Genomic DNA, 72,089 nt, shown 5'->3' on the forward strand with positions numbered 1-72,089 from the left:
ACAGCCCACAACTTTTTCAATCAGTACAAATCCGAATAACGGCTTGGATTAGGTCCAGAGGTGGCCAAAAGCGTTATTAACTAGCTCAATTTGTGTTTTTTCTCCTGATTAAATCATGCAGTTTTTCAGAAATGGTAATAATTTGTCTGTATTTTTTTTTATTTACCGCCCGTAGAGTAATTCCTAGCATCCGAATATGGGACTGATACACGCACACTGACAAACGATCACAGAGCTGCTAGAGAGACGGCCCGTATTACGCTTGTCCGTCCTCTTTTGGAGTACTGCTGCGCAGTGTGGGATTCTTACCAGATAGCATTAACGGAATACATCGAGAAAGTTCAAAGTTTTGTATTATCGAGAAATTGGGGAGAGAGTATTACGGGCACGATATAGGATTTGGGATGGACCTCATTAAAACAAAGGCGTTTCTCGCTGCGGCGGGACCTTCTCACGAAATTTCAATCACCAACTCTCTCCACCGAATGCGAAAATATTTGGTCCACGCCGATCGACATAGGGAGAAAAGATAATCATAATAAATTAAAGGAAATTAGATGTCGCACGGTAAGATGTATGTGTCCGTTTACTCCGCGCGCTGTTCGAGAGTGAAATGATAGAGAATAATTGTGAAGGTGGTTCAACGAACCCTTTTTCAGGTACTTAAGTGTGATTTTCAAAGTATCCATGTAACTGTAGATGTAGAGGTAGAGAGGTTACTCAGTTAACAACCATATGACGCCCTTGTAATCAAGAAAGCGTTTGGCATCAGGACGATCATCCGAACTACCAGGTGTTAGATTCACGAATTCACAGTAAGGATCTACTCCGAATCGTATACTGAGTTTTTCCTTCGGTATAAGCCTGAGTACCTCTCGCTTAATAAAATATATTCGATAATCATATTTTTAATGATAATGTGATGTTTGCTTCTAGTGCCAATAAACTTAACCAATGGAAGTCAGATGCAAGAAGAAAGATGAAAATAGGACGGGGAAGCAGTTATAGCAACGTACACTGCCCGTAGAAAAACTATTCGAGCAAACCTAAGTAATGCGGAATTAACCACTAAATAACTAGAAGCGGCCCGGCCGCTGTGGCCGAGCGGTTCTAGGCGCTTCAGTCCGGAACCGCGCTGCTGCTACGGTCGCAGATTCGAATCCTGCCTCGGGCATGGATGTGTGTGATGTCCTTAGGTTAGTTAGGTTTAAGTAGTTCTAAATTCTAGGTGACTGATGACCTCAGATGTTCAGTCCCATAGTGCGTAGAGCCATTTGAACCATTTTTGAACTAGAGGCGGACACGCAACTGTAGAAGTGTTTGGGGAGTTGCTGTAACGACAACACACTGGATCTCTCAGGACAGCTCAGTGACTTCGAACGTGCTCATTGGATGTCACTTGAGTGACAAATCCATGAGGGATATTTCCACCCTTCTAAAGCTGCCCAGCTCGACCGTTGGTGACGTGATTGTGAATGAAGTGGTAGCGTGAAGGAAGAATCAAAGCTAAGCCAAGACCAGAAAGACCTCTTGTACTGACAGGGAGGAATCGTCGAGCACTGCGGAGAGTGGCTGTTAGAAATCGCCTGAAATCAGCGGAAGGAATCACTCGTGGGTTCCAAAGCGCTGCCAGAAGTCCACCTAGCACAGTGATTGCACGTAGGGAAGTAAACGGAATATCTGTAGTTGATGCTAAGCGACGCTTGAGGACGTGTAGAGAACTATACGCCTGGACAGACGATAAATGGAAACGAATGATTTGGAGCGATGAATCCTGCTGTATCCTGTACCAAACCGATGGCAGGGCTTGGGTTTGACGAATGCCTGGAGAACGTTACCTGATATCATGTGTGGAGCCATAGGAGGTGGTGGTACGGTATGGGGGTGTTGGTTCGTGGTTGCTGTGTGATTCCCCCATTTAATTCAATAAAATGCTAAATGGGAAAGGGTATGAACAAATTGTACAGCATTGTGTACTGTGTACAGTAGAAGAACAATTCGGTGCCAATTTTAATTGTTTTAATTCTGATGAAGGCACTCTTAGAAGTGTTGAAAGCTGTTCAATAAGATTAAAAATAATTGTGACCGAGGGCTCATTTGTTTCAATTTTAATTTAGAAACGGTCACTGAACCAACCAGCCATGTTTAAAACTTTGCAATTCGGAGACGATCATAGCTCGTATCAGCAGTGCAATGTACCGCGTCATAAACCAGCATCTGTGAGGCAGTGGCTTGAGGACAATAACATTTCTGGAATAGACTGGCCTAGTCAGAGTCCCGACATGAAGCCATCAGAACACTTTTGGTGTAAGTTTGAGCGTCGACTTCGCTCCAAACGCCACCGTCTCCAATATCACTACCTTCTTGAGTTTCGTCTCTTGAGGAAGAATTATGATGATGATGATTATGTTTGGTTTGTGGGGCGCTCAACTGGGCGTTTATCAGCGCTCTTACTAATTCCCAATCTTTACTCAGTCCAATCTCGCCAGTTTCATGAATGATGGTGAAATGATGAGGACAACACAAACACCCAGTCCCCGGGCGGAGAAAATCCACAACCCAGCCAGGAATCGAACCCGGGACCCCCGTGATCCAGAGGTAGCAACGCTAGCCACTAGACCACGAGCTGCGGACGTTTGAGAAAGAATAGGCTTCATCCCTCCACTGACATTGAGACACATTACTGCAAATGTCAGCAGCAGAGTTCACACAATCATAAAGATGAAGGATGGCCACACCACTAATAGGTGTCCGGATGCTTTTGAACAAATAATATAGTAATAGAACCAGTAGTGTGGTTTTTTTATATTTAGGGCAGTTGTAGACGACTACAGTACGGACAGGAAGAAAAATAAATAGTACAGTAAAATGGTTTGGAACGCTTTTGATAAACTAAATCAAACTTTCTAAAACTATGAAACGTTTACGTTCGTTGTCTGTTACAATTTTTGTGCTACGGCGGTCAGACATGGACTTTTACGAAACAGGAAAACAGCAAGTGGATCAGTAAAGAGTATTATTGGTAGACGTAATTACGACAGTAAATAAAATGAAGCCCAGGTCGGTGTTATATGTGGTCAAGCAAATGGACTGACGTAGAACTAAACAAAGTCTTTGCTGCATTCCTCCACTTTTCTGTTTGCCGTATAGCCATTTTCTCTTTGCATTTAGTATTACACAGCACAGTGGAGTTAGTTTTACTTCACTTTCCGTCAGATTTTAGTGGTTCCATGTACTATGAGCATCTTCGCATGCCTTCGCAGAACGGTGTGTGTAGGCCTACCCATAGCGCGACTCGAGCCTAGGAGCTTGTCTTTTACGGGTAAGGTTTTACGTACTGAGCTATCTAGGTACAACTGACGGCCTATGAATCGAAAGTCTTTCCCGAGCAGTTGAGTATGTCAGAGCGTTTCCCTACGAACGGCAAGGTCCGTGGTTCGAGTACTCGTCAGTCACGCGGTTTTAATCTGTCAGAAAAGTTTTTCAACCGACCACACTCTGAGCAGTTACTACTGGAGAATGTTCAAATACACAGCCCAACGTGTGTACGCATGTAGAGGCGAGGTTGATTCAATTTCGAATTGCTTGAAGGTCAGATTTTTGTATCCAGCGGCTCTTAGAACGAGTGCGATTTGTATCAATCCCGGAGGGGAAAGTGCGAAGAGTCTGCGACTGCTCTCTATTACATTTCAGCAGCTGTCCCGCGAATTTCACTTTGCACCTATCTGGCATTGCCACAAGCCGTTACGTAACAACGGAACGGCGTGCTGACTTTCTTTGTTTGCACGCTGCTAGCGGTACGCCGCTCCGAGCGAGGGAGGAATTCCACGGGGTTGGGCCTTACATAAACACGGTGGTCATCGGAAATCGTTTAAGCAGATCCCTTCAAGAGCGTCAATACAGAATCGCTCAAAGTCTCTGGTCAATACGCTCGTTCGAGAAGGTACCCATCTCGAGATACGCTTGTTACCCTTCCAATGTAAATTAGGCGTGACATCAATGATTTCAAACACAAAATCTGACAGATGGAGTTCTTTTCTGAGGTGCCTGCAACAAGAGTAATCTGGTGAATAATAACAACAGTGAGATTCTTTACCAAAGAAGTAGAGAGATGATATGGTGCATCGCGTCGTTTAATATTTCACGTTTAAAACTCTTTTACTAACAACACTTAACGTGTTTCCTGTTTTTCCATGGTTTCTGTAGCTTGTCCCACCTTCTAGAAAGCTATTTTATATTTTGTGCTCATGCGCTTTACTTATACTGTGAGAAAAGCCAATATGTAAATTAGATAATACGTAAATAGATTTGTTTCTCCTTCGCGGTGAGTTATGTTTCTGTTTTATGCGTTCTCGCCCTTAGACCGCCCTCTGGGAAAGAATTATCACAGCTTGTGGTACATCTCTCCGGAAAATATGTTCGGCGATTTCCTTTACTCCCAGCTAACACCATTTGATCAAAGCACTCGGGACTCTTTCCCAACGCCCGCCGATTATCCGCAAAGTTCGCGTTAAAGTTCTCTGACCCGCAAGTCCTCTCGTTTCCGTGTCTCGTTCCTTCGGGTGCAACGACAGACTGTCGGAGCCACCGGGCATTTGTCTTCCACCAAGCTCTTTCGAACACTCCGTATGGCTTCCCGTCGCTAGTAAGACCGATCCCTTCTCCAAGAGTGGCTTACTACGTAAAATCATATCTTACATTATAACCAAATTGTTTGCCAGCCATTAACTCTCGTAGTCATTTGTTCAGTCCCCACTTGAGCTAGTAATTCTTTTTGAAACACACTCCTGCCCGCCATTGTCGTTGATCCCATCGTAATGAAGTGATGTGACGGAAATTCCTGACCGTTAGCCAGACTTACGGTGAATGGGAGTAGACTTCGACTTCTGGTCACGTTCCACTTGGGCCAATCTTTTTTCTGCATACATTCTCATGTTTTGGTTAAATCTCTTATTAGTACTCTTAGGATTTGGAACGAAGAGATAGAAGAAGCCATATAAATGAAAAATAAAGCATATAGAGAGTTCTTACAGGAAAAGGCTGATGAAGTCCAAGAAAAATGTAATGAAATCAGAAGTTAAAAACAAAAGACAGGCGCATAGTTTTTCATTTTATACATTTATAAGCGGAATTCAGCATTACATATACGGTGAACAGAAAGCAGAATATAAACTGACCAGACAGCTAAACGGAACAGACAAGGAAAGTGTAAATATAAGTGCCATTTCCTAAAAAGACGGGATAAATCGCTATATGAAATTATGGTACAATCCGAATGCAGAAGAGCTGACGAAAGAGAAAGAACAGGGACGTACGCATCTAATATATTTGACAGGATTAAAACAGGCATTCAAAATAAAACAAACAAATAAAAAAGCATCTGGATTCGATGGAATTAACTCAGAGCTGATAAATTACAGTGGAACATTTCTGCAATTCAGAATGCTCCATGTACAGGTGACAATTATTGGACTAGGTGAAATAAAATCTAGAATGAAATTTTCACTCTACAGCGGAGTGTGCGCTGATATGAAACTTCCTGGCAGATGAAAACTGTGTGCCAGACCGAGACCCGAGTTCGAGTCTCGGTCCGGTACACAGTTTTAATCTGCCAGGAAGTTTCATATCAGCGCACACTCCGCTGTAGAGAGAAAATTTCATTCTAGAAGCATCCCCCAGGCTGTGGCTAAGCCATGTCTCCGCAATATCCTTTCTTTCAGGAGTGCTAGTTTTGCAAGGTTCGCAGGAGAGCTTCTGTAAAGTTTGGAAGGTAGGAGACGAGGTACTGGCAGAAGTAAAGCTGTGAGGACGGGGCGTGAGTCGTGCTTGGGTAGCTCAGTTGGTAGAGCACTTGCCCGCGAAAGGCAAAGGTCCCGAGTTTGAGTCTCGGTCCGGCACACAGTTTTAATCTGCTTGAAATAAAATCGTCATAACTTCTGAGGTGTTTGCGTTAGGACGTTCAAACTGCACGGTTGTCCGTGGGCCGTGATGGGAATTAGTGTGGTTTGGTTTAGCGACGAATCCCACTTTCATTTGGATGGATTCATCAGTAAGCAAAATCGACGCATTTCGGAGGCTGAGAATCCACATCTCGCGTTCGAGAAGTCTCTTCACCCTCAACGGGTGACTGTGTGGTGTGCAATCTCCGGTAAGGAATAATCAGTGTGATATTACTTGATGGTACGGTGACTTCCGAATGGTACGTGAAGGTCTTGGAAGATGGTTTCATCCCCATTATCCAAAGTGATGCTGAGTTCGACAAGATGTGATTCACGCAAGACGCAGATCGACCCCTTCGAAGCAGGAATGTGTTTGATGTCCTGGAGGAATACTTTAGGGACCGCATTCTGGCTCTGGGATACCAAGAGGCCACTGACATAGGCCTCGATTGGCCGACATATTCTTCAGGTCTGAACACATGCGACTCCTTTTTGTGGGGCTACATTAAAGACATTGTGCACAGCAATAACCCCAAAACCACTGCTGAGCTGAAAACAGCCATTCTGGAGGTCATCGACAGCATCTATGTTCCGACACTTCATTGGGTCATGCAGAATTTCGCTATTCGTCTGCGCCACATCATCGCCAATGATGGCAGGCATATCGAACGTGGCATAAACAAAATCCGAATGTCTGTAGTAACGTTTACGTATTGAATAAAGTGTGTGGACACCGTAGTTTGTAACTAATTCACGTTCTTTTTCATATGGTTCAACAATTGTCACCCTGTGTATAACATGTGTTGGTATACAGGTGAAATACCAGAAGAATGGAGGTGCGCTAACGTTATTTCACTGTTTAAAAAAAAGGGACGTAAGTAAAACATCTAATTACAGGTGAATCAGTCTTCTGAATGCTTCTTATAAAATCAACAGCAATTAATAAAATGCTTCGGAACATCTCGGACTCAATTTAATTAGAACAGCAAGCAGGCATCCGAAAGGGAAGTAGTGTGTCGAGTATGTATTTACTCTGAAACAAATTATATAAAAAAAAGACGAGAATTCGATTTGGAAACACAGTTAGCATTTATCGACCTTGAGAAGGCATTTAACAGCGTCCACAGAAAAAAACTCAGGTTCAGTAATGGAGAAAAGAGGTTTCTCCAGATAAGTAGCAAAAGTATGCCCAAGGTTATTAGAAAACACTAAAGTAAGAGTAGATACTGGCAAAGAGGTGCATCAGAAATGGTGCTAAACCAGGGAGTAAGGTACGGCTGTAGCATGTCACCAGCACTGTTCAACATTTATATCGACGAGCCGGCCGGGGAACGGATGATAGAATACCTCAAGATGTAGGAACCGGGCCAGAAAAATTTCTAAATACAGTGCCTTTTGCCGAGAACCAGGTAACCATACAGGACAGCAAGGATAAATTACAAGCAGCGGTACACAGATTAAACAATGTAAGCCTAATTTATATCTACAGATACCTACAATAAGAACGAAAACAATGGCGTTTTTAGGGAAGTACCTTATAATGATTAAGATAGTCATCAATAACATAATAATAGAACAGATGACTCATTTCCAGTATCTAGAATGTGACATAACCTTTGAAGAAGAGAAAGACAAAAATGTATCAACACATATGTGGCACGATAAAGAACAACACTGAAGGGTAAAACTAGAACAGAAACTCTAATTAAAATTTGTAAAATTATGGCCGGCCGGAGTGGCCGTGCTGTTCTAGGCGCTACAGTATGGAGCCGAGCGACCGCTACGGTCGCAGGTTCGAATCCTGTCTCGGACATGGATGTGTGTGATGTCCTTAGGTTAGTTAGGTTTAATTAGTTCTAAGTTCTAGGCGACTGATGACCTCCGAAGTTAAGTCGCATAGTGCTCAGAGCCATTTTTTTGTAAAATTATGGCACAATCCGTAGTACTATATCAACCAGAAAGTTGGACATTAGGATCAAAAGACCCAAGGCACCATGAAACATCAAAAACGAAGTTCCTTAGATCAGTGAAGACAGAATAAGAAATGAAGATATAAAGAAAGAACTGGGGATACAGCCATTAACTGAAAAAATAATCCAACGAAAGAACGATTAAAAGAACATGTGTTGTCTACGTCACCTCAGATAATCCCTCTACAGTTGTGTGATGTCCTTAGGTTAGTTAGGTTTAAGTAGTTCTAAGTTGTAGGGGACTGATGACCATAGATGTTAAGTCCCATAGTGCTTAGAGCTATTTGAACCATTTGAATCCCTCTACAAGCAGTGTAGGAAGGTCGAGGAAGAGATGGTGAGGCTGGAACAGTTCATAAGGAAAAATCCTGGACTGGCAGAAGAAGAAGCAGAAGGCAAGCGTCCCATTTCCTGTTCCTAGAACCACCTGCTAACCGCCCGGAAGAGAACACGGGATTCACTTAGTCGACGGCCTTCGGGAAGCTTCAGGTTCAGCGCGGTCCACAACTGGTAAAACTGGCACCGTTACTGGTTGCAGTGCGTGAAATTTACAGTAGTTGCAGTCATGAAACAAAATTGCAATCGAGCACCCCTCCTGGAGACAAGCAAACGATGTGTCGTAGAGCTGCGCGTTCAATAGTTTCTAGCTTTCGGTCTGTAGACAGAGACGACATTCACTCAGGATGCCAGTTGTAATATCTAACATGAATATGAGTCTGCAAATTTGAAATATCTCTTGACAAAAAACCGAATCCGTCTGTTATTCCGCAGTGTATTTTAACCGAGTGAGGTGGCACAGTGGCGTTCAAACCCCTATGCAAAGAACAGATTTAGATTTTCCGTTGTTTCTCCATGTCACGTGAGGTAAATGCCCGGATGATTCCTTTGCAAAGGTCGCAGCCAATTTCTTTCTCCATCTTTCGCCAGCTGTTTTCCGTCTTGGATGATACCATCGAAAAACGTTAAATCATATGCTTCCTTTTTTCCAGGTTGTTTTATTCTATGTATGCAAGACACACTCGACATGATTCAAAATCTTAGTAACGCATGAAAGAAAATAATTGTCTACAACTAAAAATAACGTCGAACAAAGCATGCTTCAAGATATTGCAACATAAGCTTGAAGATGAACAGACCTTCAGATATTAATGAATAATAACGTAGTGTTGTTGGTACGATGATATCGAGCGCTAATTCCCTCATCCACATGGACAGATGTTTGTGCTTATTGGCACACTTCCTTTGGGAAGTATAAATGGTGCCTGTATTTGGAAATTGTGAGTAAAGATGATCGTAGCAAATACCCATAGTAAACAGAGGTTTGGTTTAATGTTGCTCAAGTCAATAGCAAACGTTAAAACATGAGACCCGGTATCAGCACATACACCAATAAGACCACATTGCTTAAATTCCCCAGTGGGATCAATTAACCTACCGAGTCTTATGAATCCACAAGACACTGCAGAATGGTTTGAATTACAACCCAAGACATTCCATGATGTTTATAATGAAGTAAATTTATTGCACTACCGATACTCGAACCAGCTACATCCAGGCCGAACCCTACCACATCACTTTGCCTAATCGGCCTCGGCTTGGCAACTGGGTAAGCTGTAAACAACTTTAAAATCACTGTCAGTATTCTGACTACGAAATTGCTCATCTGCAGCTCGCTACTGCTGCCCGCGCAAGGTTAATTGATTCACATTTATGTCCCAACTCAATCGTCTTAAATCAGTTCTTCAAAATTTGTTAAGCGTGTCGCGCAGATTGATTGTTGACGTAAGTTACCGTGGTCTTCCGCACTGAGCAAGGTGGAGTAGTAGTATAAAGCACTGAACTATTCCTCGGAAGTCCAGACATCCAAGTTTAGGTTTTTCGTGATTTCTCTAAAGAACTTAAGGCAAGTGCCAACCCCCCCTCCCCAGTCCCCGCTTCACGAATTCTGCCAGGCCCCGGATCATCCGTCCGGTGGATTATCGACGAAGGCCGGTGTGCTAGTTAGCCTGGACGTGGGTTTAGGCGGTTTTCCACATCCAATTAGGTGCATACCGGCCTGGTACTCGCATCCCACTTCAGTTACACGATTCGTAAAAATTTCGCAGAAGTTTTCACGTTTTCACATGGACACAAACAGGTAGGGTACACAATTTGCGTCCCTCCGGATGGAGCAGGTGGGGGGGGGGGGGTATGGGGGGTTTTTTGGCCATCGTACACTACTAACTTTGCCAAATTCACATCAACATGCCGACCGCACGTAGATACGACATAAAGGCCAGAATAAAGAAGCCTTCAGACAAATGTCTGGATAGTTCCTTTGAAAGGACATGGCCAGTTTCCTTCCGGAATCTTCCTTGCTCCGAGGTTGAATTCGTCGTCGATGGTGCGTTAAACTCTTCCATGATTCTCCGCAGATTTTTGACTAACCGTGAGAACAATTTTTGTTTGAAAGGTGTAATCTGTAGTTCTGTTTTTTGTATTTATATGGGAAATTTTATGGGACTAACTTAACAGGGAGGAAGGTCTATCTTTTTAGCAAGAGTAATAGAAGGCATATTTCAGACTACCCAACAGATCAAAACGAAAATTTCTGTTTCGACACTGACAATGTTGAGTGTTTATGGAAAAAGTTCAAGGCAATCGTAAAATGCGTTTTAGACAGGTACGTGCCGAGTAGAACTGTGAGGGACGGGAAAAACCCACCGTGGTTCAAAAACAAAGATAGGAAACTACTGCGAAAGCAAAGAGAGCTTCACTGCAAGTTTAAACGCAGTCAAAACCTCTCAGACAAGCAGAAGCTCAACGATGTCAAAGTTAGCGTAAGGAGGGCTATGCGTGAAGCGTTCAGTGAATTCGAAAGTAAAATTGTATTTACCGACTTGACAGAAAATCCTAGGAAGTTCTGGTCTTACGTTAAATCAGTAAGTGGCTCGAAACAGCATATCCAGACACTCCGGGACGATGATGGCATTGAAACAGAGGATGACACGCGTAAAGCTGAAATACTAAACACCTTTTTCCAAAGCTCTTTCACAGAGGAAGACCGCACTGCAGTTCCTTCTCTAAATCCTCGCACAAACGAAAAAATGACTGACATCGAAATAAGTGTCCAAGGAATAGAAAAGCAACTGGAATCACTCAACAGAGGAAAGTCCACTCGACCTAACGGGATACCAAGTCGATTCTACACAGAGTACGCGAAAGAACTTGCCCTCCTTCTAACAGCCGTGTACCGCAAACCTCTAGAGGAACGGAAGGTTCCAAATGATTGGAAAAGATCACAGGTAGTCCCAGTCTACAATAAGGGTCGTCGAGCAGACCTATATCTCTGACGTCGATCTGTTGTAGAATTTTAGAACATGTTTTTTGCTCGCGTATCATGTCGTTTCTGGAAACACAGTCTACTCTGTAGGAATCAACGTGGATTCCGGAAACAGCGATCGTGTGGGATCCATCTCGCTTTATTTGTTCATGAGACCCAGAAAATATTAGATACAGGCTCCCAGGTATATGCTATTTTCGACTTCCGGAAGGCGTTCGATACAGTTCCGCACTGTCGCCTGATAAACAAAGTAAGAGCCTACGGAATATCAGACCAGCTGTGTGACTGGATTGAAGAGTTTTTAGCAAACAGAACACAGCATGTTGTTCTCAATGGAGAGACGTCTACAGACGTTAAAGTAACCTCTGGCGTGCCACAGGGGAGTGTCATGGGACCCATTGCTTTTCACAATATATATAAATGACCTAGTAGATAGTGCCGGAAGTTCCATGCGGCATTTCGCGGATGATGCTGTAGTATACAGAGAAGTTGCAGCATTAGAAAACTGCAGCGAAATGCAGGGAGATCTGCAGCGGATAAGCACTTGGTGCAGGGAGTGGCAACTGACACTTAACATAGACAAATGTAATGTATTGCGAATACATAAAAAGAAGGATCCTTTATTGTATGATTATATGATAGCGGAACAAACGCTGGTAGCAGTTACTTCTGTAAAATATCTGGGAGTAAGCGTGCGGAACGATTTGAAGTGGAGTGATCATATAAAATTAATTGTTGGTAAGGCGGGTACCAGGTTGAGATTCATTGGGTGAGTCCTTAGAAAATGTAGTCCATCAACAAAGGAGGTGGCTTACAAAACACTCGTTCGACCTACACTTGAGTAATGCTCATCAGTTTGGGATCCGTACCGGGTCGGGTTGACAGAGGAGATAGAGAAGATCCAAAGAAGAGTGGCGTGTTTTGTCACAGGGTTATTTGGTAAGCGTGATACGGTTACGGAGATGTTTAGCAAACTCAAATGGCAGACTCTGCAAGAGAGGCGCTCTGCATCGCGGTGTAGCTTGCTGTCCAGGTTTCGAGAGGGTGCGTTTCTGGATGTATCGAATATATTGCTTCCCCCTACTTATACCTCCCGAGGAGATCACGAATGTAAAATTAGAGAGATTCGAGCGCGCACGGAGGCTTTCCGGCAGTCGTTCTTCCCGCGAACCATACGCGACTGGAACAGGAAAGGCAGGTGGGTGGCTAGCGGAGTATAAATATAGATGTAGATGTAGAACAGCCAAAAACATTTCATCGGATCAAATAAATAAAAACCCGAAGGGGCAAGGCCAGGCGGTAAGGAGGATAAGGTAGCAGATCCCAACCCCACGTTGCCTATACTGTCCAGCGTCAGTTGTGCAACGTGAGATCGAGCGTTGTCTTATAAAAGGACACTTTTCCTGTGCCGTCCCGGACATTTCTCAACAGCGAGGGCTTGATTTCGTTTCAGCCATATTTAATTGGTATAGGGTGCTGATAGTGCGTTGCTCCACCAAAAAGTCACAGGAAATTGGACCATAAGCTTTGTAAAAGATTCTTAACAAGACCTTACCAGGCGATGGTTACGTTTTCAATTCCTTACGGACTGGCTATTCAGAGCGATTCCTCTGAATGTTTTGACACTTGGACTGTGGCTCAAAATCATGTATCCCACTTCCATCGCATCTTAAAATCCTGTCCAGAGACGCCTCACCTTCGCTACTGAAACGATTTTTGAGTTTGGTACAAACGCTAAATGTCTGCTGTTTATGATGGAGGTTGCCCTAAGCTCAACAGCGAGAACTTGATTTCGTTTCAGCCATATTTAATTGGTATAGGGTGTTGATAGTGCGTTGCTCCACATAAAAGTCACTGGAAATTGGACCATAAGCATTGTAAAAGATTCTTAACAACTCACCTCGCTCTACGCCTACGGTAGTTCATATTGTTGTGAATGATGGAGTGAGTAGTGCCAACATTTATTTGACGTTCTTGAGCAACTTGTTCGACTGAATTCATTGGTGTTCTTGTATAAGTTAAACACTACACGCTTGCAACGCCGATGTCGACACTGCTATCGGAAGGTCACAACGGCCCTTGTAGGTGATTCTTCTGCGGCCATTTTCAAACTTTGCACCCCATTGTATGAATTCATACTGTTCATGCAACTACTTCCATACTGTTCGTTCAACCAAAAATTATTTCTGACTCTCTTATACTTCCAAAAAGTAACGACTTTCTTCGAGCGGACGCGTCATCATGATTAAGACCTAAGCGGTATATTTACATAAATATTAATCAAACAAAGACTTAAGTCTTACTGAAATGTACGTGTATTCGCACTTGCGAATATTGCCAACCATCAGCTATATAACCTGAAATTTTAATTTCTAGTTAGCGTTTCATAATACAACTGTAAGGGCCAACGACAATAAGGGATGCTTAATTTAAAATATGTATTACAAGTTTCCAGAAACTTTCCAGGATGTTTCTGTACAGTATTTTGACGAACGATCTAATCGTCTGCGCCGGCCGTTGTGACCGAGCGGTTCTAGGCGCTTCAGTCCGGAACCGCGCTGTTGCTACGGTCGCAGGTTCGAATCCTGCCTCGGGCATGGATGTGTGTGATGTCCTTAGGTTAGTTACGTTTAAGTAGTTCTAAGTCTAGGGGACTGATGACCTCAGATGTTAAGTCCCATAGTGCTCAGATCCATTTGAACCATTTGAATCTAATCGTCTGCATTCTTTTACAATGCATCAATGTGGGTAACTTTACACTCGGTCAGACAACAGTCAATACAGAAACCATTAAACAGACTAATTATGAATTTCAAAAGAAGACACAACATGAAGTCAGAATATATTGTAACGAGTGAACTGCAATTGAACATACTTGACTCTAGAACACTTTGGGTTTATGAAACTAGACCAATGTGTAGAATTATTCTTATAGCGACATGAAATACGTGCGTGGGCTTTAACTGCTAACAGTACAAATCTAGTTTGCGACCTCGATGTACGGAATGCCTCGCAGATTTCCGTCTCAAAGCACGGATATACCTTTCACTGCCTTACCGCCTCCGCCACTCGTTCTGTATTTAGAAGGTAGTTTCTGACACAGTCCATGTAATTAAAACGTGAAATATTATTACCGGTATTCTGTGGAAGACTTTGCACAACAGGCTTTGTCGCGATCCAGTCATGAAGACAATAACGTGGCGATACAGCCACTGCATTGCGTATGACTTATGATGTGGTATTATCACCATCGCTCATCGATGCGATCTTTGAAAGTGAAAGAATTTTGTTTCGAGTACCGTCGGAATTCTGTTCATATGAAAATTCCTCATTGTAACTTGAAACACTTGTCAACTACCGTACTTCACTCTTTTACAGAAGTATGACTTTTGCAGATGATGTTGGAGACATGGCTTTCGGTGAGGAGCATTAGGGTAAATATGAGACCGAGTGAATGCACTCAGATAGCCGTTCTATCTGTCACATAAAACTGAAATTTTTTAGTCATTTATATATCCACCGATCGCGTGTACTCACAAGAAGTTACGGTGACATCCGACTATGTATTCTGAGTGCTTCGCTTTTTTATTTCTTTTATTGGTCAGTCAGTGCATATTTTCATTTATTACGACTTTTCTTTTCTTGCCATAATAGGATCAAAGCGCAGAATTTGTAAAACAATTTTCATTGTCAGTTGAAATATAACCTATGACTCACTTGCGTGTCAAATGAGACTGAACTTCACAAATGATATTTCTTGAACAGATATTGCAGTAGCTGACAAATCGCGTTAAATGAAATTATATTAAACGATCTAGACGGCGTCATTCGCAAAAATTCATAATTCTTGTAGATTCATTTAGTAAGAGCGTGGTCGGCATCACACACAGATAGTAAAGCATATCGAATTTGTTCTTTCACAGCCCACTAAAGGAAAAGTTTGTCATACATGGAATGTCCATAAATCATTAGTTTATTTTGAATTCTTGACTGAGATTTGTACGTGTTTATCGACAATTTGAATGCACAGAACGTGTTACAGATTTATCAGAGATGTGTGATGTCGAATAGGAAACGTTGATTCATCGACAAAAATGAAGATTGGGTACTGCAGGAGGGCAATGATCAGAAGCACCGCAGCAGGCTTTGCAGCGAATGAAAAAGGGAAAAAGCAGCACACGTAATGGAATGACACTCACAGTCATCTGACGCTGATCCTATTGAAAATGTGTGGTCTTATATAAAAAAGAAATTGTAAGCTAAAAAAGATCTTCAATTTGAAACAACTGTCAACTCAAATTCGACGCACTTGAATATGCGGAAACTTAGTTTCAACCATGCCTCGGAGATGCCAAACAATTACGGACACTACCGGTGACTGAATGTATTATTAATTGTATTTGAATTTTTCTTTGGCACAGTTATCATCTATAAATGGTTCAAGTGGCTCTAAGCAATATGGGACTTAACATCTGAGGTCATCAGTCCCCTAGACTTAAAACTACTTAAACCTAACTGACCTAAGGACATCACACACATCCACGACCGAGGCAGGATTCAAACCTGCGACCGTAGCAGGCCCGCGGTTCCGGGCTGAAGCGCCTAGAACCGCTCGGTCACAACGGCCGGCTATCATTTATATATGTTAGTTTGTTGTCAGATAAATTTTTCTTCGGATTAACCCGACCACGATCTTACTTAACAGACTGTTATTAATGTGCTCCCTTTGATGTTAACGGTGTGTAACGGGATCCAGGCAACTAAAACGTGCAACAGGTGCACCAACGAAGCACTGGCACCGCTCATAAGCGACGCGCGATTGCACCCTGTTGTTGTAGTGATGCATCAAATTGTGCCGTTATCCTTCTTGTGGATCTCAAAAGCTGTTTGTCTACCATCAGACGGCAAAGACAGTGATTTTCATATTCTACGTTGTTTCAGCTTTTGTGAATGCCGATAGCAATGTGTCCCGTCGACAGGTTTCGAGTACTCTTACTGATAATACCAATCTGACATGCTTACAAGAAGGAAGCGGTGACGTCGTTTGATGAACCGTATCCGTGCTTACTGCTTGTGACCGTCGTCGCTTGCGGGAAGTTCTCCGTCTTGTTGACTTATGTAACGACACCCCGTGCGGGAGGGATGTGCCACGGGCACTGCGCCGAAAGATCAGGAAATCTCCAGTTCAGTAGGTCCGCAGCGGGTTGGCGAGAGGCGCACCCAAGGCCGCGCCCGGGCTCGATCCCGCGGCCTCGGAGTGTGACGTCACCGGCGAGGCGAGCCGGACTGCCGCCCAGCCGTGCCACCCCCCGCTTTGCCGCTGCGGCGGCAAGCCTTTTCCTGCTTCACGCGAACGCGCCAAGGGCACCCTATGCAAAACAGCCGTTATCTGTGCAGCAGAATTCCAAAGGAGAGAACCCATAATGAACCCACAAGCTCGCGCTGTGATACCAGCCAGAAATATTCTCACTTCTACGCCGTGTCATATTGCTCTTCAAATTCAAGTATCGAAGAACGTGTATAATTTCAACAGGCTTCAATCTTCTTGGTTACTCGTCCCACGGAAACACACACAAAACCACGGCGACTGAGGAAGATCAACAACTAACCAAAGACCGCGTTTTATTGGCAGAACACCTAGAAAATGTGACAGATCTACTAAAGAGACCACTTAGACTACGCTTGTGCGCCCTCTTTTGCAATACTGCGGCGCGGTGTGGGATCCCTACCAGATAGGATTGACGCAGTACATCGAGAAAGTTCATTGAAGAGCAGCACGTTTTCTCTTATCGAGAAATAGGGTACAGCGTGTCACGGACATGATGCAGGTTTTGGGGTTGACATAATTAAAACAAAGGTGTTTTCGTTGCGGTGTGATCTTCTCACGAAATTTCAAACTTTATCCTCCGAATGCGACAATATTTTATTGACGCCGACCTACATAGGGCGAAAAGATCATTTAATAAAATAAGGGGAATCAGAGCCTGTACGGAAAGATATAGGTGTTCTTTTTTTCCGGTGCTTTACGAGCTTGGAATAATAGCGAATTATTGTGAAGGTGGTTCGATGAACCCTCTGCCAGGCTCTTAAATATGGTTTGCGGAATATCCATGTACATGTAGATGTAGATACTATAAACAACTGAGGCGCCCCAGCAATAATAGTATTTTGGATTCTCCCTCTCCTTTGTATTTGCTTTCGGTATTTATCCAATGACGACGGTCCATCAACGTTTTCATGAAGATTTTTACCCAGTAACTCCACATCTCCGGAAAAGCGCGGGAAAATACCATTCGATGGTGTTATGCCTTCCAGGGACAGAAACCTGAAGAATATCCTATCAGAGGTGTCGAAACGTCGAACATTGGAGAAGTTTGAAGAGCAACGTGGCGTGCGCAAGGAGGGCAAATAGTGGCACTTGTTCTCTCCTCCCCCTCCCCCCCCCCCCCCCAGTCACTGTCCCACTGGAATCTGGAGTGCAAAACTTTTATTCATATATTGACTAGATAACCATCAATTCTCTGGGACATCTTAAGTTTTCAATGTCACCTATAAAATTTAGTTCTTGCGTCATGACTTGTCTCCCTGACGACTTCATTTATATAAAACATGGCAATTTAACAATATTGCTGCCATCCGAAAAAATTTCTGCGGACGCCCATGGAATATGACGCGACGGAGCGACTCAGATTTTATTATCAGTGGCAACATTCACGTAATCCTGCAGGCTCTCATCCTGGTCGATTGTCTCAGCAGCTTGAATGAGTGGTCCCAAATTTTGGCACGAAAAATAACCCAAAAATATCGCAGAACCACCTGCAGACCCAACTGGAACCTCCACACACTGCGGATTTAACTCCTAAATGGATGTCGCCAGTGCAGCCCGACACTGTACAGACAAAATCAACCTGTTCATAAAAACATCGTGGCTATTAATTTCTTCTCAAGCGAACATTCATTTTCTTGGAAAATAGGAATTCATTTGTTGTAAAGATGATTGAATCTGCATTTAAAAGAATAATGTTTCATTTAGAAGTTTCTGGTTTTCATTTTTCGTGAAAAATCAATAATCCACGTACAAATAAGGTAAGATCGTCATGCAGAGATATGGCAGCAGCGAAACATTTTTGTGGATGAACACAAGTTACAATTGTTGTGAATAGTGAACCTACACGTAGCGACAACAGATAAACAATTTTATATACAGTAGAGATTCTAAAGAATGACGACCACTAAAGCCTCTGCTGAAAGTGAAGAAAGAACTTCTCTATTTGCTCCGTTATGCAAGATTAAATGCGTAAATTTCTCCAGATTGCGAATACTGATTGGCAGGGTCAGTACTGTCTCTCTTGGAGTCTGTAATCAACGCTCATGAAACGACTGATCACAGCACAGGCTTGTCACGCCGGAGAGCGTTCACTTTCTCCATTTCTTGCTCTGAACAATCGCTGCCGGCCACCGGTATTGAAACCGCAACCTTTAGCGACAGGCCCACAAGGCAACACAACTCCTCGTGGAAAACTCTAGAACTACCGAGAAAAGCTTATAATTTTGTTACACGAAAGAAGCAGTCGTCGCCCCCCGTACAATTTCTACTCTATCAGACTTACTTCCTATTCGATCAGAGGCTTTTGCGGCAAAACTGGACCATTAATTTCCGTTGACCGTATTTTTCTTCGTTTGGTTCACACACATTTGCAGACTGAATGGCTGTAACATGTTAATCTTGTAAATATTTAATAACAGACCTGAGTTACAACGCAAATATTCATGTGCACTATACAGGGGTCGGCCGCTGTGACCGAGCGGTTCTAGGCGCTTCAGTCTGAAACCGCGCAACCGCTACGGTCGCAGGTTCGAATCCTGCCTCGGGCATGGATGTGAGTGATGTCTTTAGGTTAGTTAGGTTTACGTAGTACTAAGTTCTAGGGGACTGATGACCTCAGATGTTAAGTCCCATAGTGCTCAGAGCCATTTGAGCCATTTGAACCATTTTGAGCACTAAACTGGCTTCTGCAGGCGTTGACGTCAACTATAAATATCAGTAGCAACGTAATTTTCCTCATTTTTTTTTTTTTTTTTTTTAAGTTGGAGTAATTTCATCACAGAGCTGCTTTTCCCTGTGAAGTCTGGTAATGCGACAACGGCGTCTAACATTTTAGCATGTACAGACATTTAAAAAATGTAATAAACGTAAATCGGGTGATTCAAAAAGAAAGAACAGATTTCAGTTGTTTATCACAGAGAAACTATAAAAGGTGGAAATCCATTGCGGATGCCACTGGATACAGGAACTTTTCAGTTGTGACAGATATGCGCTGTTTGTTCGTAACGACGTGGCGACTGCACCACGAGAGAAATCATTTTGTATGTTGAAATTTGCACGTCAGTTCGTTGCTTACTCGTAAGTGCAGCGTGCATTTCGCCGTCGATTCAGAAAGAAGCCGCCTCTGCGCTAGTAGACTGATAACCGACATAAAAATTCTTGGAAGTTGGTTGCATATGCAAAAGGAAGAGCACTGGTCGGCCTCGCACGTCTGATGAAAATGTCGAGCGTACTCGAGATGCGTTCACACGGAAACCTCGAAGGTCCACAAGACGGGCAGGCCGGAAACTTCAACTTCCTCAAACAACGCCGTGGCATATTCTGAAACGACGCCTACATGTGAAGCCTTGCACGCTGCAGTTACTGCAACAGCTGCGTCCCAGCGACTATAACAGAAGGTACGAATTATACATTTCGGTTCTGCAGCGAATCGACGTTTCATACATCGGGTAAAGTAAACCACCATTATGTAAAAATTTGGGAATCACAAAATCCTGGCATAGCGATCGAACACGAAAGAAACTAACCGAGACTGAATGTGTTTTTGCCGTTTCTTTTGACAAAGTTAAGGGCCCTTCTCTTTTGCGGAGGGAACTGTGGCTGAAATATCATACCTGGTCTTGCTGAACTGGTTGTTTCCTAAACTTCACGAAGATACCAGTGATTTCATTTTCATGCATGACGGCCCGCCGCCTCACTTGCACCTAGAGATGCGTCGTTATCTTAACAACACCATCCCGCAACCTTGGATCGGAAAAGGTGGACAACAAGATGATATTAATTGCGTTTTGGCATCCCAGATCAGCAGACCTCACATCCTGCGTTATTTTTCTGTGGGGCATTGTGGAAGACAGAGTATTTGCCCCACCTATTGCACTACTCTTCAAGAGCTGAGAATTCGAATTGTTAAAGTTGTCTATTCAGTAAACAGGGAGATGTTGATTCGTGCATGGAATGAATGTTTCTCGAGCAACGCACGATGCTCGTGTTGAGTGAATGGTATAGCGTCTGTGCGATCATAAAGCTCTGAACCTTCCTTTGTCCACTGGCATGAGTGATGTGTTTCTATCTTTCATAGTTCGTATGTAATAAACAACTGAAATATGTTTTTTTTCTGTTTGAATCACTCTACATTTAGCGAATAAACTGGCTGTCAGTTCTTCTCACGTAACAAAGTATCACATCTTCAAAACAAAGTTTTGTGACTTACTCTAACTTAAAAAAATACAAAAAGAACATAATTCACAAATTGTAACTCACGATATCCTGCGCCCTTTGTTTTTAAACGTTGTCATTTTTCTTTTGTTCTTATTACCCTCAAATTCGAATATCTTATGTTAGGCCTAACTGCGATTGCTAGGAATATCAGTTGAAATACACAAGTAACTCTAACCGGCCTCTTTCATTTACGTGTTTTACTGCTCACCTATACAATCAAATCTTCCACAGAACTATGGACCCATTTACTTATATAGCTTGCTTTTGCCCTTTGCGGGCAGAGTGTCACAGCTTACCCAGAAAAAGTCGTTTTTTAAGTCGCCTAGTGGTCTATACCTAGCACCTGGGACCATGTGTCATCACTGTGCCAAACAGTCTTCCTCTCGCACTGTACTATGCAGCCAACTCCGAACTCACAGATGATTGGAAGACAAACCTAGGATGTTTGCTATGACGAATCATCCGGGACGGGTAGTAGACAGATATGTGAAAGCGACTGCTTATTGTTAATAATGCGTTACTTGTTACACCACCTGACAAAAAAGTGAAGCGCAGAAAACGTGATCGAGTGTCGTCGGCGGGTATGTAAATGATTCAAGTTGCAGTTCTCCGTCACAGATAAAGCGGCTACCAGACTGCATCTGTGTTGCTCATGTTTAGTGTTATTACCAGGCCAGGTGGAGTATATAAGAGGCGTGAGCAGCGACAGGTGTTGAGTGATCACCGTGAAGGATACCTAAATGCTACGTATACGTGTGAGACAGCGTTATCAGCATCTGATAGAGTATGAATGGCATCATTTTAGGCCTCAATTTGGTCGGCCGGTCGAGTCGTGCAGTATCGAGATTTGTGGGGCATTCGTGTGAGACAGCATAATCAGATGTTGAACTGCATGGGAATGGAAGGGCAGGTACATCGTCGTCAAGGTTCCAGTCGACCATGTCTGACCATCACACCTGTAGTGCACAAAAGATATCGTAACCCAAAGAGGTATGCACTACAGCGCTCTAGGTGGCAGTAACAAATAACACTGGCCGCCGTATTTTGTAATGTCGATCACACCGAACATGTAAGTCAGATGGATGAAACAGATGCTAGAAAATTATATGTTTATGTGATCAAAATACTAGTTAATTTTTTGTTGTTGATCACAAACCATGTCCAATGTATCATCAGCGACAATACATTTGTTCGTTGAGAGTAATATTACGATAAGACATGAGAAACTGAAAAAGTAGGTAATGCATGCGAAATAGTGTATCTCAAGAAAGAAGAAACAAATTGTAACGTAATGCTACATTGGCTTCAGATCTATGTAGGAGACTTCAAGATTAAATATAGCGAAATTTTGAACAATTTGTTTCATTGCAAGGAAAATGCTCCACTTCTCAATATTCCGGAGAAGTAAAATCGTATATGCCATTGGAACTGCTTAGAACCATACAAAAACAACGCAACAGTGCAACATATAAATCTGGCTTCATATCTAGAATTCTCCTCAAAAGCAATGACAGTTAAGCCTTCGAATTACATCTTAAAATTTTAATTTACGTCTTCTATTATTTGCTTTCTCCATAAATCGAATGATCTATATAAGTATACCTCTTCGATACATACGTAAGACAGCACCAGCTAACGTCATACGTGGGAAACGTCATTCGAGTTAGACGTACGATAACCGTTAGTATACGTTATAAATAATTCGCCACTATTTCTAGGGAGAGTCATGTCTATCACTACAACACTAAGTGTGAACATTACAGTAATTCAGCATCTTGCACAATGCGAAACATCACGCTTACGACGCCATAGTGCACGAGGAACGCACTTTATAATTGGAAATATCTCCCATATGCTTCATGCGGGAAATACACTCCTGGAAATTGAAATAAGAACACCGTGAATTCATTGTCCCAGGAAGGGGAAACTTTATTGACACATTCCTGGGGTCAGATACATCACATGATCACACTGACAGAACCACAGGCACATAGACACAGGCAACAGAGCATGCACAATGTCGGCACTAGTACAGTGTATATCCACCTTTCGCAGCAATGCAGGCTGCTATTCTCCCATGGAGACGATCGTAGAGATGCTGGATGTAGTCCTGTGGAACGGCTTGCCATGCCATTTCCACCTGGCGCCTCAGTTGGACCAGCGTTCGTGCTGGACGTGCAGACCGCGTGAGACGACGCTTCATCCAGTCCCAAACATGCTCAATGGGGGACAGATCCGGAGATCTTGCTGGCCAGGGTAGTTGACTTACACCTTCTAGAGCACGTTGGGTGGCACGGGATACATGCGGACGTGCATTGTCCTGTTGGAACAGCAAGTTCCCTTGCCGGTCTAGGAATGGTAGAACGATGGGTTCGATGACGATTTGGATGTACCGTGCACTATTCAGTGTCCCCTCGACGATCACCAGTGGTGTACGGCCAGTGTAGGAGATCGCTCCCCACACCATGATGCCGGGTGTTGGCCCTGTGTGCCTCGGTCGTATGCAGTCCTGATTGTGGCGCTCACCTGCACGGCGCCAAACACGCATACGACCATCATTGGCTCCAAGGCAGAAGCGACTCACATCGCTGAAGACGACACGTCTCCATTCGTCCCTCCATTCACGCCTGTCGCGACACCACTGGAGGCGGGCTGCACGATGTTGGGGCGTGAGCGGAAGACAGCCTAACGGTGTGTGGAACCGTAGCCCAGCTTCATGGAGACGGTTGCGAATGGTCCTCGCCGATACCCCAGGAGCAACGGTGTCCCTAATTTGCTGGGAAGTGGCGGTGCGGTCCCCTACGGCACTGCGTAGGATCCTACGGTCTTGGCGTGCATCCGTGCGTCGCTGCGGTCCGGTCCCAGGTCGACGGGCACGTGCACCTTCCGCCGACCACTGGCGACAACATCGATGTACTGTGGAGACCTCACGCCCCACGTGTTGAGCAATTCGGCGGTACGTCCACCCGGCCTCCCGCATGCCCACTATACGCCCTCGCTCAAAGTCCGTCAACTGCACATACGGTTCACGTCCACGCTGTCGCGGCATGCTACCAGTGTTAAAGACTGCGATGGAGCTCCGTATGCCACGGCAAACTGGCTGACACTGACGGCGGCGGTGCACAAATGCTGCGCAGCTAGCGCCATTCGACGGCCAACACCGCGGTTCCTGGTGTGTCCGCTGTGCCGTGCGTGTGATCATTGCTTGTACAGCCCTCTCGCAGTGTCCGGAGAAAGTATGGTGGGTCTGACACACCGGTGTCAATGTGTTCTTTTTTCCATTTCCAGGAGTGTATATATGTATAAGTTTTTGGAGATTTGGACGTATACTTACAGTGTGACAAATTTACTACAGACGAAATAAATCTCGGGTGAACAGCCGTGTATGAGTGTGCATAGGACACAATATTTCGGCAGTTGACCACGGTGCCATCATCATGTGGGCCGGCGCCAGGTATATATAGGACAATCCCCCTCCCGCTCCTCCCTCAGACGCTTCCTATATGTCGGTGCGGTCCGTTCCCCGCGCGGTCCAGGTACAGCGTCCGTTCTTCCGCCGTCTGGGCGCTGCGTCCTAGGTCTTCTCGTTCAGGAGGGTCTGCCGGCACCGCTCTCGTTATTCTTCCCTCCTCCCCCGAAGTCGGTACACTCTGGTAAATAACCTTTTTCTTCTTAATCTGGGTGATCGCGGGTTCCCACGCCTTGCTAAGGATGTAACCGCTGGAACGACTTAGTTGTGGCTCCCTTATTCTGATCTCAATGGCTTCTTTGATGACACAGTCCCGGTATTTGGAAGTCTGTGTCAGGACTTTGGTTTGGTCATAATCCATGCTGTGGAGTTCCGATAGGCAGTGCTCAACGATTGCCGACTTACTAGGCTGTTGCAGTCTGGTGTGCCGTTGATGAGCCGGCCGAAGTGGCCGCGCGGTTAAAGGCGCTGCAGTCTGGAACCGCAAGACCGCTACGGTCGCAGGTTCGAATCCTGCTTCGGTCATGGATGTTTGTGATGTCCTTAGGTTAGTTAGGTTTAACTAGTTCTAAGTTCTAGGGGACTAATGATCTTAGCAGTTGAGTCCCATAGTGCTCAGAGCCATTTGAACCATTTTTTTTTTGCCGTTGATGTTCTCGGCATCGGTCCTCAATGGTACGAATGGTCTGCTCTATGTATACTCTACCGCATTGGCAAGGTATCTGATAAATCCCTGATTTACGTAGACCAAGGTTGTCCTTGACACTACCAAGAAGGCCCTTGGTTTTGCTTGGAGGACGGAAGATGGTTTTCACTTGGTGTTTACGTGTTTTTTTTTTTATATATAATTATTTGATGCGTGATATGAATACGTGTCAAAGCATCAGCAAATTTAGTATCTCTCGAAAACGTGTCATTTTAGGTACGACTTTTAATAACAGAACAACAGGAAACCACATACTGATAGTTAAAGGCTTCCCATATTTGATGCTTTTAGAGGTACAACTTGTGTGCTATGAAAGTATACCGTTTCAATGCTAAGGCACGACATAAATCTTTCAAAAGGGTGTCGTTCCTGGTTCAAAATGGTTCAAATGGCTCTGAGCACTATGGGACTTAACTTCTAAGGTCATCAGTCCCCTAGACTTAGAACTACTTAAACCTAGCTAACCTAAGGACATCACATACATCCATGCCCGAGGCAGGATTCGAACCTGCGACCGTAGCACAGCGCAGTTCCGGACTAAAGCGCCTAGAACCGCTCGGTCACAACGGCCGGCTTGTCGTTCCTGGTACAATTCGTCATACTCTTATTAATTTAATAGCAGTATTATCTCTAAAAGTCGATGTTACTTATTATATGTAATGTATTTCCTGCAATTCTTGTTGAATAGGCCAACGAACGGAATGTTTTCCCATTAGCCAGTAATCTTACCGTTGTAGCAGCGTGGTTCTGTACTGAAGCGCCTAGAACCGCTCGGCTACAGCGGCCGGCGCGGCTATGCAAGTGCTAATTTTGGCATCCAATTGATAGTACAGATGACGAATACTTCATGGGATACGTCATGCAGTTCCTGCTCGACCTGTCCACGTAGTTTTGTAGGAGCTGTTGGTTGACGAGTCGCATGAGTCACTCACTCCTCGTCCAATCATATCCCACGCGCGCTCGATTGGAGACAAGACCGGAGGTAGTGTGGTCAAGGAAGTTGCTGCACGTCCTGAAGAGCATGTCGAGTTTCAAGAGCGACGTGTGGGCAGGCATTATCCTGTTGGAACAACACGTCACCTTCCTGTTGCAAGGACGGCAAAAGAACATACAGTCTGCGCGTACCGAGTGCTTGTTAGCGTCCCATCCAGAAACACCGAGTGTGAACGAGATTTGTAGCGCATCGCACTGCAGACCATGAGGCCTGAGGTGGGACCAAAGAGCGTTGGACGAATGCACCTTACGAGAAAGCACTCACTACATCCACGTCGTATATGCAAACGACCATCACTTGCGTGCATACAGAATCCGATTTCGTCGCTGAAGACCACGGCGCGCCACTGCATCTTCCAAATGATCGACTGACGGCACCAGTCGAGCCGTCCGCAGTGATACTGTGGCGTAAGTGGGACACTGGCTAGATGTCTGTTTGCCTATTGTCCCACTGCTAATAACTGGTTTGCAACAGTTCCGTGTTGACACATCTGGCTCACAAGCCCTCTTGTCCGTGTTGTGGTAGCTGTACGATCTGCCACTGCTGACCTTAACCGTGCGATGATCCTGGCGGCGTCTGCGTTGCGTGAACGTCGAGAACCTCGTCTGCTTGTGTGAGAATGTACACGTGACCAGTGATACCAGCACGGATGCACAACTGACGCAGCTCGTCTGTCTTTCACACGTTTGAACCACACTGAGCCTTCTGGCTGCGAGCATTCGCTAGTAAAGGGTAAACACAGATAGCAGCCGGCCGCGGTGGTCTCGCGGTTCTAGGCGCGCAGTCCGGGACCGCGTGACTGCTACGGTCGCAGGTTCGAATCCTGCCTCGGGCATGGATGTGTGTGATGTCCTTAGGTTAGTTAGGTTTAAGTAGTTCTAAGTTCTAGGGGACTGATGACCACAGCTGTTAAGTCCCATAGTGCTCAGAGCCATTTGAACCATTTGAGCCACAGATAGCATTCTGATAGCTACAGCTCCACGCTTTCTGTTGACGGACAACGTTGAAACCATTATCAGTACGAAGAGGTTGAAAAAATCAACCAACCACTTGGAAAACAAAGGTTTATCATCCCTTGACCTAAGTTTCAATATTTCCAAAAATATCTTCTTGAGAAGGAAGGGCCTTGTTACCTCACATGATGGTACGAGGGTTATTCCAAAAGTAAGGTCCGATCGGTGGCGAAATGGAAACGACTATGAAAATCCGATAAAGCTTTGCACAGATGTGTTGGGTAGTGTCTCTAGTATAACCCCAGTTAGCATCACGTCGCTCTTCTCATTTCTGAGCTCGCAGTGAGTGCGTAAAGATGTCTAGAAAATAGTGTCTGCCGCCAAGTACGAGGGCCTGGTGAGAAATTTCGCCTGAAGCTATGCAGCCAACATTACATAACTGTCGTGCTGTTTCGTCTTCACGACAATTCTCAGCCGCATTCTGCAGGGGCAATGAAGATGCTCCTGCATCGTTTTCAAATGGAAATGTTAGGTTACACACAATACAGTCCGCAATTGTCTCCCCCTGAGTTTCATCTCTGGTCACATGAACCGCTGTCTTTGAAGACAACATTTTGACACAGACAACGAGGTGTAGGCCAGCGTGGAGAATTGGCGGAAAGCACTGGCGGCTGCCTTCTATGATGAGGCTATTGAAAAGTTGGTACAACGCTATGACAAAAGTCTAAGTCAGAACGGCGACTACGTAGATAAGTAGCTGAAAGGTGTAGCTAATTGTTACAAGTAAAACATTTCTGATGTTCACTGTGGTTTCAATTTGGCAGTCAATCGGAGCTTACTTTTGGAATAACCCTCGTACATTACATTAGCTTAAGCCGAGCAGCTCTTGTCATATATGTTTCGCCGTCATGTTTAAGAATTTCATTATCAGTACATCTACCATCCCGCATTGGCTCTCCACAGCTATTGTCTCCTCAACTTAACAGGTCACTTAAATATATATTGAAATACAGAGATATGTAAACGGACAGAATGCGGCACTGAGGTCGGCAGCGCCTCTAAAAGTGCCTGGCACAGTTATTAGATCAGTTACTGTTGCTACAATGGCAGGTTATCAAGATTTGGTGTTATAGTCGGTGCACGAGCGATGGGACACAGCATCTCCGAGGTAGAGATGAAGTGGGGATTTTCCCGTACGACCATTCCACGAGTGTACCGCGAATATCAGGAATTCTCTGACATCAATTCTTTGACATCGCGGCGGCCGGAAAAGGATCCTGCAAGAACGGGACCAATGACGACCGAAGAGAATCGTCGATATGGGCTTTCGGAGCCGAAGGCCCACTCATGTAACATTGCTGGCAGCCCCACACAAAGCTTTACGCCTCGCCTGGGCCCGTCAACACCGACATTGTACTTTTGACAAGTGGAAACATGTTACCTGGTGGGACGAGTCTCGTTTCAAATTGTATCGAGCGGATGGACGTACGGGTGTGAAGATAACCTCATGAATCCAAGGACTCTGCATGTCAGCAGGGGACTGTTCGAGCTGGTGAAGGCTTTGTAATGGCGTGGGGCGTGTGCAGTTGGAGTGATACGGGACCTCTTACCGGTCTAGACATGGCTCTGACAGTTCACACGTACGTAAGCGTCCTGTATGCTCACCTGCATCATTCATGTCCATTGTGCATTCTGACGGACTGGGGCAATTCCAGCAGGCCAGTGCGACACCCCACACGTCCAGAATTGCTATAGAGTAGCTCCAGGAACACTCTTAAGAGTCTAAGCAGTTGCGCTGACCACCACAATCCCCAGACATGAATACTATTGACTATATCTCGGATGACTTGCACCGTACTGTTCAGAACAGATCTCCAACCCTCGTACTCTTACATATTTGTGGACAGCCCTGCAGAATTCATTGTGTCACTGGCCTCTAGCACTACTTCAGACATTAGTCGAGTCCATGCCACATCGTGTTGCGGCACTTCTGCGTGCTCGCGGTGGTCCTTCACGATATTAGACAGGTGTACCAGTTTCTTTGGCTCTTAAGTGTATATATAAGAGCACGACTGCTCGTTGATGTGTATTTGAATGTGGCTACATTAATATCGTCCGAAATCGTACAGAAATCAATAAGTTGCGAGTAGGAAGTTGGTGGTAGAGGGACGCTGCATTGCAGCGTGCAGTAAGTTGGAAATATAAGTCGGTCAAATACCGTGTCAGAGTGGCTGAAGCAGTTATGGCAGTCACCAATGAGAAGCGGGAAATCCGGGTTCGTGTCCCGGCCCGGCAAGAATTTTCAACTTTCGCCATTGGATTACAACAAAACAGTGCTCTGTGTGGCTGGAAGTCACGAACAGCCATCCATCCCCTCCTCTGCCCATTCTCACGTCTCGTGAGAAGACAGCTTAGAAAGTGAGTTAGTACACCTGTGACCGCAGGGCAGGTTTCCGCGACGCTGGCCGCGCCGCTGCCGGCCGCCTTGGCAGCGCGCCGCCTGACCTCGGGGCGTGGCTGCCCTTGCTCCAGCTCCAGCTCCAGCTGCAGCTCAGCTGCTTCACCGCCTGGCACGCGCCGACGCCGGGCGCCGGCGCCGCCGCTGCTCTGCAGGTTACTGCGGCCCCGCCCGCCAGCCGCAGGCGGTGGCGCGTCAGTCGTCTTTATCGCGCCGATCAGGGGAAGTCCCGTGCTTTCCATAACACTTTGCACTCGGCGGCGCGCTGACCCGCATTCGCTGTCGACTATGCGGAGCGTACTGCCAGCGGTCGGTTGTCTGTGGAGTGTGTGTCCCGTCGCGCTAGGCTGCGACAGACAAGTGGCACAATTTCACTGTAACCCCTGTGAGGTGGTGCACACGGCGATACTGTATTCGCGAAGAGACGTAGTCCAAGTCACGTTGTGGACATACCCGTTCCGAACTTGCGTGGCTTCCCTAAAATCACATTTACACTAACAAATTCTTTGTCTCATTGTCCGTCGACCATCCGTCGCAAGTAAGTATGCATCCCTTAAGTGAAACGCCGAAATGTATTAACAGAATGCAGGAACGAGCAACGAGGATAGAGGTTAGTAATGACAACAGTGAACTTCGTAGTGGATGTTAACAGAATCTTCCTCCGGTTCTTGGAACAACATTATAATAAATGAAAAGCACCAGTTTGCTTTTGCTTCAAATGATTCAAATGGCTCTGAGCACTATGGGACTTAAATCTGTTAACTTGTTCGCCAACTGCTTGAATACTGCTCAGCAATGTGGGATCTGTACCAGATAGGGTTGATAGAAGAGATAGAGAAGATCCAACGGAGAGTAGCGAACTTCGTTACAGGATCATTTAGTAATCGCGAAAGCGTTATGGAGATGATAGATAAACTCCAGTGGAAGACTCTGCAGGAGAGACGCTCAGTAGCTCGGTACGGGCTTTTGTTGAAGTTACGAGAACATACCTTCATCGAGGAGTCAAGCAGTATATTGCTCCCTCCTACGTATATCTCGCGAAGAGACCATGAGGATAAAATCAGAGAGATTAGAGCCCACACAGAGGCATACCGACAATCCTTTCCACGAACAATACGAGACTGGAATAGAAGGGAGAATCGATAGAGGTGCTCAAGGTATCCTCCGCCACAAGCCGTCAGATGGCTTGCGGAGTATGGATGTAGATGTAGATGTAGATGAGGTTATCAGTCCCCTAGAACTTAGAACTACTTAAACCTAACTAACCTAAGGACATCACACACACCCATGCCCGAGGCAGGATTCGAACCTGCGACCGTAGCGGTCGCGCGGCTACAGACTGAAGCCCCTAGAACCCCTCGGCCACAACGGCCGGCAGTTTGCTTTTTTCTGCAATATTACTGTTATTGTTAACCAGTATGATTCTATTTCAGTCTAGACGTGTTACTTCTCTTCCAGTGTTGCTTGCAAACCTTGAACTTCTTTGGTGATAATAGTAAATGTCTGAAGATGGCCTTGTAAGCCGAAAACCGGTTAACAATAAAAGTAATATTGTAGAACAAAAGCAAACTGGTGCTTTCCGTTTATTATTCGTGGTGAATGTTTGCAAACGTCGTACAATAAACTCACCACACTCCTGAGAACCAACTAAACAGAAAACGTGTTGCCCAAATATTTCAAAATATCTGCATGTACCTGTTCGGGAAAATGCATACTTCCAAACAAACCAAACAATATTTAGAAGGGTTGAAATAGCGCCTCTTTGTCGTTTGTATCGTATTTTTTTCTAAGTGCCAAACTAAGTCGAACATTTTTTCTCGTAAAATACATCTGACTTTTCATTGCTTAAACAATCTTCATTAAAAACGTTCATCTATCAGATCTCGTATTGATGAGTAGTGTAGGCCCTCTCTTTTTTACTTTGAGATATTTCGTATCTCTTGTGGGAAAACACTAGAAGATAAAATACCACGCCCTCGTGCAGCTTTTGCAGTATGTGACGGAAACAAGTAACTTGAAGATTAAGAAGAGGAGAAACACAAAACCCATTATTGTATTTGTGTGCAAAATTTAGGACGAAAGCAACTGTCGCATGTTGTGTTTCCGCCAAGTAACACAGCTCAATGAAACTTGGACCGCACATAGAAAGATCTGTTACAGCGTAGTACAGAAGGTAACTGAAAGCAATACACAGGGTGTTTATATATGAATATCGGGGTTTTACGCTTTATAATATTTATTATGTTAAACTTACAGTTATAAATGATATGTCAAATGAAAGAGCAACTCAAACAGTTTTACCAAGAAGCTTATAAATTTTCAATGTGAGCATCATTTGTCACACGGCTCACATCAAGTCTATAGCCGAGTTCTTCCCAAACGTCGATAAGTGTGTCTTCAGTGATTGTAGCAACAGCTGCTTCAATCCAGTTTCTTAATTCAGGGAGGTCTGCTGGTAGCGGAGGCACGTACACACGATCCTTGATGAAGCCCCAAAGGAAACGGTTCTACGCGCTTCAGTCCGGAACCGCGCTGCTGCTACGGTCGCAGGTTCGAATCCTGCCTCGGGCATGGATTTATGTGATGTCCTTAGGTTAGTTCGGTTTAAGTTGTTCTACGTTCTAGGTGACTGATGACCTCAGAAGTTAAGTCCCATAGTGCTCAGAGCCATTTGAACCAACCCAAAGGAAAAAATCGCATGGCTTTAGGTCGGGTGAACTTGGAGGCCATGCAAAGCAAGCCCTGTCCCTAGGCCCCTTGTGGCCTATCCAGCGCTTGGGTACAGTGAAGTTCGACGAATCGCGTACTTCGCTATGCCACTGAGGTGGCGCACCAACTTGCTGGAAAATGAAGTTCTCTGGCTCATCTCCTTCCAACTGAGGGAAGAGCCATTGCTCTAGTGTATCAAAGTAAGAAAGGCCCGTAAACTTTCCGCCCTGATACGTGTGATAAATGGTGACCACATTGAACATTTATCAGGTTCTTGATAAAACTGTTCGAGTTGCTCTTTCATTTGACATATCAATTATAACTGTAAGTTTAATGTAATAAATATTATAAAGCATTAAAATCCTGATATTCATTTATAAACACCCTGTACAATGAGTTGAACAGAAATGACATTTTTATTCAAATATAGTGATTACACTGAAGTCACCGCAATTTATGATGGCCCCCTAGACATTGCAAAAGGCGGGACATGGTTCTTAATAGGGGGTGTGGTTACCACGGGCAGCAGTGCGTGCTCTGCAACGTGCTGCCATGCTAGTCACGAGTTCGTGAGGAGTCCTTGTGCTGGAGCCTTCCATTCTTCCAACAGAGCGGTTGACAATTGCTGGCGCATGTGGATGTGCTTCAGTTCGTCTCCCCAACGCATCCCTATGTGCTCAATGGAATTTAAGTTGGGGGAACGAGGGGGCCAGTCCATTCGTCGATTAGCCTCTCGTTTCAAGAGTACGTCCGACGGTGCAGTCCGAGGCGGTCACGGATTGTCATTCGTAAAACTGAAGTCAGGGCCGAATGCACCACTGAAAAGACGCACGTGGCGGACGTGTACAGTGTCGCAATGACGTTGACCGGAGATTGTACCATGTTCAAAGATTTGGTGGTCAGCACGCGCCCATGTAACGTTATACCTCACCACACCATAGCTCTTGGACCACCAAAACGATCATGTTACAATGCTAGATGTATGGGGAGAGGTGTGAATACATAATGCTCCAACATGATCGGTTTGGTGGTCCGGGTGGAATGGTTGCATGGGCGTACTGACCTCCAAATAATTGAACAAAGTACATTCGCCGGTCAACGTTATTGTGACACTCTACTCCTCTGCGTTTGTCTCTTCCGGGGCTGCACTCGACTTTGAGCTCGTTGTTTGCGTAGTAAAGAGGGACCTCATCGAAATGCGCAGTTGGGGGAGCTCTTTGAACGAGAGGATATTCTGCGAACGGACTGACCTGCTCATTCTCCGTGGGATGCGTTTGAGAGACATGCACCAAAGAGCATCCTGCAGTAGCCAATCGCCCTGGTGGAAGAATGCAACGCCCTACCACAAGAATTCCTCAGCCAGCTTGTGGCCAGCGTGGGAGTACATTGCAGAGCATGCACTGCTGTCCGTGTTGATCACACACCCAGTTAAGGATTATGTCCCGCCTTTTTTAATGCGCAGGGGACACTCATGAGTCGCGGGGACTTCAGTGAAATTACTGTATCTGAATAAAAGTGGCATTTCTGTTCGGCTCATCGTGTATTTCTTTCAGTTACTTTCTATACCCTACTGTCCGCCCCGACAGCTGAGTGGTCAGCGTGACAGAGTGCCTTCCTACGGGCCCGGGTTCGATTCACGGCTGCGTCGGACATTTTCTCCGTTCTGGGACTGGGTGTTGTGTTGTCTTCATCACCGTTTCATCCCCATCCGGCGCGCAGGTCGCCCAATGTGGCGTCGAATGTAATAAGACCTGCACCAAGGCGGCCGGACCTTCCCCGCAAGGGGCCAATGACGCCAATCGCTCATTTCCATTTTGTACCCTTCAGCAGCATTTCTTTCTAAGCACGGTCCACTTGAGCTGTGTTACATAGTAGTGACATATTATGGGAAAATTACTTTCGTCCTTACTTTCTGCACACACGTGTATAATAGGATTAAGCCCTGCGAGAATAGGTTTAACTCCCGACGTTGACAATTCCCTGTTTCTGCGCGTTCGGTGACTCAAGTTTTTAAAACTCCACACATGGCTCAGTCGACTGAACATTGACTTTAATTTCCCACTCGCGACATGATTGTCTACTAATTTACATACAATGACATGATGCCCACCCACAACGAGTAGGCGATTTTGACCATAAAGTGGCTCTTGTAAACCGGTCTTAAATTATTTCCAGGTGAAAGCAAGGTAAGCGCATTCAACTTTGAAATAACTGATACCTTCCACTGTAGTTGCCTATGTTGCTCTCGTGTTAAAATGGTTGGCGACGACCGTTGTTGAAGAGCAGCACCCCGATTTCATATCTGGCTGATGCATTGGCTTTTTTTTTTTCGGGATAGAAAGATTATACCAGTAGCTCCTTGTGCACATGAGCAGCAGCATTGTACTGCAAGCCACCGAAATGTTGTTAAATCTAATGGTAAGCACCCTATTGCTAGCCAAACCACATTTTTGGGGATCGTTAATTCGGGGGACCCTCTAGGGCTATTTGACGGGAGCAGTAAGAATATACAACGGAAGGCGGGTGGGGGAGAGGATAGGCAACGAAGTTTTGCGGTGAATAGCGAAATAGTGTTGAGGTATCACGACATATGGTTCAGGATATACTTACAGCTAGCCAGTATGCATTACAAGTTCCACCTATCTTCAGGCTGTTACTGAATGGATACGTCTGTCTATGCGTTGTATGTGACGGGGCAGGAGGCGAGTTCAGTCTATAGGGAGTGGGACGCACGTATATCCCATTGTTAAATCCAGGAACAACTGCAGCCGTGTTTGCTTGGAGACTATGTATCATTCAGTTTGTTTCAAGTGCGAAATAAAACTGGTAAAGTCATAGTGTAACACGGTCAAATATCATTATAGGGTGGGGCAAATGAAAGTGTCCCCTACGAGTGGATACGATTGGAAGTGAATGTATGCATGTAACCACATCACAGCAGGATGGAGTAACTGCCCGTACGGCCGGCCGAATCGTGGAGTACATTTACACAATCTTCACGCGTGGCGTAGTTGTTACCAGGGATCAGTCTGGTCGCGGCGCAAGATGGCCTGCCGGGTCACCTGATCTGACAGTGTGTGATTACTTTGTGTGGGGAGCCCTCAGGTCTAAGGTGTGTCACAAAATCATCAAGGACTGCAGGAGGACATTTCGGATGAGACTGCAGCACTTCCAGCGGCCCATCTTCTACCCGCCTTCAGCAACTTTCTGACCAGGACCCTAAAGTGCCAAGAGAAGAATGGTAGTCACTTTTAACACCTGGTATTGTCAGGTTAATACGTGTTTCCATACATCCTGGAACACTGTTCTCCGGCCCACTTTTATTTGCCCCACCCTCTAGAATCGTTGCATATTTCGTGTCCGCTCATTGATGTTTATTCGGGTATTTGGTTTTCGAAAAGACTGCATTTTCAATATTCATAAACCTGAGAAGAAATAGTTGAATGATACCTGGAGATAAACCACTGGCTACATTCACAGTGGACAAGAATCCATAAGTAGCTAGAATAAATTCATTGTTGTCCGTAATTCGCTTTTTGCGAAGATTTTGAGAATGAAATGAAAAATATAGTGAATTAATGTAAACGTATGCTCAATCAGAGAGACAGTTAGGTAGGAAAGGAATAAAAAAGTTACAGGCGACCGTCGTACTAATGGGTCTCCAAAGGAGCAAACCCTTCCCGGAACGCTGCTGAGTCTCGTGCCGAAGGTAAACGAATTTAAAAGTATTCGTCGCTATTCATGCGTTAAATCGACAAGCTTAGATTTGGCCTTCTGGAGATTCCCAAAGCTAAGGTAAAAATCCACATTAAATACTAATAGACAGATGTCGAGGTAGTAGGAAACTTAACCGTGGCCCTCCCCCTTACCGCCAAAACTAAGTAGTTAATTAAATACGTCTGTCCAGATACACTCATTAACATGGAACCTTAACCCCCTCCCCAACCGCCAAAACTAAGTAATTAATTAAATACGTCTGTTCAGGTACAAGCAGTAACAAAAATTGAGGCACTCTATCACACACACACACACACACACACACACACACACACACACACACAGAGAGAGAGAGAGAGAGAGAGAGAGAGAGAGAGAGTCAGTAGACATAGGGGAGCGATCTCCCGTCGCTTAAACTATGGGATGTATGTAGTTGTATCGTCATACGTTGCAGCAAGGTGTGTTAGCATATCGCAGAATACAGTGACGAGCATCGCCAGTGTCAGGAGTCAACTATCTGTTTCACAGGCATATGTCCTGGGTCTCTCAGAGATACACGTCGTTGAACACCCGTCACGTCTTCTTCTTTGGGGAGAAGTGGGAAGAAACACGTCGAAACGACAAGAGTAGGTAACCTTCTTTTTTCATGACTGGCTCAGTGCCAGCAGTTACTGCCACGACCACTTACCTGGAGGCCTTCCAGCTGACATCCTCACTGCTGTCTCATGATGCTGTGCTCAAGTAGCCTACTTGCGTTACCAGAAGGTCTTCAAACATACGACCTTGCTACCGTCATGAAATACGCACACACTGTTTCAAAGATGCACCAAATTCACATTTTTGAATAAACGGCTATGGCATTTTGTTTCGTGCTTTACGTCAAATTAACACATTTACTGTTATGTTCCTTGGATTATATGTATTAAAATTTTTATACAGTTATACAAATTTTATTTAAAAAAATAATATATGTACATTTTCTCAGAAACTGTTCGAGAGATTTCTACAAAATTTTCTCTTTTTAACCTCTTTGCATATAGTGGGCGTGGCAGGAAGGTAGCGTCAGACATTTAATTATATTTCAGGCACTTCGGTTGTCCATGAGTTCTACTGACCAGAAAAAGTTAAACTGAAAATTTACATTTTCGGTCAGTTTCATGAATGTTGCCCCCTTAACCTGTTGCAAATGCAATACCATAGTCTGGTATCTCTGTAGAAATGCTATACCTAATATAAATGCGAAATATTTTCACTGAGAATAATTTTCAGCAAATTGCATTTTGACCTAAAAATACCTCAACCGTAAATTCTAGTTCGTAACTGAATCAGTTTTCAGCAAGTACCTTAGCAACTGTTATTTGTGCCCATAGTAAATTGTTTCAACGGGGTCCCTCGAAATTCCCTGTGCCCGTACGACATTTTCATGTATTTCTCGAAATGTTATAAACTACCATCTCCACGTAATTGTAAGATTTTAATTCCTTATATTGATAATTCAATAGTGAAATATTAATTTCTACAAAGTAATTTAACAAAACTTATACAAAAAGAAAGTTCACACTGATAACTTCTATTTATTCCGCCAGAGTGCATATTGTAAGTTGAAAAGCAGTGAAAAGTGAAAAAGAAGGAACAACGGTAGATCGCCTGCTGAGTAATTGTTTGTGAGGTTGGAATACCTCACCGAGCTGTCGTAGACAGCTCTTGCAATCCCAGGCGGCGAAAACTGAAAGAGTTAACCTCCGTTTGTGGGCACGCTATGTATTAACAGACCGCAGGATTTCAAATGGATTTCCCATCTAGTATGTGACAGTGTAAGGCGTCGTCAACTTCCCTACTTGTCGAAGTGTATACTGGGAAAGGTGGGAGGATAAAACAGCATTAATAAGAAATAAATAAAGAGGTAATAAAAGTAGAGATGAACGAAAACTGAACACCCGCCACAACGGGAACATGGAGTGGTTTCTTTCGAAAGTAATCGCCACACCCGTTAAGATATTTTCCCACTGGAAGAGAAGACGATCAGTTCCTGATTCGTAGTACGTTGTTAGCCACTGACAGATCAGTAACCGCAGCCCCACTTGCGCTTTCTCGTCCGACTAAAACCAACGTCCAAGCATGGCTTTTTCGGGTTACCGAAGTTGTGAAAATCACACGGTGAAGGATCCGGGTTGTGCGGAGAATGTTGCAGCGTTTCCGAAACAAATTGCTGAATTGTAGCCCCTGCTTCCCCCTCCACCTCCACCCCCACCCCACACACTCACTGACAATCGGATGAAGGCTACGCTTGGCTGGAAAACACTGCAACATCCTCCTTACAGCCCGGATCCTTTAAATCCGTTTGGCAGTGTGGGGGGTCTTTATTGTGCAACGGGGTGATTCAGTCCGAATCCTGCCTCGGGCATGGGTGTGTGTGATGTCCTTAGGTTTGTTATGTTTAAGTAGTTCTAAGTTCTAGGGGACTGATGACCTCCGATGTTAAGTCCCATAGTGCTCAGAGCCATTTGAACCATTTGATTCCGTCCGTCGGCATTCCGACAAACGGTAAAGCCAACAGTGCTAACAACCCACATCTCCCCCGCTAAAGAAATCCAAAGCCGTTCACACAAGCTACGGTTAAGTCGTGATGACCTTCTTCTTCGACTGCAGGGGCCACCTGCTTGTCGAGTACCTCGAGCGTGGAAATACAATCACGGCGCAGCGCTACGAACTCATTTTGCAGAAGCTGCGGCGCACCATAAAGTCAAAACGTCCAGTAATGCTGTCGGACGGAATCATCCTCTTGGACGATAAAACCACCACCCCTCCTCCCCCTTCCCCCCTCCCCCACCCCATACACTCACTGGCAATCGGATGAAGGCTACGCTTGGATGGAAAACACTGCAACATCCTCCTTACAGCCCGGATCCTTTACACATCTTTGGCGATCCTAAGAAAGACATACGTAGACGTCTGTTTCAGTTGCACGAAGAAGTGCAAGAGCGGGTGTGGTTGCGACACCATCAGCGGCCTATCGCGTTCACTAAACAGGAACTGGTCGCCTTGTCTCCAAGTGGGGTAAATGTCTCAATGCGTGCGGTGATTACTTTTGAATGGAACCATTGTATGCTCTCGTTGTGGCAGGTGTTCGCTTTTCATTTGACTGGCTCATATCAGAATGTTGCAAAATACAACATTAAGCCGAAGGTAGGATTCACTGACGTTACAAAGTGCCAAACAACACAGAAAACATATATACTCTTAAAAATAATAGTTGGATACACAGGACTACGATGAACTCAGAGAGAGAATGCTGAGCAGTAAGAAGCAGATCTAGGTGACGAAGTGGGATATATCGGTGATTCTTACCAATTAGCTGGCACCGTTGGTTTGAAGTCGTAGTACGACATACCCGTACTCACCAGGAGAGCGAAACGCCGTGAGTATTAGATCAACATTGCTGTCTTCTGTTCAGAGTAATGAACAAATAAACTGCTACTACTGCAAGGCGGTAAATGTCTACAACAAGACGCGAACGCGAATAGCGACGAGGCGGCAGATGCCGGTCTGCCTCGAACCTCAAACCAGATGGTGCCAGACGTGACGACGGCCAGACATTGTATGGGCCGACTGAAGCCATACGGCCGCGCGGGATTAGCCGAGCGGTCTAAGGCGCTGCAGTCATGGACTGTGCGACTGGTCCCGGCGGAGGTTCGAGTCCTCCCTCGGGCATGGGTGTGTTTGTCATTAGGATAATTTAGGTTATGTAGTGTCCATAAGGTTTCACACACATTTGAACATTTGATGCCATATACCAGTTGTCTTCCGAGTTAAAAAAATAGAGCCGTTGCCAACTTCTTAGAAGTCCAAGGGCCCGAACTGACCACGTCCTTCTTATAGGCTGAGATTTTCTATACTGGCTTAGTCTCAGCCATCGGAACGGCAGTTTTCACTGTATCACTACGATTCGCATGAGGAAGAAGCAGCCATTTTGAGTAAATTATAAACTCCTTGCAAAATGAAGCAACCGAAATCTGTTCCCAGATTTTTGTTCCACTGTATGTTAGGAATTGTTATCATGGAGCTTCTTTTCTCTCGGAGATATTGTTAATGGTTTACGTGGTTGCATTTTCAAGTAACTCGAAATAAAATTGACGGCGAAATTATGGATACACCAGTGGGTTGTCCATTGCAAAGGGGAACGGAATGTACAATTGCTTATTAATTCCTGCTTCATTCGTTCTTTGTTTGTGGCCTTGTGCGGCCGCCCACGCTCGGATCTCGGCACGTGGCGGACATGAGAAGGTCTGTAAAACCTGGTGTTATTAGACATGCGCATAATATGAAACACAGCAGATGCAAAGGCCATTAGCACTCGCGTTTCTTCGATTTTGTGCGACTACATAGCAGATTTATTTCGTCGTGCAGAATAATTCCTGCCAACATCTCTCTTTGGTACAACATCGATAAAAATGTGTTCATCGTCGTGTCTCACGAACCTGGCCGCAGGCACCACGTTCTGTAGCATCCAGTAGGGACAACCCATACGATTAGTGTAAAGCTATGAAAAGCTAATGACGTTAGAGTCGGGTTCTGAATGTCTCCAGACACATATTCGGCCTGGAACCTCATTGTCTGGAGTGGAATTGTCTTCAGTGATGAGTTCCGCTTCAAACTGAGCACCGATGACCAGCGAAAACGTGTCTGGAGATGCTCCTCACAGAAGTGGGAAACCAACGTAACTGTCGCCCGCCATTTGGCCCAACATCCAGGAGTGATGGTCTCTGGTACCATTTCATTTCATACCAGAAACCCTCTCGTTGTCATCCACGCGACAGCACCCTTACAGGAAGCGGTACGTCGACGATATTCTACGGCCCGTTGTGTTACCCTTCACGGAGGGCAACCTTGGCTTACATTTCAGCAAGGTAACGACCGCTCGTATACGGCGGGAATTTCTACTGCTTGTCTTCGTGCTTGCCGGATCTCTTCCCAGTTGAGAACGTTTGGAGCAGTATGGGCTGGGCCAGATCGAGATTTTGACGGTCTAACGCTCCAATTGGACAGAATTTGTAACGATACCCCCACCCCAGGAGGTCAACGCCAACCCGAATCACTGCTTTTATAAGGGGCAGACGTCGATCAACACATTACTGACTTGCTCAATTTCAGAAGCTCCTTCGCTGAATAAATAGTCCAGTTATTCTGAAATTGTAATCATTTGCTTGTTTGTAAATATACTTCACATCTACCCATATCCGTCCGATTCGGATAATTACTTTGTGGTACGTCGTCTTTTGGTCTTAGTGTATTACACTGAGGTGTCAAGCACACATACAGATGAGGTAGTATCGCGTACACAAGATACAAAAGGGTAATGCATTGGCGGGGCTGTCATTTGAACTCAGATGATTCATGTGAAAAGGTTTTCAACGTGATTATGACCGCACGTTTGGACTTTGAACGCGGGACGGTAGTTGCAGCTAGATGCATGGTACATTCCATTTCGGAAATCGTTGAGTAATTCAGTATTCCGAGATCCATAGTGTCAAGAATGTGCCAAGAATACCAAATTTCGGGCATTACCTCTCACCACGGACAACACAGTAGCTGACGGCCTTCACTTAACGACCGGCTGCGTTTGCGTAGGCTTTTCAGTGCTAACAGAAAAGTGACACTGCGTGAAATAACAGCAGAAATCAATGTGGGACGTACGACGATCGTATCCGTCAGGACAGTGCGGCGAAATTTGGCGTTAATGGGCTACGGCGGCAGACGAGCGACACGAACGCCTTTGCTAAAAGCACGACATCGCCTGCAGCGTCTCTCCTAGGCTCGTGACCACTGACGACTGGAAAACCGTGACCGGGTCAGATGAGTCGCGATTTCAGTTGGTAAAAACTGATGGTTGGGTTTGAATGTGGCACAGACCCCGCGCATCCATGGACCCAAGTTGTCAACAAGATACTGTGCAAGCTGGTGATGGTTCGATAATGGTGTGGGCTGTGTTTACATGGAATGGACTGAGTCCTCTGGTCCAACGGAACCGGTCATTGCCTGGAAATGTTTATGTTTGGTTACTTGGAGATCATTTGCAGCCTTCCATGGACTTTATGTTTTGAAACAACGATGGAATTTTTATGGATGACGATGCGCCACATGTACCGGGCCAAAATTGTTCGCGATTGGTTTAAAGGACATCCTGGATCCGTCGAGCGAATTATTTGGCCACCCATCGCCCGACATGAATCCCGTCGAACACATATGGGACGTAATCGAGAGGTCAGTTCGTGCACAAAATCCTACACCGGCAACACTTCCGCAGTTATGGGCGACTGTAGAGTTTGCATGGCTCATTATTTCTGCATGGGAATTCCAACGACATGTTGAGTCCATGCCACTTGGATGTGCAGTACGACCCGATATTAGGAGGCATCCCATGACTTTTGTCATCATTGTATTTGTTATGTCTGTCATGCGACAGGTGAAGACTGAACGCTATCCATCTTCACCCGTTCGGCGCCATCATCCAGCATTTCGCCTACAGCTCGTGGTGAAATGACGGCTCAGTGTTTTCGGTCAGGGGACTGTCCACCCACCGTATCAAAAATAAATGAATAAATAAAAATAAAAAAAGGTTGAATGAAGTTTTCATAGCTGGAATTTAAGATATGTCATTCTACATCCGAGCAGGAGTACCGAAGAAAAACGAAAAAGAAATTGATTAACAAAAAGAGGAAGGAAAAGAATAAGTGGTTGGCATCACTTCTTCACTTCCTCTAGATGGCGTGATCCCGCGTTCGATACCCGGCCCAGATGGAGATTTTTTTTTTTCGTTGTGTTGTCCTAATTATTTAATTACGTTTGCAGCACAAAGATGCGCAAGCCCCCGAAGTGGCGCCAAATAGAAGGACTTCCATCAGGGAGGCTTACAATCCCAAGCGTGGGTCTTCAGGGCTATAACGCCGGTTTTCTCCCCTCAGTCGTCTGACTGGTTTGACGTCCACCACCAATTCCTTTGCTGTGCCAACCTTTTCATCTCACAAGAGCATCTGCAACCTAAGTCCTCAATTATTTGCTGTATGCCGTACAATGATTTAATCCAGCATTCCAAGCGTTCTTTCTCCGCGCCCTCTCTTCCCTGCATTCTTCACTTCGTTGACTCTTCTCTCTGTCTCAGGCAATTTCTTCCCATGGAGTGTCCCACCCAAGATGCTCTCATCATTCTTAGTTGTATTTCCTCTCCTATTCTTAGAATATGAAGAGGGTTAGCCACTTTTTTTTTATACATGTCAATTGAACTAGATGTTAATAATCGAAAAATTCTTGATGTTTTGATCTACTTTTGCTACTGGCTCTCACTTACTCTTCAGACCCCCAGCCTGAAGCCTTCATTCTTTTCCTCGACAGAGGCTGCATTCTTGTTCCAGTCCGAATCCGTACTAGTTACGTGTAATCTTTCAGAATTTATGACTGTTCCCAACTGTATTTTTGAGATACCAACTTGTTTCAGGTCTTTCGAGTATTTTTGGAATTTTCTTGCGTATTTTTCTTTGAAGTTACAAAGTTACAGACTTTCTTCGCCAGTCTAGTGAACTCGTAAGGACTGGTTACCAGGATTTCAGACTAAGTTCGTAAACGGTTTCGAAGAACGAAGGAGATCTCGCGTTCCTGCGAGAGATAAAGTGAAGAATCCATCTTCAAATTCCGTGACTTACAGCCTCATTTCTATTACTGGGAAAAAGTAAGCCGACCCACAGCTATATACAAGTGGTTGAAGCACTTGCGTGGTGTCGTACTTCCGCGGAGAGACTTTTGTGCGGAGCCTGGGGCTACTCCTGGGAAAAGCGGCTTTTAACAGGTACCACAAAGGCTTACTAAGAATTCGTTTCCTGTCTAGCGTTGTAGCTCAGCGTGATGCAGCCTGCGACACATTTTACTAGGAATAAGTGTTAATATGTGTTGTGAGGTTGGAGGAAGAGGAGGAGATTTATGTTTAAAATCCCGTCGACAGCGAAGTCATTAGAGACGGAACACCAGCTCGGATTAGGTGATGATGGAAAAGGAAAGCGGCCGTGTCCTTTCGAAGGAACCATCCCGGCTTCTGCCTTCAGAGATTTTTTGAACGGCTCTTGAATTTAAGCAGTCAGCTGGGTTGTTGGTAGTCTCCTCCGAGGTGCTTAATACGATCAAGAAGCACACAGATGTTATTTCCTAGAAAATAAAACAGAGAAAAATCTGTGATGTGGGTGGCATCCGGAGCTCACATTCGGTTGTTGGATCATAAGGACATTTTTTCATGTACAAAAGGCTCTCCTGTAAGAGAGGGTGTAAGCTCTCCATCTATGCAGAGTGGTAACAGGAGACGTTGTGTTTTATTAGCGGAAGCAATCGTGGGCGTCCGCAGAAATTTAGCAACAGAGGGGGGCGGGTGACAGGGGTGCGATTCAAAAAGTGCAATTTTTTATGACATTGGCTGGTTTAGAGATGTGTTAAGCCAAGAGAAAAACATTTTGTAGGTGACACAAAAAAACTTAATATATCCCAGAGGACTGATAGTTGGCTATAGCGTATGAGAATTTTACAATGAATAAAAAGCTCTTTACGCCAGATTTCCTTGCGGACACCCATGGAAACATTATTTCCTACAGAACAAAGTGGCGCCAGATTACCTTCAGTGTGCATACATTCCACTCCGATACCTGTGATTTCGATTACAATGCCTTCTTTCTTCAAGTTTATGACGAAACGAGAGAGAGAGAGAGAAGAAGAAGAGACTATGCCGGAGCTGGTGATCGTCGACCCGTTGTATCTAGAGCAGCAGTCTACAGAACCGCAAGTGGAACTCGTTTTGCAACAGAAGGGCAGAGACAGGGTACCTGGAAGGCAGTGTTGAGAAGCGTTAAATACACGAAAGAGAAAACAGTAAAAAAAAGAACAGCGCATCGAAGTTACTTAATGCTATCTAGCTGCTAAAAAAAATGTAATTATCCAAGCGTGACGTCCTTCTAGCTAGGTGGTATCAGCTTCACGGAAAACAATGGTGTACAGTCTCCGAATGGTGCAGTGTCTGGTGTGATATGCAAGCGCCCCCAGCACGTTCCGCCAGTGTCTGATTCTTAAGGCGCTGACATTTATGGCGACAAAAAAACTTACTGCAGTAGCTGTCGAACTGCAGTTCACACAAGACGAGTATCGCAGTTCGCCACACATTTACGTGTCAAGGAAAAATTATGTACCTACTGTGAAAGTCGTATTGTGTTGGTTTCCAGAGGCTAAAATTGGGGGCATGACTGCTCTACTTATAGAAGTGCTCCAGTAAAGTAAACTTGTAGTTCATTTCCAGGCAGAAAAATTCTGACAATAAACAATACTTCAGCAGCATGTACAAATGGAAGGAATTGCGGGTGCCTTTACTATGGTTTCTGCCATTTAGTACCGAACTAAGTGATGTAGTGCCTGAATGGTCTTGCAGGTGTAAGAGCAATGTTCATATCCCCGTCTGAGCGGCGATATTTAGGTTTCATGTGGTTTTAAGGAGAATGATGAAGTGGTTTCCAAGTAAAGGCCACAGCTGACATCTCCCTTCACTCTTTTCCAAGTACGTTAGTGCTCCGTTTCGCAATGTCTCGCTCTCGGTGGAACATTAAACTTCGACGTTCAGTATCTTCAGTTTCATCGTACGTTTGCATACAACAGCTTTTCGCAGAGAATTGTCAAATCAGTCTAATTAAACAAAACATTCCATTGACGAGTTCGAACTCGTTTTATGCTTTCGAGTACGACAGTGTTTACTCTTTCTAGTGCCTTGCAAGCTTACCAATACATAATTTACATTTCTTTAAAGTCAGTACCGCCATTAGACTGTTGTTTATTTACAGTGTTACATTTACAATTACACAATCATGATTTCGGCTTCAAAGTGCCATTATCAAGTGTTTTAAGTGTTATACATATCAATCCTGACGTTAAGTTTCTCGCTGTTCTCATTTCTGCTAGTTCTGATTGCTTTCGTCTTCCTTCGATTTACTCTCAATCCATATTCTGTACTCATTAGACTGTTCATTCCATTCAGCAGATCATATAATTCTTCTTCACTTTCACTGAGGATAGCAATGTCATCAGCGAATCGCATCACTGCTATCCTTTCATATTGAATTTTAATTCCAGTCCTAAACCTTTCTTTTTATTTCCATCATTGCTTCTTCGGTGTACAGATTGAACGGTAGGGGCGAAAGACTACAGCCCTGTCTTACACCCTTTTTAATACGAGCACTTCGTTGTCGAAAGCTTTTTCTAGGCCGACAAATCCTATCAACGTGTATTGATTTTTCTTTGGCCTTGATGCCACGGCAAAGATAAGAGGGCTTGTGAGCCCAGACGTGTCAACAGGAACTGTTGCGAACCAGTTATTACCAGTGGGACTACGGACATGTACACCTCTAACCCGTCTTCCACTCAGCCCACAGATAGACGTGCAAGGGTGGTGCCGTCAGAGGATCACCTGGGAGATGGAATGGCGCACCATGGTGTTCAGCAATGAAAGCAGATTCTGCCCGCACGCATATGATGGTCATCTGTGCATACGATGTAGACCTGGTGAATGCTGTCGTGTAGAGTGCATTCTTCCAATTGGTCTGGGTTGCGATAAGCTACAACTTTCGTTCACCTTTGGTTTTCTCGAGGGAACGCAAACCAGAGCTTGATAGTACTGAATGTTGTTAGGCCTATTCTTTTGCCTTTCTTGCAACAGGAAGGTGATGTGTTGTTCCAACAGGATAGTGCTCGCCCACACACAGGCTCTGCACGACGTGCAGCAACTTTCCTGGCCAGTGCGATCTCCGGACTTGTCTGCAATCGAGCACATGTGGGATACGATAGGACGAGAAGTGACTCGTGCGTCTCGGCACCGAGCGACTCTTAACAGAACTACGTCAACAAGTGTAGCAGATGTGGTATAACGTATCCCAGGACACTATTCGCCGTCCGTACGACCGACTGGATGCAAGAGTCAGCGCCCGCACTGCAGCCCTAGAGGCTATACCATGTGCTTATAGGGGTATTTCAGCGTGGGTCGATAAGTGGTACCTCGGAGCCGGTTGTGATATTGATTTGTAAATGTAGTGATTTCATGTACTCGATATGCATTGTTGCGACAATAAATCTTGAGTGAATTGGAAACCTCTGAAAGGGTGTACTAATTTTCTTCCGGCAGTGTATATTGACAGCCGGAGCAATATTATACAGTAATCCGTCAACATTTTACTCTTATTCTGAGATGGCGGTCACACTGAGCAAGATATCTTCATTGTTAAGAAAACGGGATCATGTTGGAGAGAATATCTCGTATCGGCCATTCTGTTTTCGCTTTAAGGAAAATCTGGAATGATTTCAGAAGCAAGAAGATAATTATAACCAAACTGAGCTGTTAAGTATTTACTGACTGCATTTACCTTGAACGTAACAAAAGAGAATGATACAAATGTTTTTGGATAAAGTACGCCTTTAGCAAAACACAGTTTTGGTTTTTAACCCAAACATGTTCCACTGCAGTTGCAGCATCTTCAGTGGGCTTTTATTTTATGGCTGTTAAAGATAAAGAATGTTCTTTGGTGTTCGTATACATGGCGCTATTAGTTTTTAAATCGTAATTACAGGTATTTGAAAAACACATAAAATTATGTATTCATACCGTTTTACCAGATGGTGCGGTTTTTCTGAGGTATTGTGTTTCTACAGCGACTGTTTTGTCCCACAGTTTGCCATCTGCAACCACTTACACCTTAAAGTAGATACATTGTTTAAGCCAAAATTACGATGAGAAAATTGTTATTTCTATGTCTGAAATTAATTAATTCTATGTATGTGTGTCTATTTACATTATGTTTCACTTACGTTTTCTTTTTCCTCGTCTTCATCACTGTCAAACACTATATATTGAGCTGTCACTGTCACTGTTTCACTGTTTACCAGATTTTTGTAAAGGCAGACCCTATCCAGAAACATATGTGTTGTTAAAGCAAACACGGAAAAAAGAGCTTCAACACCAAGATGAAAGAGAATGAGTCTACCTCTTCTCCTTCTTTAAAAGAAGCGTTTTCGCCTTAACAAGATCTTTCTGTTCTTCAGTTTCTGCAGCAGAACTGAGGAATTTTCATTGGCTAGTGAACGTATATACGGCGAAAACATGACAACCTTGAAATTCCTACAGTCGCTCCTTCTGCAGCTATACAACCAAGGCTTATCTATAGAACATAATACATTAATCATGGTCTGCGTAATAGATCTATTGGTCCAGATAAAACTTGTGCGAAATTTAATTAATGTTAATAACCGCAGCTGCCTCCACTTTAATGGGGCAAGATATTAACTTCCTCGTGTAGAAAGGTTAGCACTCAACGCAGCGCTATTACATCAGGCATCATAATCCAGTCAATACCTGGAAAGCAGAAGTTCCATCACGTTCTGTCTCCTGTTGTTACTACAATGTGTGAATGGCACTTCCTGGTTTTTCATGCTGCTTGCCAAAATTGTTGCTCGCACGAAATTATAAAATTCCTGGTCCGGATAGGCGGCGTATTTCCCTTCTTGATAATAAGCTTTGATCTGGCAAGCTGTAGAATACGGCTGGTGACATAAATATTTACGTGCAAATACATTTTAGATTCACTGCCTCGTAACTTCGGTAAACTATATTTGCCGACTCCGTTACAGATAAGTTTCTGTTGGCAAGCCACGGCACGCGAGTATCGATAATTGCCGATATCGATAATGCCGACAACAAACACAATACAGCACTCTTGGAATCCCCGCCCAGTGACAATGTTTTCCAAAGTACAGCAATCTTGTGTTTCTTACGTTGGAGACACCGTGTTCCAGTCATGGTCGGTTTCAGGAGGAGGGGAATGATATCAAATAATGTTATGCACTTAGAACATAAAACGTGTATCGAGTATATGCACTAAATGATGTAAAAACTTACGGTATTCCTTTGAAAACAACGGAAAAATTTTATTAGTCTCTAAAACTTCCGTTGCCCATTTGTTAATTAAATTACTGAATTCAAGAAGAATTTAGTTACTTTTGTTACGAGTAAAACAGAAAAATCACCTCCACCTCCACAGAATACAGTGCAGATTTTCACGTGGCAGATATCAGGAACGCTATCGTTATTGCCTGACTGGCCTGCTTTTTCTTCCCAGAAAGGTGCAGATTCCAGCTGACTCAGTAAATCGTGCCTGTACGAAATACCCGATCTTATCACGTCTCTGTCCATTGTCGGTTTGAGCCACTTAGACCTGCCAAACAAAGAGGCCGTACCAGAGTCACAGCAGTGTCTGCAAGTACGTCGCATGACACTTTACCGCCATGCCGTTACTCAGTTTTATTTCAAATGGCGTATATTTTGCTGGAATGTCTGTCGAAATCAACAGGCAACAAGTGTAGATTGACCTTTCGTTTTGTTCCTACCATTTCGTTTACTCCAAGTTTGTGTCTATTTATCTTTTATTCTTCACTTTTAAAATGTATCGTTGCATTCATCTCGGTGCCATCTGGTTCCAAATGATTTTCTTTTCCTTTTTCCTTTGTTGCCTGTTTCATTCCCCGGCTGGAATATTAATTAAACGTTCTGTCACATATAAATTGAAAATTTCCTTTTGAAAACTTATTCAATTTATCAAGAGCAGGAAACACTCGAGGCCCTTTTTACTCTTCTATTTTCTTCCCGCTGTGGTAGTACTTACCATTCCTCATTGGTAAAAATTCTAATAATAACCTAATAATAATGGAGTGTGGCTATGTATGGAAGTGAAACATAGACGATAAATAGTTTAGACTAGAAGATAATAGAAGCTTTCGAAGCGTGGTGCTACAGAAGGATGCTGAAGATTAGATGGGTAGATCACGTAACTAACGAGGAGATAATGAATAGAATTGGGGAGAAGAGGAATTTGTGGCACAACTTGACTAGAAGAAGGGATCGGTTGGTAGGACACGATCTGAGGCATCAAGGGGTCACCAATTTACTATTGGAGGGAAGCGTGGAGGGTAAAAATCGTAGAGGGAGACCAAGAGATGAATACATTAAGCAAATTCAGAAGGATGTAGGCTGCAGTAGTCACTCGGAGATGAAGAGGATAGAGTAGCATGGAGAGCGGCATCAAACCAGTCTCTGGACTCAAGAGCACAACAGCAACAATCATTTTTCCGATCTGGAAATTGACATCTGAGACAAGCTTCTGTGAACGAAGAAATATTTTCAAATAGTTAAATTCGAGAAGAGGTACCTTTTCTTGGACCGCAAAAAAGTCAGCACGTTATTGAAAGATTTTCACGAAACAGAACTGGCATTCATTTAACGAAATGGTAGCAGCTATTATTATTGCTGGAAGAACTCATAAGAACACAGATTCCGTTCGTCACAACTTACAGATATTCTAGTAAACATTCGAATGGTTCAAATGGCTCTGAGCACTATGGGACTTAACAGCTGAGGCCATTAGTCCCCTAGAACTTAGAACTACTTAAACCTAACTAACCTAAGGACATCACGCACATCCATTCCTGAGGCAGGATTCGAACCTGCGACCGTAGCGGTCGTGCGGTTCCAGACTGAAGCGCCTAGAACCGCTCGGCCACTCCGGCCGGCCAAGTAAACATTCGAGTATGGTAGCAATGATAAGAGTGGAGAACTGAATTAACCCGGAGCGCGACAAGGTGTACAATAGCGGACACGAAACCAAATATAAACGAAATAATCAGGACCAGACTCCCCATTGGCTCATTATTTCTTGGTTCAGAGAAAACCGTACAAAACTCATGAGTTTCGCTTGTTCGAACATTACGCAAGCATTATAAATTATTTATTACTTTAAAAATGAAAAAGTTAATTTTTTTGCAGCGTAATGTTTAATAGGGTCCCAAACTGTGTTTGCCGGCCGGTGAGGCCGAGCGGTTCTAGGCCCTACAGTCTGGAACCGCGCGACCGCTACGGTCGCAGGTTCGAATCCTGCCTCGGGCATGGATGTGTGTGATGTCCTTAGGTTAGTTAGGTTTAAGTAGTTCTAAGTTCTAGGGGACTGATGACCTCTGAAGTTAAGTCCCATAGTGCTCAGAGCCATTTGAATTTGAACCAAACTGTCTTTGGTGTATTGGATGACGTGTGATTTTGTATGTGTAATGGTCTGAGAAAGGTCGGGAACCACTGCATTGCAGTAACGTACAGGGACAGTTACACTTAAGACAATTGGCATGCAAGTCGACCAAGTGGCGCCATTCAAAAAAGTCTTACACCAGACCATGAGAAACACGAGTTCTTAACGTAGCTGCAATCCAGTCGGCCTCTCAGACAGTAATTGGCCGTGTAAGACGGGCTAAAGAGACAGCACTGATTGTTCATGAGAGGACCCGGACTTTATTGGGATAAAAAACAGCGAATTATGCAAGCGTTTATGACGTAAACCGTATGTAAACATGTCCTTAAAAAACAAAAATTTATTAAATTCATTTAAAAACATTTTTGCACGTTGATTTTTTATGTCGTGTAATACAAAATTCACTTCTGAACAAATTGTAAGTATAATACTTACCTTTTGCAGTGTTTGAAACTAACTAGCACTTATTTTTGAAATGTCTGCATGTGTCTGAAAATAACGCGAAGTATAACGGACAGTTACACCTGTCCAAAAAATAAAACCATGTTTTAACTATAACACACCACCTGTTCAAAGTATTCCAGATTAGTTAACACGTCCAATCAATCTTTAGTTTCTGCGGTTTTGCACTGTATCACAAGGTTCATTTTCATGTTTCCCATTTTCAAAGATCTGCGTCTGTCGCTAAGGATAGTTTTGTACCTGGAAAAGCTCTGCTCCACATTACAGGACGTCACAGGAGCTACTGGCCAGATTTGGTTCGTTGTCTTCAATTGTTGTGACTTTCCCAGAAAGACTGTTACTTATTTTGCACATTGTAAATATCTAGGATTCCGCTGGGGAACGCTTTGCAAGTTGTTGTTCACTTCATCTGCCACATGATCATGACCTCAACCCAACTCACTGTGCCATTGTTGCACAATATCCAGGGCGTCACACAATTGAGTACCAGCAGCTTCCTGTCGTGTAATGGCTTTTGATACCATTGAAAAGCTGGAGTTGATGTATGATAAGTTTCCATACAAGGTGAAGACCTCTTTCATAATTTTGATTGCAACTGATTCGTCGCTAACAACCTCACAAAAGACTGTCTTTATTTTGCTGTAGTTGTTGCAATAAAACTAAGCAGAATTAAGCACGAACCCCATCGTATAAGAGCTGGTTCAGTGGAGAGGGACAGTGAAGCTGCTTGTTCGTTGAATTTCTGTACCCGAAGCGAACATAGAATTTCATACAACAGGAAGTTAATTTGTTCGCATCAGAGTAATTTGATCGCACCTCTTCTGCAACTCTGAGTAACACGTGTGCACAGGGAGTGCTGTACACCATACTGGAACGGAGAATCTGCAGTCCCTTGACTGCTTTAGCCATGGATGAGGCGCAGTCCGTTGCTAGCAGCAGCCGGCCGGAGTGGCCGAGCGGTTAAAGGCGCTACAGTCTGGAACCGCACGACCGCTACGGTCGCAGGTTCGAATCCGGCCTCGGGCATGGATGTGTGTGATGTCCTTAGGTTAGTTAGGTTTAAGTAGTTCTAAGTTCTAGGGGACTGATGACCACAGCAGTAAAGTCCCATAGTGCTCAGAGCCATTTGAACCATTTGAACCATTTGCTAGCAGCAAAACGTTGTCTCTGTTTGTGCCATTCAGCCACAGTAGCTTCATAGAGTTGTCGAACTAAATAGCAGTTGTCCAGTTGTTAACTCTTTCGAGAGCTTCACACGTTAGGAACAACATTTCTCCAGGCCCGTCATCTTTTACAATGCCACCAACAATATATAGCATAACGCCCACCGTGTCGGTAGCTTCATCCGTGGACACCCTTCCTTTTGGTCAGCAACACTAATTCGTATTTTGTTGAGTACCTCCTTGTAGCGCAGGAAGAAATAGTTCTTTCTCAGTGCAAATTTATCTGGAACTGGATGTGTTGTGTACTTCGCCAAGAACTGTCTGAAGCGTGGATTCTTCAGATTCTCCTATGGGATGTTGCAAGACATCATTATCTCACACAAGACCTTGAAAAATGTTGCCCGGTTGAAGATGAACCTGTCTGCCTTAATAACAGCTTTGCTCGACTGTCATTTTCAGCACTTCACACAGCTGCAGTGTTTGCAGTATGAAAGTGTTGTTGCACATTAAAGCGCTTTTCTGCAGTTACTTTAGCGTCACATATTTTACGCAATAGTAGCTCCCCGTCAGTGCTGAAGAACTTCTCTGCAGAATCGCAAAAAAACGTAACAACATCAAGCTGTTGGAGCACTTTATTTTCGTATTTTAAATCAGACTGTTTGTATTCAAACCGAATAATATGACTACGTACGCGATGTTCATTACGTCGGAAGCCGCCTTTGTTGGCTTCGAGAGCGTTTTGTCGACACTGCTCAACCTTGTCTTACGTTAGCGAACCGTTTAGTGTTACACTACTCGTTTGGTATAATCCTGATATATAAAACTTTGTAGTGATTTTTGCGTTTATTTGAGACCACCTGAAACATGGTCAAGTGAGCAACATTTTCATGTTTTTATTCTTGTGTCCTTAAAGATGAGACAAAAATATGATTTTTGGTAAAAGTTGGTAGAAATATGATCTACTTTGGCAAATGTTGGGCAAAATATTACCTACTACTAAAAAAGATGTAAATATACAGTAAAAATACATTTTATACACTAAAATACATTGATTCGTACAGTGATTACTAAACATTCATCCTACAGTTGAGGAAAAAATATGTCTTATTACTAAAATCCGGGCCCTGTTTATGGCGAATGGCTTGAATTCTGGCAAGCTAAGACACTCTGAGAATCACATGGCAGAGGGTGCGTGGAACTGTGCCAGTTATTAGGGATTTTTCTCGTTCCATTCACGTATGGAACGCCGAAAAATTATTTTTTAAATGCCTCTGTGCCTGCTGTAAGTAATGTAATGTTATCGCCACGATCCTTATGTGAGGTGATCGTAGTATATCAGGTGGTGGTTTGTGGAAGGAGACCAGACAGCGAGGTCATCGGTCTCATCGGATTAGGGAAGGTTGGGGAAGGAAGTCGGCCGTGCCCTTTCAAAGGAACCATCCCGGCATTTGCCTGGAGCGATTTAGGGAAATCACGGAAAACCTAAATCAGGATGGCCGGAGGCGGTATTGAACCGTCGTCCTCCCGATTGCGAGTCCAGTGTCTAACCACTGCGCCATCTCGCTCGGTAATCGTAGTATATCCATTTAAAGCCGGTTCGTAGCATTTTGTTAGTTAACTTTCTCTGGGTAGTTTCCGTCTGTCTTCAAGAGTGCTAGTTCATTTCAACATCTCAGTAACACTACCTCGCAGCTCAAACAAACCTGTGAGAATTCTTGCTGCTCTTCTTTGTATACGTTCAATATCCCCTGTTAGACCTGTTCGGCACGGGTCCCACACACTTGAAAAGCATTCTAGGATAGGTCACGCGAGTGATTTGTAAGCAATTTCCTTTGTAGACTGAATGCATTCCCGTAGTATTTTAACAGTAAACCGAAGTGTGCTACCTGTGTACCCATGAGCCTATGTGATTGTTCCATTTCATATCGCTACTAAGCATTACAACCAAGTAGTTGTATGAGTTTACCGATTCCAACTGTGACTCGCTGATATTGTTTTTTCGTTTTGTGGAGCGCACAGTTTTACATTTTTGAACATTTAAAGCAAGTCATTGCACCACTTTGAAATCTTATCAAGGTGTGACTGAATATTTCTAGAGCTTCGTTCAGAGTATACTTCGTGGTTGGTAATTGCATCATCTGAGAAAATTTTGAGGTTACTATAAATATTGTCCATCGAATCAGTAATACACAGAATGAACAGCAAGCGACCCAATGCACTTCCCAGAGCCACACCAGAAGTTGCTTGTACGCCTGTGAATGACTCTCCACCCAAGACAACATGCTTCGTCCTCCTTACCAAGAAATCCTCAGTCCAGTCACTTATTTTGTCTGATACTCCATATGATCATACTTTTGGTAATCATCGTAAATATGTTAGAGTCGAATGCTTTTCGGAAATCGAGAAATACTGCATCTACTTGGCTGCATTGATCCATGGGTTTTAGGATGTAATGGAAGTGAAAGTTGGATTTCTCATTATCTATGCTGGGTGGCAAGGAGGAGGCCATTCTGTTCGAGAAAACTCATTATGTTTGAGCTGTACACTGAGGAGACAGAAGTCATGGGATAACGATGTGGATATATATAGGTGGCAGTTGTATCGCATACACATGGTATAAAAGGCGGTACATTAGCCGAGCCGTCACTTGTACTCAGGTGATTCATGTGAAAAGGTTTCCGACGTGATTAAGCCCGCACAACGGAAATTAACAGACTTTGAACATGGCACGGTGGTTCGAGCTAGACGCATGTGACATTCGATTTAGGAAATCGATAGGGAATTCAATATTCTGAGGTCCACAGTGTCAAGGCATTAGCTCTCACCACAGACAACGCAGAGGCCGATGTCCTTCAGTTAACGATCGAGAGCAGCGGCGTTGGCATAGAGTTTTCACTGCTAACAGATAAGCAACACGGGGGGAAAAACCTCAGAAATCAATGTGGGGCGTACGACGAACGTTTCCGTTAGGTGAAATTTGGCGTTAATGGGCTATGGAGGCAGACGACCGACGAGAGTGCCTTTTGCTAACAGCACGAAATGGTCTGTATTGTGTCTCAATGTTTAGAGGCACAAAACGCGTGGGTGTTTTCGGCTCGTTACTGAATGCAAATAAGTAGGAGGCCGAGTTGATAGGAGCTGAAGGAGACCAGGTTGCAATAATATGCGGTACGGCACACTGTTGGAGAGAAGGATTATTATTCAAGAAACACATAGTACAATGAAATTACTTCAGTAGTTTGTAGGACTGCAGCTGCGGCTGTGAACTGGAATACCATGAACTAAGACAACATATTCTCAGGGACTAAGCCTGATGGGCCCTCCTCAGAGAATCAATGCAAACATTACAGAACTGACTGAGGGCCGATTATGAAAGTGCGTCTGCCTAGGTTGAAATCTAGCTAAGAAGTGAACGAGGCACACTCCAGTTCCGTTGACCTGCACAGCCCGCTAGAGTGCGCTGTGCCCGGCAGACGACGGGCTGCCAACCTTGTGTTGGCGCGGCGTTGTAGTAGTATCTGTGGCAATGATACTACAGTCTGCAGCGCCTCTCCTGGGCTCGTGACCATATGGGTTGGATCCAGACGACTGGAAAAGCATGACTTAGCCAGATGAGTCTTGATTTCAGTAGGTAAGCGCTGATGGTAGGATCCGAGTGTGGCGCAGACCTCACTAAGCCATGGACCCAAGTTGTCCATAAAGTACTGTGCAAGTTGATAGTGGCTCCATAATGGTGTGGGTCGTGTTTACATGGTATGTGCCGAGTCCTCTGATCCAACTTATAACTGACTGGAGACAGTTAGGTTCAGCTACTTGGAGACCATTTGCAGCCATTCATGGAATTCATGTTCCGAAACAACGACGGAGTTAAATTCAAATGGCTCCAAGCACTATGGGACTTAACATCTGAGGTCATCAGTCCCGTAGACTTAGAACTACTTAAACCTAACTAACCTAAGGGCAGCACACACATCCATGCCCAAGGCAGGATTTGAACCTGCGACGGTAGCAGCAGCGCGGTTCCGGACTGAAGCGCCTAGAACCGCTCGGCCACAACGGCCAGCAACGATGGACTTTAATGGGTTAGAATGAGCCATGTCACCGGGACACAATTGTTCGGGACTGTTTGGCAGAACATTCTGGATAATTCGAGTCAACATTTTGCCACCCATCGAACATTTATGAGACATAATCGAGAGGGCAGTTCGTACACGAAAATCCTGTACTGGCAACATTTTCGCAATTATAGACTGGTACAGGGGCAGCACGGCTCACTATTTCTGCAGGGGCCTCCAATGACTTGTTGAGCCCATGTCACGTCGAGTTGCTACACTACACCGAGAAAAAGCAGGTCCGAGCACGATATTACGAGGTATCCCGTGACTTTTGTCATCTCAGTAAATATTCTAATAGTCTACGACAGTTGGATGTCATGGATATTATACGGTAGTTCTGTGGATCACTTCTGCTGCTCATCTTGTAGACAGGTGTGGGTTGTGCTTTCTTTCAACTATTGGGCACGGATTTTTGGTTCAAATGGCCCTAAGCACTATGGGACTTAACATCTGAGGTCAGCCGGCCAGCGTGGCCGTGCGGTTCTAGGCGCTTCAGTCTGGAACCGCGTGACGCTACGGTCGCAGGTTCGAATCCTGCCTCGGGCATGGATGTGTGTGATGTCCTTAGGTTAGTTAGGTTTAAGTAGTTCTAAGTTCTAGGGGACAGGATTCGAACCTGCGACCGTAGCAGCAGCGCGATTCCGGACTGAAGCGCCTAGAACCGCTCGGCCACAGCGGCCGGCACGGATTTTTGTTCAAGGAATCTACGATACAGTGTATTTAACAGAGGGACTAACTCAGCGTGGTGTAGAATCTGGTAGGGATTCCATGGGGCCCTGGGGTTCGTTCAGTTTTAACGTTTTCAGTTGTTTGTCGATGTGACTGAAACTAAGATCTGTTTCACTCATTTTTACAGTGGTACGAGAGCTAAATTGGGGCAATACTCCTGAGTTTTCCTTTATAATGGATCGTTTGAACTGGCAGACGCCCAACACAGCATAGTTAAACCGCGAAACCCGTACTGTACGAGGCCCACCGCACAGCAGTGTCACAGCGTTGCCTCGTCGCCGTTGTTTAGGACTTCTTATCGGCCGGAGGCGTCGCAGCGGCATACCAGTGTCTGGTGCGGCACGAGGCGCACTTCTGCCGCCGACCGCCACGCCGCGTGTCGTAAGTGAGCCGACGTGCCCGAAATACCTAACGGCAATTACACATTCCATTAAGACGACGCTTTCGCATGCCAGCGCTTGTCCTTCGGGGGTCCAATTGGAGAAGGGCTTCCCCAAGACTCCCATACGCTACGCCTGTCTGCCCCATCGTGTCTATACAACGCCCGCTCATACTTTTCTGTGAGCTCCCTGCGTGCCGTGTTTATCGTATGGACGGCAACCTTCAGGAAAAAAAATTCATCATAATCTCATTCATTTACATTTACATTTACATTTACTACTCCGCAAGCCACCCAGCGTCGTGTGGCGGAGGGTACTTTACGTGCCACTGTCATTATCTCCCTTTCCTGTTCCACTCGCATATGATTCGCGGGAAGATCGACTGCCGGAAAGCATCTGTGCGCGCTCGAATCTCTCTAATTTTACTTTCGTGATCTCCTCGGGAGGTATAAGTAGAGGAAGCAATATATTCGATACCTCATCCAGAAACGCACCCTCTCGAAACCTGGACAGCAAGCTACACCGCGATGCAGAGCGCCTCTCTTCCAGAGTCTGCCATTTGAGTTTGCTAAACATCTCTGTAACGCTATCACGCTTACCAAATAACCCTGTGACGAAACGCGCCGCTCTTCTTTGGATCTTCTCTATCTCCTCTGTCAACCCGACCTGATACGGATCCCACACTGATGAGCAATACTCAAGTATAGGTCGAACGAGTGTTTTGTAAGCCACCTCCTTTGTTGATGGACTACATTTTCTAAGGACTCTCCCAATGAATCTCAACATGGCACCCTCCTTACTAACAATTAATTTTATATGATCATTCCACTTCAAATCGTTCCGCAGGCATACTCCCAGATATTTTACACAAGTAACTGCTACCAGTGTTTGTTCCGCTATCATATAATCATACAATAAAGGATCCTTCTTTCTACGTATTCGTAATACATTACATTTGTCTTTGTTAAGGGTCAGTTGCCGCACCCTGCACCAAGTGCCTATCCGCTGCAGATCTTCCTGCATTTCGCTGCAAATTTCTAATGCTGCAACTTCTCTGTATATTACAGCATCATCCTGTGACATCCATCCATCTTTTACGAGGTCTATGTACTTCTTTCTTCCCAGTCGAGTAATAATATATTCATTTTTGGCAATTTATTTTCAGTCATTCTATCAACATGATCCATTTCATTCTGTCCTATCTTGTGATTCACTGAAAAGATTCTCTAAATCTGATCTGTTTCATTCCTTACTTTATCCAATTTGTTACATCCACTTACGTATCCCATGAACTACTGCCTGTATACGTGGTTCTTCTTTTTCTTCTTGACTATCCGTGATTCGGAACCATATAACAGTAGGTTCAACAACAATTTTATAGAATTTCATCTACGTGTTCCCTTTCTTGTTTTTCTTCCCAAAGTTTTGCCAGCTGTTCCGCAGATGGCTCGATATTTTTTAACCTTCTTCTCGTTGTCTTTGTGATAGTCAAATCTAATATATCTCAGATAACTGAAGTGGGATAATTATTCTAATATTTTGTCATTTATTATTATTTTCGATATAACTGGTTTGTTCCCTTTGAAAGCCATTATCTTTGTGTTATTTACTGATATAGTTAGGTTGAAATGTATCGCGTTTTGGCTCAATCTATATGCTGCTCTCTGTAAATTATCGTCTATTTCCTGACTCCATGCAAAAAATGTGAACAACTGAGAATCGTATACCCAAGTAGTAGTGTAATGTTACTCATTCCATGGGGCACGAGGTTCACAAGGAATCATAAGCATATCGGACCAAAAGTCAGTCTTCTCCAGGAGATATAACACTGTTACCGTGTAACGCCATCCCCGCTGGAGTTGGTCTTTTTCTTGTACCTTTGTCCCACATCGGCGCAGGGTCTGCATGGTTAAGGGTCGGATTTGGCATGGTTAATTAAGATGTGGCCGGATGTCATTTCTGTCGCCACTCCGTTACCCTTTGGGATAAAATATGTGTACTCCAACCGTCTACGCGTAGCGTTATTCAGATGAAAGCGAGCGAAAGTTTTCTAAATGTTTACGTATCGTGTACCAATGCGGTGTTCACGCAGTGGGATATGAGACTCACCTGAAATTCACACTCAGACTGGCTGACACACCGACCCCATTCGATTCGGGGTATTCCCACCTCCCCAGCCTGGAAGCGGCGTTTTAACACCCTCAGCCATCCCGGCGGGTGAACCTATAGCCCTGATAATCGCTTCATTTCGGCGAGGAAGGAATTCTGCAAGTTCCTTCAGGTATGCCGTACCCATCTGAAGTCACTCGTTGTGGTTAGATTCTGTATAGCTACCAAATTATGGAGATGATGTTCCAAATGGTCGCACATATTTTCTATGGGATAAAGTTCGGCTGGTTTAGCAGGACACTCGAATTTCGACAGGGGGGTGTTATTCCAACTACGGACGTATGCATGCAGCACGGCTTGAAAGACGCGAATGTCCACAGTACACATATCACAATTATGTAGAAAAAATGGTAAAACTTGGGCACCGATTATACTGAAATAAACCTCCTGCTTCATGTTCATGAGCACGGCAAATCCGTGATACGAATGGCAACCCCAGAAAAACACCACGGAAGCACCTCCAGCCTGATCTAGTAGAAAGCGTCCGAGGCTGTTTAAGACTGTTCGCGGATGATGCGGTTGTCTATAACAACGTAGCAACGCTAGAAGACAATATGGATTTGCACAATGACCTGCCGAGGATTGATGAATGATGCAGTTTCTCGTTGTTGATCCTGGACGTTAATAAACAGGGAAAAGAAGACACTGCTGCTAACAGTATCTAACGTAAAATGTCGAGGAGTAACTATCCAGAGCGAATGACCACAGAAAACAAAAGTTGGAAAAGCAGATGTCAGACTGAGATTAATAGAATGTAACTCATCCACGAAGAAAGAGATTATAAGGCGCTTGTTAGATCGATCCTTAAATTGATCAATATGGGATCCTCCGAAAGAAGGTTTGATAGAAGAGATAAGATCCAACGAAAAGGGACGCGTTTCGTCACGCGATCGTTGAGGCGGGGCGAGAGCGTTACAGAGATGCTCAACGAACTCCAGTGGAAGACGTTACCAGAGAGACTATGCATCACGGAGAGGTTTGCTATTGAAATTCCGAGAGAGCTCTTTCCAGAAAGCGTGGGGCAACAGATTAATTTCTCCCACATACATCTCGCGTAATGACTACGACGAAAAAATTTGAGAAATATGAACCAATATGACTGCTTGCCGACAATCTTCTTCCCACGTGCCATTTATAAGTGGAACAGGGTAGGGGAGATCAGTTTGTGGTATCAGAAGTACCCTCCGACACGAACCATTAGTTGCTTTGCGGAGTATGTAGCTATAGATATACAGACTGCAGGGTAAACACCTCAGTTGCCATCCGTGCAACCGACGCCTTGAGTCGTTTGAAAGGATCGAAATTTGCAACTCGTCGGAGCACACTAAATACCTTTATTCTGCTTCTGTCCAGTTTCTGCGTCGTTTGCCCCATTGAAGACCTGCAGCCTTATGTACAACTGTGAGCAATGCCATTATGTGAGGTATTCGACACCATAATCTTGTGTGAAGTAACCTTCGCAATGTTCGCTCGGAAACTGGTTGAGATGTACCTGCAGCGATAAATGGTGGGTTTGAAACCGATTCTCACTGCCGAGATGTGACACTTTTTACGAATACTATTTCATGGCTACGAATAGTACAGCATTCCTTGTAGACACATTGGACATACCACATTGATACATCAACAAATATATAATATTTAGCTACACGTTCCAACTACTGTTCTGCATAGTCCCCGAGATATCTGTCATAATTTGGCACGAAATTTCCAATACCCTCGTCATATAAAACAGCCATCTGTGCTTTCCGACAATTCTTGAAAGATGAAAATTGAAAATTTCAAGATTTCAGCTAGTGCAGAGCCCCATGAGTGAGTGGTTAGTGTTTTGTTCACTGAGCTCACATTGTATCGATCTATTGTGGACCCGTGTTTTAAACTATTACTGCGCGTCACATACGATCTGGGCAATCCCACAACATAGTAATGCGCTGGCTGTGCGTCAGACCTCACCGTGCGAGTGCCAGGCAGCGCTGCGCAATGGGTATGCGGCAAGGCTTAACGACCTCGGCACCTTGCGTCCCGCTGTCCCCGCAGGCGGGAAGCGAACCCGCGCTGGCGCTCGCGCCGCCGACACCTGCTGAATGGCGCTTCGTCCCCGTCGCACGGATCCTAATGCTCTTGCGACACACCACCACCAACGTACAGCATTCCCGAGGTCGTCATGCCGAAACCTTGTCGCGTCAACTAACGGTAGACAACACACCTGTCGCAGACACACACTTCGCCCATATTGTATCTATAGCAACATATAACTTGTTAACTAATGTATAGGAACCTCTGAAGAATGAATAAGGAATTACAAAAAAAAAGCAAAGAAGTTCATATATAAGATTCGCCAATATTTTTTTATTTTCTTAATTACAGACATTTTTGTTGTTATATGTTTGCTTCTTTTCTGTCTTTCTACTTTCAAAATTCGAGTTTGGTTTTACACGTATTTTTTCTTTCCAAACGTTGCTTGATTTGGGAATTTTTAAGTCAAAGCCGGTTTCCTTCAAGATTGTTCGACGGCTTACTCACCTGAAGATGGCTGCCAAATGAACCACCGAAATACTGTGTCAAGGCGACGTCATGTTCTAGCTGGAGACCCGATATGAATATCATCCAAGCCTTATTATGTTTATCTTATTTGCTATAGTACTAATAAACAAGCGGATGCATTTAGTGTTGAAAACAGAATCAATAGCCTAAGCTTACCTTACAGTTCTTATTGGAATTGTGTTTAGCGTGTACTGAACATTCGTCCTCTATCAGGAACCGAATCGGCCACTTCCGAGAGGTACGCAATCGAACAAGCGAACAGCTCGAAAGCGACGTGTTATGTTTGACTTCCAGTCGTGGGCGTGACGCCTGCTCGGCTGAATTCTTATTCGTATTGTGGTCTCACCGCCAGACACCACACTTGCTAGGTGGTAGCGTTTTAAATCGGCCGCGGTCCGGTAGTATACGTCGGACCCGCGTGTCGCCACTGTCAGTGATCGCAGACCGAGCGCCACCACACGGCAGGTCTAGAGAGACGTACTAGCACTCGCCCAGTTGTACAGCCGACTTTGCTAGCGATGCTACACTGATGAAGACTCTCTCATTTGCCGAGAAGATAGTTAGCATAGCCTTCAGCTAAGTCAATTGCTACGACCTAGCAAGGCACCGCATTCAATTGATATTTTATATGAAGCATGTATCAACAAGACCAATGTTCACCAATTGTGGATTAAAGTTAAGTATTCCAGCAGCTACGTACTTTTCTTTATAGCATTCATTACGTATCCTGTTTCAGACCTCACGCCAGCCTGCGTGAGTTTAAGCGCGTGCCTTTCGGCTTCCTCTCATTGTGTCTAGGCTGTCTTGTCTAGACACAACACGAATAGTGTACTCTGTATTTCTGGCTAAACTGTGTTCTAATCAGCACACGCATCTGCAATGCGTTTGAAGCCAGACGTCAGTATGATGAAAAATTGCCTAATAGAACAATAAGACCTCTCAAAGAAGATATGAACCTCTTGTGCAGACAAGCTGTTTTTGAAAAAAAGGTCGTTTCATTGTGGTAGACCAAAAGCTGTTAGAACACCTGATTCAGAAAATCGAGTTTATCATCATATTCAGGGCAGTATGGTAGTAGAATCAGAGAAACAGCAGAAACTGACAATGTGAGTCATGTGACAGTATGGAAAGCGTTAAGAGAGCAACTCTTTTATCCGTACCTTCTTCAGAGAGTGCAAGGTCTCACTGAAACAGGTTTCAGTCCAGAAAACACTTTTGTGGTTGGTTACTGGTGATCTGTGCCGAGCACCAACACTTTCTATCTAACATACTGTTCACTGATGAAGCAGGAATGCTGTGCAGAATTTTAACAACTCTCATGTATGTGCAGATCAGAACCATTTTGTAGGTTTGAAAAGAAGACATCAACAACAGTTTAGCACTGATGTATGGTTTGGCAAAGTTGGAGATAGATTAGCTGAACCTTTCATATGGATCACGCTGACTGGAGCATCATACACTGAATTTTTAATTGAACTTTTGAGAATGTTGATGTTCTTCGAAAGCATGTTCAAGAAGAATTTCAGCACATGCAGCAGACTTTGGAATAAATGAGCGAGTAAAATAATCCATGGTGGTATACAACTCGAGCCTTTCATTTAGCCTTCAGAAAACAACATTCGGAGAAAAAAATAGCTATAGATTGGATTGGATTGTTTGGGGGAAGAGACCAAACAGCGAGGTCATCGGTCTCATCGGATTAGGTAGGGAAGTCGGTCGTGCCCTTTCAAAGGAACCATCCCAGCATTTGCCTGGAGCGATTTAGAGAAATCACGGAAAACCTAAATCAGGATGGCTGGACGCGAGATTGAACCGTCGTCCTCCCGAATGCGAGTCCAGTGTGCCACCACTGCGCCACCTCGCTCCGTATAGCTATAGAACCAAGCTGGAAGTTTGAAAACGAAAAGACAGAAACGAAGTAAACATGTAATCACAAAAAGTGTCTGTAACTAACACAATAAAAAAATTGACACTTTGCATGTACTAACTGCATTGCTTCTCTTTGAAGCCCTCTCTCAATTCTGCAGAGGTTTCCCATACATTAGTTAACATCCTGTCTAGCCCACAAACCACTGTACAGTGACTGGCAAAGAGTATCGACTGAGGGAAAGATGACTTTCTGTGTACCCCTGTACTTGCCCTAATCTCTCTTATTTTCATTATTCCTGCGTGAGATACATGGTGGGGGCAGCATAATTATCGCAGACGCATATTCGAATACAAGTTATCTAAATTACCCAGAACGATTTCACAAGAACCACGCAGTCTTTCTTCGAAGGTATCCCCACCGAAGTTCGATTATCATTTCTGTTGCCCTTTCGTATTGGCTATGCCGGCCGGCTACGAACCTGGTAGCGTCTCTGAATTACTTAGACCCTTTTGTCATGCTTGCTTGATAAGGACTCCGAATAGTGGAACAATGTTATAGGGTCTTGTGTTCGATTTCCTTTACAGATGCACAGCTCTTTCCCAGAACCCTACCAACATATATCTTTCATTTGTTAACTGAATTTTGCGTTGGTGCTTGACAGCGCACCAAGCGGCTTTCAGCTAATGTTACCTGGGGATCGCCTAAGGTATTGCAGAACATCAGGTAATATATTTCATACCCATCCCTAATACTTATCTTTACGTGATCGTCTTATTTCATACCGCTTTTTGATGTTACCTTTAAAAACTTATACGAAGTAACAAGCTCAAAATGTTGAACACTAGTCTTGTAATCAGTTACTGTCGGATTATTTCTCTTTCTTCTATAGGAAACATAACGTTAATCCTCATTCAGAGGTGTAGGGTGTCCAGCGAAGGAGCTCTTAATTTTGCAATTAAATATCTGGGAAACTAAGATCGACAGACGAGTGCAACAACAGGTATTTTTACTGTGAGAGCTGTAAGAATTTTATACAGTAGTTTCGAAATAGTTCGAAAAGCTGCTAACAGATGGCGTTGTACGCTGTACAGCTCGTACAGCGTCAGCCCTTACGTTATTGTACTCCCCCTTTACATGCGGTCTTTGCGCAATGATATCTCAGACTTTTCGAAATGTCCACCACTCACAGTACAGAGGAGGGCCAAATGAACAATCAATTTTACCGCCACAACCTGTACTGTCACAACGCAAATGGATTGAGATGCCGCACAGACCACCGATTCAAGATTGTCAGCGTGGTGGCCGCGCGGGATTAGCCGAGCGGTCTCAGGCGCTGCAGCCATGGATTGTGCGGCTGGTCCCGGCGGAGGTTCGAGTCCTCCCTCGGGCATGGGTGTGTCTGTTTGTCCTTAGGATAATTTAGGGTAAGTAGTGTGTAAGCTTAGCAGTTAACTCCCATAAGATTTCACACATATTTTTTTCAGCGTGGTGGGAAGGTACTGGTAAACAGTTCCTTCAATGTGCACTACAAAAAGTAGTCACAAGGAGTCAGATCGGGTGAATATGGAGGTCATTTCATCCCTGCCCAGTAAATTTGCAGTAATCCGACACAATGGCTCTATTCCCCAAGTACTCATCCAGAAAGCGAAACACCTGTTCGGTGTGATGTGGTCTGGCCCCATCTTGCATGAACCACTCGGTAACTGGTTGATGCTCCAACGCTAGCTGCGTGGCGATAATTGTTGCAAAAGTGCAACGTAACGTTCACAAGAGGTCGTTTCTCCCAGGAAAAAAGGGCCAATAATGCCTCAACTACATACTGTAGCCCAGACAGTAGCTTATGGGACAATACAATGGTTTAACTTCACACGAGTGGCGATTTTCGGAACCCCAGAACAACCAATCTATTCACGACTTCATTCAGGTGGGCCAGTGTTTCACCCGTGAAGCAGATGCACCCATCATCAAATCCTTCATATTCAATAACGTAAGCATCTGGTTCGCAAAGTCAGTCCTCTGTCGCGCAGCTCGTAGAGGTGTGACCTGGTGGCTTTGGACTTGCAACGGAAACATTTGCAGGACCGGTCTCAGCTCCAATTCTTCGGACAGGTCTCCTTGGATTTTGTTGAATAAGTCCAGAAACCGTGGCGACAGTTTCAGGAGTAACTACTGTTCATCTGTGGCTATCATTCTCCCCCAGATTGGCCGGCCGCGGTAGTCTAGCGGTTCTAGGCGCACAGTCCGGAACCGCGCGACTGCTACGGTCTCAGGTTCGAATCCTGCCTCGGGCATGGATGTGTGTGATGTCCTTAGGTTAGTTAGGTTTAAGTAGTTCTAAGTTCTAGGGGACTGATGACCACAGTAGTTAAGTTCTATAGTGCTCAGAGCCATTTGAACCATTTATTTCTCCCCCAGATTATCAGCCACGCTGCCTGTCCGATGCAATTTAGTGAAGGGATTGTGAACTGTTTTTTCATCGGGTACTTCTGGAAAAATTGAGTCTGTTTGAAAACTGCGCCTTGTTACCGTAGGACTGTGTGTTCCAACCTAACACGTTGTTCAACGGAATACATTGTTTCAAGGTATTCCTTCGGCGCGCTATCCTCTTTTCAAATTTCAATAGTAGAAATGGTCACTCCGAGCTGCGGCACACTATTTATAGGCACTATGTATAGCGATTACAGCGCCATCTGTTAGCAGCTTTTCGAACTATTTCGAAACTTCTGTATAAATTCATACAGCTCCCACAACACACATAGCGTTTCTTTCACCGGGGCGATCTTAGTTTTCGAGGTATTTAATCTTGAAATGAGGGACTCCTTCGGAGGGCACCCTGTGCTCGTAGGAGCCATTTGTCACAGCAAGTGAAACTTTTGTCCAAATCCTCCCGCAGTTTTCTGTCGTCCAACGACGCTACTCTCCTGTTCACGATAGCATCACCAAACATTCTTATAGTTTTGCTAATCTTATATAACAGATCGTTTATGTATATTCAGAACATTAAAGACCCTATTACGCTTTATTGCGACAAACCCGATTTTATTTTCGATTCTGTGCAATATTCACGTCCAGTACAAGGTTGTTGTTGTTGTTGTGGTCTTCAGTCCTGAGACTGGTTTGATGCAGCTCTCCATGCTACTCTATCCTCTGCAAGCTTTTTCATCTCCCAGTACCTACTGCAACCTACATCCTTCTGAATCTGCTTAGTGTATTCATCTCTTGGTCTCCCCTACGATTTTTACCCTCCACGCTGCCCTCCAATACTAAATTGGTGATCCCTTGATGCCTCAGAACATGTCCTACCAACCGATCCCTTCTTCTGGTCAAGTTGTGCCACAAACTTCTCTTCTCCCCAATCCTATTCAATACTTCCTCATTAGTTATGTGATCTACCCATCTAATCTTCAGCATTCTTCTGTAGCACCGCATTTCGAAAGCTTCTATTCTCTTCTTGTCCAAACTATTTATCGTCCATGTTTCACTTCCATACATGGCTACACTCCATACGAATACTTTCAGAAATGACTTCCTGACACTTAAATCAATACTGGATGTTAACAAATTTCTCTTCTTCAGAAACGCTTTCCTTGCCATTGCCAGCCTACATTTTATATCCTCTCTACTTCGACCATCATCAGTTATTTTGCTCCCCAAATAGCAAAACTCCTTTACTACTTTAAGTGCCTCATTTCCTAATCTAATTCCCTCAGCATCACCCGACTTAATTAGACTACATTCCATTATCCTTGTTTTGCTTTTGTTGATGTTCATCTTATATCTTCCTTTCAAGACACTGTCCATTCCATTCAACTGCTCTTCCAAGTCCTTTGCTGTCTCTGACAGAATTACAATGTCATCGGCGAACCTCAAAGTTTTTATTTCTTCTCCATGAATTTTAATACCTACTCCGAATTTTTCTTTTGTTTCCTTTACTGCTTGCTCAATATACAGATTGAACAACATCGGGGAGAGGCTACAACCCTGTCTTACTCCCTTCCCAACCACTGCTTCCCTTTCATGTCCCTCGACTCATATAACTGCCATCTGGTTTCTGTACAAATTGTAAATAGCCTTTCGTTCCCTGTATTTTACCCCTGCCACCTTTAGAATTTGAAAGAGAGTATTCCAGTCAACATTGTCAAAAGCTTTCTCTAAGTCTACAAATGCTAGAAACGTAGGTTTGCCTTTCCTTAATCTTTCTTCCAAGATAAGTCGTAAGGTCAGTATTGCCTCACGTGTTCCAGTGTTTCTACGGAATCCAAACTGATCTTCCCCGAGGTTGGCTTCTACTAGTTTTTCCATTCGTCTGTAAAGAATTCGTGTTAGTATTTTGCAGCTGTGACTTATTAAGCTGATAGTTCGGTAATTTTCACATCTGTCAACACCTGCTTTCTTTGGGATTGGAATTATTATATTCTTCTTGAAGTCTGAGGGTATTTCGCCTGTCTCATACATCTTCCTCACCAGATGGTAGAGTTTTGTCAGGACTGGCTCTCCCACGGCCGTCAGTAGTTCCAATGGAATATTGTCTACTCCGGGGGCTTTGTTTCGACTCAGGTCTTTCAGTGCTCTGTCAAACTCTTCACGCAGTATCATATCTCCCATTTCATCTTCATCTACATCCTCTTCCATTTCCATAATATTGTCCTCAAGTACATCGCCCTTGTATAGACCCTCTATATACTCCTTCCACCTTTCTGCTTTCCTTCTTTGCTTAGAACTGGCTTTCCATCTGAGCTCTTGATATTCATACAAGTCGTTCTCTTATCTCCAAAGGTCTCTTTAATTTTCCTGTAGGCGGTATCTATCTTACCCCTAGTGAGATAGGCCTCTACATCCTTACATTTGTCCTCTAGCCATCCCTGCTTAGCCATTTTGCACTTCCTGTCGATCTCATTTTTGAGACGTTTGTATTCCTTTTTGCCTGTTTCACTTACTGCATTTTTATATTTTCTCCTTTCATCAATTACATTCAATATTTCTTCTGTTACCCAAGGATTTCTACTAGCCCTCGTCTTTTTACCTACTTGATCCTCTGCTGCCCTCACTACTTCATCCCTCAAAGCTACCCATTCTTCTTCTACTGTATTTATTTCCCCCATTCCTGTCAATTGCTCCCTTATGCTCTCCCTGAATCTCTGTACAACCTCTGGTTCTTTTAGTTTATCCAGGTCCCATCTCCTTAAATTCCCACCTTTTTGCAGTTTCTTCAGTTTTAGTCTACAGGTCATAACCAATAGACTGTGGTCAGAGTCCACATCTGCCCCTGGAAATGTCTTACAATTTAAAACCTGGTTCCTAAATCTCTGTCTTACCATTATATAATCTATCTGATACCTTTTAGTATCTCCAGGGTTCTTCCATGTATACAACCTTCTTTCATGATTCTTAAACCAAGTGTTAGTTATGATTATGTTATGCTCTGTGCAAAATTCTACCAGGCGGCTTCCTCTTTCATTTCTGTCCCCCAATCCATATTCACCTACTATGTTTCCTTCTCTCCCTTTTCCTACACTCGAATTCCAGTCACCCATGACTATTAAATTTTCGTCTCCCTTCACAATCTGAATAATTTCTTTTATTTCATCATACATTTCTTCAATTTCTTCATCATCTGCAGAGCTAGTTGGCATATAAAATTGTACTACTGTAGTAGGTGTGGGCTTCGTATCTATCTTGGCCACAATAATGCGTTCACTATGCTGTTTGTAGTAGCTTACCCGCATTCCTATTTTCCTATTCATTATTAAACCTACTCCTGCATTACCCCTATTTGATTTTGTGTTTATAACCCTGTAGTCACCTGACCAGAAGTCTTGTTCCTCCTGCCACCGAACTTCACTAATTCCCACTAAATCTAACTTCAACCTATCCATTTCCCTTTTTAAATTTTCTGACCTACCTGCCCGATTAAGGGATCTGACATTCCACGCTCCGATCCGTAGAACGCCAGTTTTCTTTCTCCTGATAACGACATCCTCTTGAGTAGTCCCCGCCCGGAGATCCGAATGGGGGACTATTTTACCTCCGGAATATTTTACCCAAGAGGACGCCATCATCATGTAATCATACAGTAAAGCTGCATGCCCTCGGGAAAAATTACGGCTGTAGTTTCCCCTTGCTTTCAGCCGTTCGCAGTAGCGGCACGGCAATGCCGTTTTGGTTATTGTTACAAGGCCAGCTCAGTCAATCATCCAGACTGTTGCCCTTGCAACTACTGAAAAGGCTGCTGCCCCTCTTCAGGAACCACACGTTTGTCTGGCCTCTCAACAGATACCCCTCCGTTGTGGTTGCACCTACGGTACGGCTATCTGTATCGCTGAGGCACGCAAGCCTCCCCACCAACGGCAAGGTCCATGGTTCATGGGGGGGAGGCAGTACAAGGTACTGGCTTTGAAAGTCTGGTAAGGTTGGACGAGCTGTCTATTTGGATTGATTACCACTCACATTTGCATCTTTTCTTCGCAACATGTGAGGATATTGAGTCTTCAATTATGACTGAATGCGTTTGTAATGGACGACCGTGTTTGCTTATTGACGATCATATGGAAAAGGGCTAAAATGAGTACTAGAACTCACACTGCAGCACTGTCACACGCCCTTCCTCTCTGAGACATCGAAGACGTGGGAACACGTAATGCTTCCAGGAACATTATCGAACATGATTGTTTTGATGGTCCAGGTTTTATGGTGTGGGGAGGCATAATATCGCATGGTCGTGGTGACCTCCAAATTTCGCCGGTCAACGCGACTGTGAAACTTCACCCCTTCGCCACGTCCAGTTTTTTAGGGGTCCATTCGGTCCTGACTTCATTTTGTGGATGATAATGTGTGACCGCGTCCAACAGCACAGGCGGAGTAGCCCTGCGAACGAGGTATAATCGGCGAATGGGCTTAAATTCCATCGAGCACCTGTGGGATATGTGGAGGGAGCGTATCGTAGCACGGCCACGGGCACCAACGGCCACCCAGAATGTGCCATTCGTGCCTTTGGAGGAACGGAACGCCCTACCACAGGAACATTTTAATCGTTATGGAAAAACCCGTGAACACGGCGCCTACCTCCAATGAAAATATGAGTGGCTCTATCACACTTTCCTCACACACTCCCGATATTCATTTTATGTATTACGACCACCCGCTTTCGATAATTATTTGCTGTCTACTTTCTATTAAAATCGCCGTGATCACATTTTTCCCTATTGCTGACGCTGTTGGATGGTACCGAACACCATTTGGAAACATTGGAAAACAAAATACACCTGTACGCACAATTCCACTACTGTCGAAATATCGTGTATAAAAATAGAAAGGTATTTCGTTTTCATAACCCTGGTGTTGTTCCAAGAACAGCTTTTATTTGTTAAAAATGTCACAGTGGTTACAAACAGCGTGCCAGGCAAATCCTTAACTGGTTCCCATGTGAAGCCAGTTCATCTCCTCGATATTTTTTCCAACGGTCTATTACTGATACTCGTGTCCGTTGTTATTACAGAGATATAAGAAAGCTGAAGCTCGGGCATGGGTGTGTGTGTTTGTCCTTAGGATAATGTAGGTTAAGTAGTGTGTAAGCTTAGGGACTGATGACCCCTTAGCAGTTCAGTCCCATAAGATTAAAAAAAAAAAAAAAAAAAGCTGAAGCTGCAGATAGTTTTTGGAGACGCAATGAGTGGAACATGTAATTTATCACGTTGTGGAAACGTGGAAACGTGTCGTAGAGTAATGGAAGTTACAGCATCCGA

This window comes from Schistocerca serialis, chromosome 2, assembly GCF_023864345.2.
Source record: "Schistocerca serialis cubense isolate TAMUIC-IGC-003099 chromosome 2, iqSchSeri2.2, whole genome shotgun sequence".
Classification (NCBI taxonomy): Eukaryota; Metazoa; Arthropoda; class Insecta; order Orthoptera; family Acrididae; genus Schistocerca; species Schistocerca serialis.